Raw genomic sequence first — 67,146 nt, forward strand, 5'->3', positions numbered from 1 at the left:
CCGAAACTTCTCTTCGAGTCGCAAAAGACATCGCCCCAATACAATTCAATTTGTTTGAGTTGTAAAAACATAGCCGGTAGGATAACAGAAACAACTAGAAGAGACCTGGAAACTCACCTACCTATCTTAAAATTATCAAAATTGAAAAGTCAATATATAGTGAGAAATAACATAGGATTAGAACAAGGGTAGGCGGGGGAACTTAGGTAGGTGGGGAAAGAGGGCAGGTAGGAGGTGGGCTGGAGGGTTGGTATTATGTGAAAAGATTAATTGGGTGCATGGGGCAGATGGTGTGAGGGAAATTGTTGAGTTGGAGGGCATTTGAGGTGGTAAGGAAAGGGGGTCGTGCATATAAACTCTAACTAACCTCAGCTAGCTCAGAAAAATTAAAGAGAAGAAGTAAGAACAATCAAAAATTTAAAAATTGAAACTCAACGTTTTAATTATTAATGCGAATAGGTACGAAGGTACCTAGGTGGCGCGGATAGTTAAGGGGTGGGGTTAGGCAGGGGTAGGTAGGTGCCTTGGAGAGGGGGCAGGCAGATTGATACATGGGGGGAGGGAGGGGGTTGTAGGTAGGTGTGGGTGTGTCGTGCGAGGCGATTAGGTAGGCTAAAGAGAGGTGGGGGTAGGTGGGGGACTAGTAGGTAGATGGGAGGAGGGTCTGTAGTTTAGATAATGAGGGACATATAAAGGATCAAACATTTCTCAAAATGTTCTCTTCGCCTTGGATATAACAGGCAATTCCCAATTACTGTACATTAGAAAATAAGCTGCTGTTGGAGTCGATTGTTCAAAAACATAAGTCAAAGTTCAAAAACGGAGATAAATTATCGAATGGAAAGAAGTCAAAGTTCAAAACAAGAACAAACTTACTTCAGCTAAATAAACATAGTAGGACAGGTCCTGAAATACGACATGAAGAAATGAAAGAAAAACAAAGATAACTGTATCAGACCAGCAGATGAATTGTACAATGCCAGTCAAAAAAAAACAGTCTCAGAAACTGAAATAATCAAACTGAACAAAAATAGGATCTTTCCCAATGTAGACCCCCATGAAACTATAGCCCCCATTATGGTATAATTACCATAATTGGGGGGGCTATGGGTTATCTGACCACTAAGCTGGGGGGGGGGGCTATAATGGGAAAGACCCGAAAAATGTAATCATTGCTAAAAATCTTGAAGCTCATACCATGAAGACCAATTTTGATCCATCTAATTATACATATTAACCACGCAGAAGCTTTCAAAGGCCTTTATTGGCCACATGAAATAGAAAAATTCCAGAAACTTGACATACCAAAAAAAGTAAAATGCTAAACTAAGTAAAAGTTTCCGAACTTCGCAATATTAATGATTTCCAAGACTTTTTTGTCTCTTAAATCTGTCGAGTAATTTTTCTGCAAGACGTAAAAAAAAATTTATTGGCCGTTAAAGACCGATAAACTCGGAACTTGATCAAATTTACAGAAAACTTGATTTGCAAAAAAATCAAAATTCTGTTTAAAAAAATCCAAAAAAAATGCATATTAAAAGGTTGAAAACCACTCTGTTGCCACTGTAAACTATGCAGTATCCCATTACCTAACCATTAAAGAGCTTCCCTGGCCCCTTAGTAAAACCATTCCATTGCCACTAGAAATTACGCAGTAACGTATATCAAACCCTACAGAGGTTCTGCGGCCCCTTAGTCTAGAAAACACAAAAAATGACAACCGATTTCAAAAAATTTGAAAACAATAGTCAAAAATGCTTTGACTCTGGTGTTAAAGTTGATATAACAAACAAAAATAACCGAAAAACAATAGCAAATTGCATGGTATAATAGCCATATAAATTATAACGGAGCTTTAAAAACATAACCGACTAACGTCGAGAGAATTGCTCTCAAACGTACGGCGAGCGGTTGGCTTCGTCAGTCGCTAGGCAAGGTTTTAGTGAGGCTAGCTTGAGCTTAACTGAAGGGGCGTAATTGAGTTTAACGGGGGGGGGGGAGGGTGAAGAGGGGGGCTGATGGGTTGACAACAGTGGGGGGGGGGGGCTCAATCTCTAAGAACCGCCCTTCGCACCATAAGTATAGGTCTCTAAAGCAGATTCTGTGAGTCGCATACTTGAAGACTAGTGAGCTGAAAGGCTCTCTAAGAGCACTTAATGCTACCTGTTTATCCAGTTTTTGAGGACGAAAAGTCAAATGGGTCAGACAAAAAAATGGTCAAGCGAAAAATCGCATAAAAACCGACAGGACTAATATAATTGCTACACACTTCGTTTGACAGCAATTAATAACCATGAAGAATTTACTTGCCAAAATTGACAAAAACAAGGAAAAAATCATTGCATTAAAAGAGCTCAAAACCAGCGAAAAAAGACCTTTCACCTTGAATTTATGCCTTACAGCAGTTTTAGCAAATTACGCCTCTAAAAGGCTACTAAAGCCAGTGGAGTTCCTCTATTGCAACTTAATACCCGCCGAATTTTACCTGTTTATCCCATTTCAAAAGCTCAAAGTCATGGAAAAACGTGTGGAAACATATTACAAAAAACAGCGCGAAAACAATCCAAATGCTTCAGATTGTAAAACCTGTTGAATACCAACACTCCTCTTCAAGTCTTGAAAAACAAGAGAAAACCAATAAAATCCCCAGCTATCGCTTTGCGGCTATTAATAATATTTGACTTAATGCTATAATTTGGTGCAATCATCTTAAATATTCTTTGAAGACATTCTTATGGAAAAGCCGCGGAACAAGCAAAAACAACAATCGGTACACCGAACAAACATTTGTAATGCCGCGATATTGACAACCAGCACCTGGTGCAGAAATCTAGCCTCATTCGTTCCCCGCTCAGAAACTGTTTGGTCAATGAAAACCAAACATGGCTGGCAAATCGCCAGAAAATAGCCGCAACAGCTTCATAGATCTGTAGTCTCAAAAAGATGGTAAAAAAGACAGACCAATAAAAGAAATTTATTCTTTTTATTAAGCGCTGAGATGTTAAATTTTGATTAAGAATCTGTATTACTTATTGCTCTTTCTATTTTTTGCTCTTAAATAACTTTCAATTAGAGTGGCAAGCACTCATTTGACCTTATCTCTCTGAATTAAAGCAAAGAACAGTCAATTTCAGAGTGAGGAAGTCATTTTTAAAAGTGAGTTAAGTAACGTGTGACCAAAAAATTAATCACGCGAATGAACATAAAAACTAGCTCCACTAAGAGTGAAAAATGACGTCGCGCACGCAATTCAGTTGAAATTGCATTAACGAAAGAACAAAAAGCAGATTTGAAGTGGCTGTGACGTCATATGGTCGTAACAAAAATCTTGTCGACGAAATAAATAAAAAACCAAGAGAAGACCAATAATAGACTCAGCTATCGCTTCTCGGATATTATTAATAATAAAAGCTTAATAAAAGCCAACAAACTAGGCAATAGTTCCGCCGATGGAAGGTGTTACGCACTGATTTTTAGAGAATGAATCTACGGTGTTATTGAGGTAAATTTGAGAGATAACTTGGAATAATTATTGTCATTTTCAAGGACGTATTTTGATGTTTCACAGTGCGATTTTTAGCGGATATATTCTTAATAAAATTAGCTAGTAACAGCCTTTTACTGAGCGGTTCGGATGCATGATAAATCCACTAGTTTGCCTTGTATTTTAGAGTTTTATTAGTCTCAATTTCTAATCTAACAAAGTCTGTCAAACTTGGAAGTTTTAACAGAACTTCCAGTTCAATCCTTTTCATTATTATATCAGAAAATAAAGACAAAGTTTCAATGAAAGAATGAGAAGTTTATGTTTTTGCTGAGTTTTATTAGCAACTGATAGTCAGGTTGTTTCTCCGGGCCGGTGTTCTGGTAGTCGTAAGTTCCGCAGGACTGTGCCTCGAGTTGTATTGGTCCTTCTCAAATATTTACTGATCTACAAGTTGGACAATTTCCGGCTTTTGTACGTCTCTTGATGTTTGTTAAGTACATATACAAATTCCGTATTAGCACCTACTTTATCAGAATAATTACTTCACCAAGTACATAATCTCTCATGAAGTTATTTACTAATTACGTGAATTTATCTTCAAGAAACTCAAAAAAGTAAATATTGAGGCTTTTAGGCATTTGATATTTTTGCTAGTAAAACAGTCACTCTGCGGTTGTTTTTCATAAACATAAACAAATTAGGGGTTACAGGCCTAGATGGAAATACTGGCTATATATATCCTTGAAACTAAATGAATATGAACTAGATTAAAGCACTTATTTATGGATATTTAAAGGAAAATAATCACGTAACTATGAGGGACGAAATAGGGGCGTGACACTACCGGACTTTATGAAAATTTTCCATGCAAATTTTAGGGAAAGAACTGGGTTTTACAATTTTTCTATAAAACACATAATCTGCACGAGTATGAGGATATACATATGTTTTTGTTGGAGCCACCCAATTTTTGTTTTCTTAGGAAAGAGTTTGTGAACGAAAGCATTTAAGTTAAAGACAATTAAAGAATTAAAAAGAAACAAAGTTTAAGTTAAGACAAATTAAGATAAATGTGAAAATAAAGAGGGTTAAGACAAGATTAAAGGCTTTGAAGGAACATTAAGGATGTTGAAGATGCGCTATTTTACAATAAAGAGTGGAAACATAAGTTAAAGTTAAGGTTAGGAGAATAACGGGAAATAGCACTGGAAACAATTATGGTTATTGCACTGAATAATGGCTCTGAACTTTGAGAATGGGTAGGAGTAGGATGCTGGTTGAACGAATGGTTTAAAGCACTGGTTAATTTTTGGAATTGAAGCACTAGTGTGGTGATTTAAAGCACTTGTGATAGCAAACTTAATGGATGAAGGGATACTTAATCAATTAAAGGATTAATACTTGTTGAATTATATAAGACTTTCAAGAATTTAAAGTATACTCTCGTCTCGGGGTTGAGCTTGGTTGTCCAGTTCGTCTTCTGTGTTGAATCGATCAAGTGTATTAAGGGACAAGGTAGAGGTTGCTGGCAGTGAATTTCGTCGTTGTCGTTTGAGGGTTCCAAGTTCTTCTGGAGAGATGACTGTTGGCGGTTGCTTTAGTTGTTTGGCTAGATTTGTAACGACGTCTGCTTTCAGATGTTTGGGTACGGAAACTACTGGGTTTAGCGGTACATTGGTTCCGTTAAGCTTCATTAAATTTGGTACCATTCGTCGTACAAAGGCTACTTTATGCTATAAGTACATGAAGAGAATATGTAGGGCTAGAGTTCCGATAAAGACAATGATTGTTAACGAAAGAGAAAGTTTGATCGGAACGTAAGATTCAAGTTTGTCAATTAGTGCTGGCTTAAATGACTTCATTTCAGTAGTAATAGTCTTCGCTATATCATCAAGTGATTCTGTTGATAACTTTCGATTGGAGTAAATGAATTCTGTTTTAACTTTCTTCAATAAATCTAGATTTGCTTCAGTGCTTGATTCATACTTCGGAAGTTCGTTTATGTTTGGAACTGAGTCAATTAAATGTTCTAATGAGTCTGGTAATTTTACATTGCTTCTCTTCGCTGGAAGATACTGACAACTTTGTAAATCAGCTCGAATTTTAATGTGGTCACTGAACATTGTATGTCCACATTTTAATGTGATTAAACAGATGTTACAACCTTTATGAGGAATGTTGGTGTGTCGGCCGTTTTCGTCCATACCAATCTCACTCAGGGTAAAATCACTTGAAGCTGATGTTAGGAGCCATATTCCGTATCCAAGGTTCTGTGCTCGTTCTGGGTTAGGTAACACAACCTTCCCTGTGTCACATACTTTCAATGCTGTAATGGCATAATGAAACTTGAGGGTTGCTAAGCACGAGGAGAATCCAAGGTGGGTTTCCATTGTCTCATGACAGATGCGGTATCGTGGCGATCCAAGACAGTTGTCATACTGTGCTTTCGTCAGTACTGTAGTTTCCATCTGTCCTTCTGATATTGCTAAGTACCCTCTATCACCCATTGTAAGGCGTCTACAGAGTCCTTCTGGGGCATAGGGATTACATTTGCACGATAAACTTCAAACACTGTCTTGCTAGAGGCTAGGGGAATGGCTAATGTCAGTAGAAGTCCGTCTTCAACTGTCGAAATCTCCTGTACTAGTTTCGCATCGTAGTACGAAAGTATGTCAGTCATGGGTATTGCCAAAGTTAGACGATCTGGGGCGTTCTTTTAGCTATCATGGACAGCATCCAGGATCTTTATCAAAGATTTTCACGGTACTAAAGAGATTGGAAGACGTTCATCGAGTAAAGTAGGAATAGCATTTATAACATTAATTCGGAAAGAATATCAAGCAGCTCGATAACTTTTAATATCTGCATAAGGAGTAAGAAGTAATGATGCTGCTGTGTCAAAGTTAAAGTTCAATTGTTGTTGTGTTGCTTGAATTTCCATGCATGTTGCTATTGCGTTCAGATTGTGGCCTACAATTGCGAATTGTTCCTCAACTAGTTTCCAGTTTCTGTTCTGGTTTTCTTGCATTTCGTTTTGAACTTTATAAGCCTTTCCAAGTTCGCCAGCAACTAGAAAGAATTTCTCATCTGTTTGTGCGCCAATTTCCATGACATAGTCGTTGAGGCTATTAAAACTGTTTGCTAATCGATCGATATTTTTAGCGTTTTGGGACGTTCGTTGGCATGAGCCGAAAATTCCTGTGATTCCACCGCATCCTTCGCTGCTCATTGCTATTCCTGGACCAAAGAGTCCAATTCCAGCGACTGCGGCTGCTATAACAAGAGGGGCGGCTCTTTTCTGTCTGTTTCGGGGGTCCTCTTCGACTCTGGTGAGGAGTTTTTCAGTCTCATTGCGTAGTTTAAAGACTTCAATTTCGGCTTCGATTGTTTCGTTTAGAATCTTTGAGCAAAGCCAGTCAACGTTGAAGACTTCTGTCTGGTTTCGGTACGTGGTACTGTGCGTCATGTTGCAGAACTCCGATTGTGTTATCCATTTCTTGGAGAGTTCAAGAAGTAGGGTCTCTACTTGTTGTCGTACTGTAAAGTTATACCGCGGAAACGGTACTAAAAACTCTGCATTGATAAACTTCTCAGTGATAAGGATCTTTCCTTCCTTGTGGAAGATTATTCCTTGGGCCAACGCTTCTTCTGTGTTGATCGGAGTCTCAAAAGTGGGGCCAAAAAGTACGAGATTCAATACAAGTGTAAGTAACATTTTCGTGCTTCAATAATAACAACTATGTTTCAGGATAATCTTCTGCTGATGTGGCTCTTCTGGGTGTTCAACTGGTTTCTGGTTGGCCTTCCTGTGTTTATTTGCTCATTTATTTACTGTACTCGGTCTTCTAGTTCTAGTTTTCTCAATATGGCAATTATTTATGTGATATTTATTTGTTTCAGGTGTACTCTACTTTTGGGTCATGTGTGTTGATGTGTGTTATTATTGATATTAGTACTAAATATGGTGTTTAAACATGTTGAAGTGTGGTTATTTGGTTGACTGATGGGTGTGTAATGAAGGGAATGGTGGTTGGGGGGTCGAATTATGCAGTCTTTACATGTTTTTTCGAGTTTTTCAGATTATTCTGGTATCAATATGTGCTTTAATATTACTGTCGGCCGAATAATATCACTCTGGGATGCTGCAACAACGGGACCAGGTATGTGTCAAGGAACTGGGTTCACTGGTCTCGTTTAGTTCACCCAGAGTGCAATATTCATAATAATACAATAATAGTTAATAGTATAGAAGATGGAGGAGATGGTTGGGACGGGGAATCAATATTATTATTAGTATTCATATTATTATTCATATTATTCGGGATTGTTGGGATGTGGAGAAGGAGATGGAGAGCAAGGTGTGCGGTAAGAAGGAGGGAGAGGGAAGAGAGTGAAGATCAGGAAGATGAGGGAGGAGTTGAGATGGGGGAGACGACAGTATAACTAGTTATTTATATTTATTTATATAACTTATTAACTGACTGGTAGTTATAGTATGGATTAGTTATCCTTAATATACTAACTAATATACTTGGTGTAATTATTATTTAATAAGGTGTTACTAATATCATAGTAATAAGTATATATTAAACTTCTTTTGTGAGAGAAGGACGTAAGTAGGGGATAAAAGGGAGAATTAGTGAGGCCTGGTGAATAAGTAAATGTTAGTGAAGGGTGTAACTGTGTGTTCAGAGCGGTGTTGTGTGTTTTGCGGCATGTGTTATTAACAATTAGTGATCGTAGTGGCATGGTATTTAAACGACCTTGGCATTTATTGCATAATTTGTGCTGTTTGTGTGTTTTCATTCCTGTGATTGTTCATTTTTGACCTAACACTTTAACGTTTTGCTTGCTTAATAACTAGTTTGACTCAATTTTTTCAATTTTCAGATAGTTATTGTTAATCATGGATGTTGCCCAGTATGAAGATTTTCTGGCTTTCTTGCGAAGCAAGTCGTTATCTCAATCTGAATGGGTGTATCCATCATTTGTTCAGACGTCTGAGGAGCGACGAGCTTATCGGGACAAAGCAGAACATATGGTACTGGGAACAAAGAATGTGGGGACGTCTGAATTGGTCGTGAATCGAGAAATTTTGCTGTACAATGTGGAAGAGAAGGTAGGCAGTGAAATGCAAGTTCAGGAGAAAGAAATTCAAACTCAGCAGATGGTGTCTCAGGAATTGGCTTCGCTTCATGTCGGGTTGAGTGCTTCTGCAAAGCACATTACTCGTGTGAGATCACAAGTCGATCGCCTGAAAGCTCCTGGGTTCTTCTTTCCACGCTCGATGGGGGGATTGCAGGCCGCTGTTGAAAGGTAATTGCATATATGTATAATTATTATGTATATTTTTATGTATTTTTCTTTAGTTTGTTGCGTATATTATTAATTGTGAAGTGGTTTTTGCTTGTTATTTAGAGCTAGTCGTGAATGTGTGCCATGTTTCGTGAAGAAGATGCACGGCAAAGAGGTGCATTGCACTTTTTTCCGTGCGAATCTTCGCGCAAACGTGTGTTCCGAATTGGGGTACGAGTTCTACAATGACATTTACGCTGAGTATGTGGACGTAGTGTCATTTAAAACTCCAAAGTGGCTTGGTGCGGCTAGTGTGAGGGCCGAAGTTGGTGGTCTGTGTGCTCTCAGTGCTCTGTACTACACATTAACTGGTCTGAAGTCAGGTATTTGTTGTATTTTATCGCAATTTTTCACTGAATCTGGTACTTTAGTTCACATTTATGCGGTTTATTGTAGACAAGAAGGTTCCCAAGCAAAATGTTCGTGCTCTACGCTTGGCTATTGTGGCCAAGATGCGTTCGCCTGGTTTCTCTGAGCTTGTGAAGGACCAGTTAGGGTACTTTGTGTCGGAGTATGAGATTGCTGAGAGTGAAGATAATGGGTCATTGGCCGAGTTCTGGGTAAAGTTTCCTTCAATACGTGATAATTCTGGTATGAGCATATGCAGGTAGATATAATCGGGGGTGTTGCTGTTTAGTTTGTCGGTATGGCGTATTTCCTCGGATGCAACGTCAATATCTATTGGCAGTATAATGAGGAAATGGGGAGCGGCTGTGTATGTTACCGGCATTCTATCAATGCTAAGACCACCGCTCCTGCTTTACTGATCCAGTGCATCGGGAACTTCATCGACGATGAATATCGGTACCACTGTGAGCCAATCGTGGTTTTTCCAAAATGAGTATTTAACTTGTTTTTGTGCAGAAATCATCGAGTTTTTGTACGATTTCTAGACATTTTGTTCATTATTATGGCATTTTAACAGGTTGGATGATGCTGAACGGTACGTGAGTCGTTCTACTATGACAAGGGGTCAGGCCGCTCAGAGTGCTAGTGGTGGTGGTACCATGGCTGAGGATAGCGCCGATGAGAATTGACTAGTGTCGGTGCAATTGTATTCATCATGTAGATTAGTTTCATCTATAGGTGAGTTTTTACTTATTATTTGACAATTGTAGCTTTGATAATTGGTTTTTACTGTTGGGCCTAGAAGCTGTAGTGAGTGTGAGCATGTGGTAACATTTTAGTTGCGGTGTATGACTTTATAATGATATTTGTGAAAGTGCAAAAATGGTGACCTAACGACTTTTTTGATTTTTGAGCATTAACTTTACTTTACTTGTGAAATACTGGTTATAAACTGGTTCTAATGGTTCTAGGTACTTGTCCTGGTTGTTAGCAGCATTTGTGTGTAACACTGGTTTGGAAGAGTATTTGGTACTAATTTTAACATGTAATTTTTTCATAATTTAGGTCATTTTTCCACATCAAGGCTGGTGTTGCATATATGTGAATTTTTCAATTTTTATTGAACTTTGGGCAAATTTTTTGGCTTGGCCCACTCGGTAGACATCGGTGGGGAACAACTATGCTATAAATGCAGGTTTTTGGGCACTTTTGGGTCAACTTTTTTATTCATATTTGAGAAAACGAAAAATGCGAAAATTTGAGGGCTCCAGCGTCACTCAATTTTTAAATTGCTCCAATCGGGCTCAAAATTGGCAGGTCGCTTCTCTGGCTCAAATCATGAAATTTCGGGCTGAATAAGTCATCACTGTTCATGCATTATCAGTATTGAATGGTTAAAATGGTACTTTTTATGCTTGGTACTAATGTATATTATTGAATTATAGGGTTTGAAGCTATTTATCGGGTCAGAACATTGATTTTTACGTCCAAAATGCTAATTTTCAGACATGATTTTTCCACTAATTGAGCTTCTTCGAGACACGTATCGGTCTGGTGATTCACTAGTGGCCTAAATCAGGTTCTAACTGTTAGTACTGATATCTGTGGCTATCAGAGGTAGCATATTGGTAGCTTTGAAGTTGGTTAACTTGTGTTTTGTGCAAGTTTTTCTACTCGCTCTAACTTGATCTAATTTTGTCTCTCTACTTGGTGTATTTGATTGTTTTGCTGCTTGTGCTGATGCTTTTATTGCTTCACGTATTTCTTCTTGTTCTAGTCTAGCACGTGCATTTTTCGGTCTAGGACTGCCTGATCTTCTAACTTGGTTGGTGAGGTAAGGGTTTGATGTATCTTCATCATGCAACCATATTTGTCTAGTTATTTTGAATCCTTGTACATTTTTCTTCTGTTGATATTCTGGTGATTTGAAGGCACTTTTCTCTGGTTGTCGTTTAGGTTGATAAGGTTGAGCTCTTAATTTTCTGTCAGTTAATGCAAATTGTGGGTCATACTAGTGAATACTATGTTGGTGGCAGCTATTGGTGCAGTTTGGTGCATGATTTAACTTTATTATGTGGAGTTTTTCACTTTATAATTGTGGGCTAAATTTGATCAAATATGTGCAATTTTGGATTTTTTCACTTTTTTCAACATTTATGAATTTCTGTGCAATTGTATGGCTTTATTGGGCTTGGACAACTAAAAGAGAGACTGAATATTGGATATGGGCTCATAAGTCGGCTATTTGGTACTATTTTTCTGGTCTAAATCTGGCTCTATTTTGGCGAATTTGAGAAGAGTTTGGTAGGCTTCAGTTTTTTGCTATTATTTCAACATTTTACTTAACAATTTTCAATATTTTTGATATGGGCGTGTAGCTTGAGCATACGGATGTTTTACGCTAATAATATCGGGTTTTTTTATCAATATTTCAGATTTTATGAATATGTCCGTAAATTTTCAAAGTCTCCAAAATTGAGGGCCCCAGCGTCACTCAATTTTTAAATTGCTTCGATTGAGCTCAAAATTGGTGAATCGCTTTATCGGCTCAAAAAACGCTGCAGCGCAAAAATTTGGGCGGTTTCAACCATTTTTTCACGAGTTATAACGTTTTTGCTGCAGTGAACCTGGGTTTTTTGAAAAGGCTCAGATAGGGGATAGGTTATGGCTATGAGGCTATGAAAAACTTGTTCAAAATGATTGATATTGCTATGGTTCGACTGCTTATGAGTAGTGCTAACTGAATTAACAAAAAATTGGGCATATTCAGGTACTAAGATGCATTTTTGATCAGTTTTTTCAGAAATTACACTCGATTTTCTGTGATTTTCGCTACTTTGGCAGTCTTTTCTCAGCTTGTATTGGCACTAGGGGGCTGGGAGTGCGTATTCTGAGAGATATATGTGGGAGTGCTGATGGTATGGTTAATTGCTGTCAGAAATTAATAATTTTGACTCTAGTGGGAAATAACTGAATTTTTTCTGACAAAATTGTGGCAATTTCGGAGCTTATTTGGGTGTAAGTCTTCATGGTTGATACTGGGATAAGCTGGGACTGGTTTTTATGGTACTACAAGGCTAGTGGGGGGTTGCACTAGGGTTGTAGGGGGTATAGGTGGCTTTAATCAGGTCAAGTGGGGAATAAAATGACAAAATTTTTGAAGCGCTGAATTGAAGCAGAAGCGCGATTTTCGTTTTTTCATTATTTTTCAACATATACTGGCAAAACTGACATTTTGGCAATATTGGGTTTTTACGGTTGTTTGAGGTTGTACCATGAAGGTGGCAGCCTGGAATAGCTGATGGAGGCATTTGGGACAGTTTTTGGCATATTTTTGGGATATAATTTACACTACATTTTTATCAATTTTAACGCATTTTGGTAGGGTTCGGCATTTTTGTCATAACCCAACTTTTAGTAATTTTTGACGGGATTTTTGGGTACTGGGATGTCAAGCGTAAGCAGTAGATGGTCTAGGGCTATAAAATGGGTCAATTGGGGGCTCATAGTAGGAGTTATCATTGAATTGGAGCGAATTCGAAAAGTGCCAAAAATCGGGGGCTCCAGCGTCACTCAATTTTTAAAGTTCTCCAAATCGCTTCAAAATTTGCATGTCGGTTCCTCAGCTTGAAACATGCTGCAGCGCAAAAGGTTGGAATGATCGGGGCATTTTTCACAATTTTATTACTGTTTTTCTGAGGTGAACTTAGGATTTTTGGAAGGGTCAACTTTGGGCTAAGTTTTGGGTACTTAGAACTGGTCGGAAGAGATCAATTATAGCTGGAATCGCTTCTACCGGATGTGGGCTGTTCAGAACAGTAGGTTAATCTACGTTCGGACAAGTAGTTCTTGAGATATATCAAAAAAACTGGGATATAAGGTCGAAATTTTTCCAATTTTGGGCGATTTTTGGACTTTAGGGCTAAGTTGCTCAGGCTTGTTGGAATTTTGGGGCAAATAGAGGGTACTGCTAGACTGTACTGGGTCTGTACATGCTAATGGATATAGATGGTTATGGGAGAGGGTCGAAGACTTGACATATAAGCTCAAAAATGATGTTAAAATCTAATTTATCATAGCCACTGGCGAGTTTTGGAAGACGTAAGGGGGAAATTCCTGCATCTATTACTATTTTTCTCAGTTAATAAAGACTTGCTAATACAGATTCGTATGTGGGTTTGTGGAAGTATCTGAATTTGGTAACTAAACTGAAGATATAACGTTCGGAAATGGGGTCAAAGTAGATTAAAACTGAGCCAATATCTGGTGGAAATCTAAGTCTGATTGCGTTGGGGCTGCTGGGTACCAACTTTTGACTTGTCGGGCTAATGCCTTTGCCATTGCAAGGTCTGCTGATATACAGTGTGCAAAAGAATGTGGAGAGTATAAGATATCTGTTGGTGAACTTAGATACGTTGCATTGATTTCTTGACTAAAATGATTTAAGTTTTGATTTGAAGAGCCTGGTGAAGAGTTTTTGTTTGAGATCTGGTTACTGGTTTGTTTGCTGAACTGCTGAGCTTTTTCCCTGAATATTTTGCTATACTAGCTCTAACTTGATCTAATTTTGTCTCTCTACTTTGTGTATTTGATTGTTTTGCTGCTTGTGCTGATGCTTTTATTGCTTCACGTATTTCTTCTTGTTCTAGTCTAGCACGTGCATTTTTCGGTCTACGACTGCCTGATCTTCTAACTTGGTTGGTGAGGTAAGGGTTTGATCTATCTTCATCATGCAACCATATTTGTCTAGTTATTTTGAATCCTTGTACATTTTTCTTCTGTTGATATTCTGGTGATTTGAAGGCACTTTTCTCTGGTTGTCGTTTAGGTTGATAAGGTCGAGCTCTTAATTTTCTGTCAGTTAATGCAAATTGTCGGTCATACTAGTGAATACTATGTTGGTGGCAGCTATTGGTGCAGTTTGGTGCATGATTTAACTTTATTATGTGGAGTTTTTCACTTTATAATTGTGGGCTAAATTTGATCAAATATGTGGAATTTTGGATTTTTTCCCTTTTTTCAACATTTATGAAGTTCTGTGCAATTGTATGGCTTTATTGGGCTTGGACAACTAATAGAAAGACTGAATATTGGATATGGGCTCATAAGTCGGCTATTTGGTACTACTTTTCTGGTCTAAATCTGGCTCTATTTTGGCGAATTTGAGAAGAGTTTGGTAGGCTTCAGTTTTTTGCTATTATTTCAACATTTTACTTAACAATTTTCAATATGTTTGATATGGGCGTGTAGCTTGAGCAAACGGATGTTTTAAGCTAAAAATTTCGGGTTTTCTATCAATATTTCGGATTTTATGAATATGTCCGTAAATTTTCAAAGTCTCCAAAATTGAGGGCCCCAGCGTCACTCAATTTTTAAATGCTTCGATTGAGCTCAAAACTGGTGAATCGCTTTATCGGCTCAAAAAACCCTGCAGCGCAAAAATTTGGGCGGTTTCAACCATTTTTTCACCAGTTATAACGTTTTTGCTGCAGTGAACCTGGGTTTTTTGAAAAGGCTCAGATAGGGGATAGGTTATTGGCTATGAGGCTATGAAAAACTTGTTCAAAATGATTGATATTGCTATAGTTGGACAGCTTATGAGTAGTGCTAACTGAAACAAAAAAATTTGGCATATTCAGGTATTAAGATGCATTTTTGATCAGTTTTTTCAGAAATTACACTCGATTTTCTGTGATTTTCGCTACTTTGGCAGTCTTTTCTCAGCTTGTATTGGCACTAGGGGGCTGGGAGTGCATATTCTGAGAGATATACGTGAGAGTGCTGATGGTATGGTTAATTGCTGTCAGAAATTAATAATTTAGACTCTAGTGGGAAATAACTGAATTTTTTCTGACAAAATTGTGGCAATTTCGGAGCTTATTTGGGTGGTTCATGGTTGATACTGGGATAAGCTGGGACTGGTTTTTATGGTACTACAAGGCTAGTGGGGGGTTGCACTACGGTTGTAGGGGGTATAGGTGGCTTTAATCAGGTCAAGTGGGGAATAAAATGACAAAATTTTTGAAGCGCTGAATTGAAGCAGAAGCGCGATTTTTGTTTTTTCATCATTTTTCAACATACACTGGCAATACTGACATTTTGGCAATAATGGGTTTTTACGGTTGTTTGAGGTTGTACCATGAAGGTGGCAGCTGGGAATAGCTGCTGGAGGCATTTGGGACAGTTTTTGGCATATTTTTGGGATATAATTTACACTACATTTTTATCAATTTTAACGCATTTTGGTAGGGTTCGGCATTTTTGTCATAACTCAACTTTTATTGATTTTTGACGGGATTTGTGGGTACTAGGATGTCAAGCGTAAGCAGTAGATGGTCTAGGGCTATAAAATGGGTCAATTGGGGGTTTATAGTAGGAGTTATCATTGAATTCGAGCGGATTCGAAAAGTGCCAAAAATCGGGGGCTCCAGCGTCACTCAATTTTTAAAGTTCTCCAAATCGCTTCAAAATTTGCATGTCGGTTCCTCGGCTTGAAAAATGCTGCAGCGCAAAAGTTTGGAATGATCGGGGCATTTTTCACAATTTTATGACTGTTTTTCTGAGGTGAACTTAGGATTTTTGGAAGGGTCAACTTTGGGCTAAGTTTTGGGTACTTAGAACGGGTCGGAAGAGATCAATTATAGCTGGAATCGCTTCTACTGGATGTGGGCTGTTCAGAACAGTAGGTTAATCTAGGTTCGGACAAGTAGTTCTTGAGATATATCAAAATAACTGGGATTTAAGGTCAGTTTTCCAATTTTGGGCGATTTTTGGACTTTAGGGCTAAGTTGCTCAGGCTTATTGGGATTTTGGGGCAAATAGAGGGTACTGCTAGACTGTACTGGGTCTTTACATGCTAATGGATATAGATGGTTATGGGAGAGGGTCGAAGACTTGACATATAAGCTCAAAATGATGTTAAAATCTAATTTATCATAGCCACTGGCGAGTTTTGGAAGACGTAAGTGTGAAATTCCTGCATCTATTACTATTTCTCTCAGTTCATAAAGACTTGCTAAAACAGATTCGTATGTGGGTTTGTGGAAGTATCTGAATTTGGTAACTAAACTGAAGATATAACGTTCGGAAATGGGGTCAAAGTAGATTAAAACTGAGCCAATATCTGGTGGATATCTAAGTCTGATTGCGTTGGGGCTGCTGAGTACCAGCTTTTGACTTTTCGGGCTAATCCCTTTGCCATTGCAAGGTCTGCTGATATACAGTGTGCAAAAGAGTGTGGAGAGTATAAGATATCTGTTGGTGAACTTAGATACGTTGCATTGATTTCTTGACTAAAATGATTTAAGTTTTGATTTGAAGAGCCTGGTGAAGAGTTTTTGTTTGAGATCTGGTTACTGGTTTGTTTGCTGAACAGCTGAGCTTTTTCCCTGAATATTTTGCTATACTAGCTCTAACTTGATCTAATTTTGTCTCTCTACTTTGGGTATTTGATTGTTTTGCTGCTTGTGCTGATGCTTTTATTGCTTCACGTACGTCTTCTTGTTCTAGTCTAGCACGTGCATTTTTCGGTCTAGATTTGCCTGATCTTCTAACATGGTTGGTGAGGTAAGGGTTTGATCTATCTTCATCATGCAACCATATTTGTCTAGTTATTTTGAATCCTTGTACATTTTTCTTCTGTTGATATTCTGGTGATTTGAAGGCACTTTTCTCTGGTTGTCGTTTAGGTTGATAAGGTCCAGCTCTTAATTTTCTGTCAGTTAATGCAAATTGTTCTTCAGGTGTTTCTGGAGGCGATTCAATATCTAATTGTACTATTGATGGCTGAGGTTGCTGGAGTGGTGAAAACATTTCATCATCTGATCAGGATGATACTAGAGGAACACGAACTTCTGGTTCTTGCTGTCTGATTTCATCAGCAATTAACGGATCAACCGGTATTCTAGCTATTTTTTCAGCGTCTACGTTCAGGTCAGCCAGGTTTTCGTCTGAACTGCTATTCTCATCAAATAAGTTTGGGAGTGCTTCATCTGAGCTTGAAGAATCAAATACTGGAAGATGGACTGGTGCTGTCCGTGGTCTAACTGCTGCTGCTGCTACCCTTGGTGGTGCCGGGGGTGGTGGTACTGGAGGTTCTGCTGCTGCTGGTCCTGTTAATGGTCCACCTAGGGGAACATTTATGGTTACTTTAACTGGGTCCTGTTTCACTTTTGTGGATTGTTTTATCTCCTTTTCTTGTTCATTTATCAGTTCCGGGATATGTTTATCAAATAGCTCCGGTTCCATGTGTTGTCTTCTCGATGGATCAGGTTGAAAGTTAACAAGGTTAACAACTTCGAGGTCTTCAGGAGTTTCACTTGGTTTAATTGAAGTCAATCTGATGCGATGAACACATTGTGTGTAATTCGCATTTACTTTTCGAATGATGTAATTAGAGTCAGTAAGGGCTTTTTCCACTTTATACAGCGGTAGCCATTTCTGAACTTGAGAAGCTATTACAGTTGATTGCTCTAGTAGCTTAGGATTCGAAAGTAAACAGAATGATTTCTCCGGAATCGGTTTTGCTGAGGCCTTTTGATCATAATACTTTTTGTACTTCAAGTATGCAGTCGTCAGTTTTTCTTTGTTTTCCCTAAGCTTTTGCATCGTGGCATCTTGCAGTTCAATTACAAAATCCGAATTCACTGCTACTGCATCCATTACTTTTCTGGAGAACCTAATGTCAAGTGGCTTTATAGGTTCTCTGCCATGGAATAAAGTTGAAGGACAACAATTTGTCGCTGAGTGATAAGAAGTATTATGAATGAATGTTGCCAGAGGAACATATTTGTGCCAGTCTTTCCATTGTTCTTCAGTATTGAGTTTCAATATTCTTTTTAATGGTCCATGAGATCGCTCTACTGCTCCAGTAGTTTGAGGGTGCTTTAGTGAGGCATGTTTCAATTTTACTTCTAATAAACTTGCTTACTTTTGAAGACATCTATTCCACTCAAAACATACTTATATTGTGAGGACTTTAAGGGGCCTACTAAATCGATTTCGAGCATATCTCCCGGATATGATTGTAGTGAACTGACTGGTTGTAACTTCGGTGTGATGTGGCTTTTTGGTACTCTATTTAATTGGAGACAAGTGAGGCAGTTTTTGATGAAGCTAATAAAATGTTCAGTGGAACCTGGATAATAGAATCGCTTTCTGAATTCTTGAATTGTTGCTTTAATGCCTAAATGACCTGCTGTTTGTGAATTATAAAGCCTGTACATAGTCTCTTTCCACAAATGCTTAGGTACACAGAATTGTTTATGAAGTACTTTTCCAGTATCATCATAAAAATTCCGGTATAAGACATTCCCCTCAAGAACTAATCTGTTTAAATGTTTGTAATACTTTTTTAAATTGGTTGAAGCATACCTTAAGTCTGGTTGTTGATTGTTTTGTTGCATACAGCTTATTACCGTTCTAATGTCTGCATCTTTTTGCTGCTCATCTGCTGAATTAGGGACTAATTAAGTTGTTTGTAAGATCTGGGAACTCATCTAATGGATTTGGGTACTCAATCGAATTTATTTCGTGTTTTCGTTTAAGTTTAATTAGCCCTTGAATTTCGGTTATTGGTAAATTACTTTGCCGTTTTTTGTAATCCTCGTAATATCCGAGTTTTTTGAGGACGTCAAGTTCAGCACTATTAATTTCAGGACATTCAATGTCAGGATTCTGGGCTCCTGTGTCTATTTCTATTTCTAACTGGAATTCCATCTGTTAGCTTTAAAGAAATTGTCGCTGTTTTATCGTTCTCCATTCTAGAGAGAAAATCTGCTGCGTAGTTAGCGCGTCCAGGAATGTGAGCAATTACTATATTAAAGGCGAGTATTCGGTCTAAACAATTCCAAAGTGATGGCGGTATTGCTTTTGACTGAAAGGATTGTGTGAGGCTTTTGTTGTCAGTGAGTATAATTACTTGTTTACTTGATCCCCAAATGTAGTGCAAAAAGTAATCCAGTGCATAGTACAAGGCTAGGAACTCTTTGTAATAAATTGAGAACTTTAATTGCGTTGCATTAAACAAATGCGATCCAAATGATACGGGAGCGTATGTTTTCTTTTCTTTCTTTCCTGTTTCATTTACGTAGTCTTCCACCATTAGTAAAAAACCTGCACCGTGGTAACTAGCGTCACAAAGAATTACATACTGCAAGCCTGGCTTTGGCAATCGCAATGTTACATTTGTTGCTTCCATCAAATCCTTCTTTATTAAGTTAGGGATGTAATTACGGAAGAATTGAGTGAAGCCGATTAAACGCTTTACTTGTTTTGTCGTTTTTGGCATTTTGAATTTATCAAGAAATTTCGTTATTTTTGCTTTTTCTGGTGATATTCCTTCTGCACTGATGTTATTTCCAAGGAATTTCATTGTATCTGTTGCTATTTCACACTTTTCGGGCGACAGTTTTAGTCCTGATTGACGTATACAGATGAATATTTCTCGCAAAGAGGGTACCAATTGTTCAAAATTTGTTACTGCATTTCAGATATCATCCATAAATTGGGTACAATTTCCTGAAGCTAGGCATGGGTCCAAGTAATGTCTAATAAATGAGCTAAATCCAGTTACTGATTTATTCAACCCTTGGGCAAGACATTTATGAGCATAAGTTCTCGAAGCAAAGTTAAATGCTAGAAGTTGCACTGATAAATCGTCTGCCATTTGAACACAGTGATATGCTTGAGAACAGTCAAGTTTTGTAAACAATTTTTCCCGGCAAAGTAGTTTATTGCGTCACTCATGTTTGAAATCGGGAAATTTGTATTCACGTAGTCGTTTTTCAACAAATGGTTTACTTTTCTCAAGTCAATGAATAGTCTAAGTCTTCCTGAGTTCTTTCGTTGTGCAAAAAGGGGACTACTATATCTTGATTGAGACAAAGTTGTTATTAGTCCGTAGGAATGCAATAATGCTAGTTCTACTTGCAACTCATTTCTCAGATGGACAGGCGTTGGAGGTCCTTGCTCATAAATTGGTATGCCTCTTTCTGGAGTTAACTTTATTTTTAAATCCGTATTATATCCGACGTCAAATCTATGTTTTGCAAAGATATCACTGAATTCGACTAATAATTCGCCTACTACAGCTTTTTGTTTATCATTAAGGGCCGATTTTTCCCACGGAAGGAAATTTGCTCAAAAAGGTTATTTTGTCCTGATGATTACCCTTTGGATCTAATTTCTCCATTTCTTGCAGTTTTAGCAGTTGCTCAAATATTTCTCTCTGCAAGGGCGACAAATTTGTCGGGTCTGGGCACGTTTCAGGCGTTGGGAACCACAATTTTTCATATTTCGGGGCCGGCTTTGCTGGTTGGGCCTTTCTTTTATGCGTATCTGTGACTTGAATTAGTCAGTAATGTTCAAGACATAGATGTAAAGAATATTATTTTCAGCAACTTTACTTAAAGAGGACGTTAATATTACTTCGCTGTCTTTTTCAAAGATTTCGTTTGGAATTATTACTCCACAAAGGTCAGTGAATTATTCTAGTTTGTCGCAAAGTTTGCATTCTAATACTGCTTGTTGATTTGGTTGTAAGACTTGCTTTTTCTGTGTATAAACTCCGAATTTTTTACGTTTTACTACTCTTCTAGGTTGCTTTTCTGGCTTTATTTCAATTATTTGCAGAGTTTGATCAGGGAATTTAATGAAGCTTTGTCCTGGGCAGATGCTAACTTTATGTTTAACGAAGAATGGGTTTCCTAATATTACAGGAGTTGTGACAATTAAAACAAGGAAGTCTTCAGTGAATTTTTGTGTGCCCAATTTAAATGTAACTTTAATTGCTTTGTCAATTTTAACTATATTTCCGTTTGCCATTTTTCCTTTATCTAGATCAGGCTTTTCTATTTCTGTTATTGAATTGATATTTGTATTAATAAGTTCCTTGTAAAACTCACGGCTTATCACGTTTGCAAATGCTCCTGTATCAATTAGTGCGCGTCTTTCTAATTCTCCATTAAATTTAACTTTAACATAGGATAATGTTCTGCCTAAAAGTGGGACAATGCTAAATAATTGTTGAACATGTGCTGCTGGATTTGGTGCGGATTGAGGTACTTGTGTTGGGAGTTGCACAGGTTTATTCACTTTATTTTTATTACTATTTCTTTTGCGTTTTCTACGCTTTTTGTTACTTTCTTTATAAACTGGTTCTATTACTTTATCTAAACTAGGACTAGACGTGCTTTCGTTATAATAATTAACTGATTTTTTATAATTTTCATTTTGTTTTTTAAAGTTGGGTGGCTTTATTAGTTTTTTTGTTGATTAAATGGATAATTCATACCTCTCATATTTCTACTTTGAAGTGCACCAGCTCGACTAAATTCTTTTGCTTTTTGCATACCGTATCGGTCTTGTGCTGGGCTATCATAAACTATTCCCTGTCGGAGAAGGTTTTGAGGGGTATTTTGTGTTGGAAACCGATAAACAGGTCTATTAACATAAGCTGGATGGACAAATGGGGGGGTATTTGAAGGTTCAGTCCAATAATTTCGAGTTTGTGGCTGTTCATTGTGATACAAAGGTCTAGGGGCGTTAAATTGTGGTCTAAACTCTCGGTAATTATTAGCACGGGGGCATACTGTTGCTGGGGCCGATAGTTTTGCTGAAATTGACGATAATTGGGCTGATTTTGACGATAATTTGGGTGATAATTTTAATATTGCGGGCGGAAATTTTGTCTATAACTTTGTTTGTAGACTTGTTGAGGGTAATGTGGTGTGAAGATGTTTACTGTGCCTTGATCTGGTGGCTCATTTTTAGGTGCTACTTTCTGTTCAAGTTTCTGCTCAAGTTCTTTTTGATTATTTGAAATAACAGTTATTGCTTTTAACATTTTATCTGTGTTTGATTCGGTTATTTCATTAAATCCATCATCAAAGTACTCTTCTCTGTTACACATCACTCTTATTGCAATCTGTTGGCTAGCTAAGGTGCATAATTGATCAATTGTATCTGTGTCTGGCCTTTCTAAGAGCTTAGGCTTAAGCCAATTCGGCATGGACTTAATAAAGAAGCGCTTTATTTGCTCGTTTTTTCGATTTTCTGACATCTGAAGGGCAGAATCTCTTGCTGCTGTCTCTCTTTCGAATCTACGGGCTTCAGTATAACCTGCTCCTGCTGGCGCTACTACTATTTCGGGTGCTGGATATGCTTTATTTGCTTCTGTTCTTAACTTTACTAAGAAAATTTTCACTGTATCAGTTTTTGGATTAAACTTTTGGTTCTCCAACTTTATTATTCTGATCTCTCTCAAGTCGTCTTGTGTGAATCTGTTTCTTAGAGCTGTTATACTATCCGCAAAAACTAGTCTGGTAGCCTCTGGTAGGGTTAGAAAGTATCGTAAAGCATCTCCTTTTAAATGTAACTGCAAAAAGTTCGCTTGTTGCGCGGCTGCAATTGCTGCAACTCCGATTGCACCTGTTATTAGTTGTTCAAACTCGTTAAAATTGTCCGTTTCTAATCCAGAAAAGGGCGTGATGTTGATCTGTGCGTGTGCCATTTTGCTGTTCACCCGATTAGATTATATACTTAACGTTCAATCAGTCTTTTTTTCGTTCTAAAGATTTAAATAGCACACTTAACTTAACTTAATGGAGAGATTAAGGGGTTTTAAGAGAAGAAAACAGTTGAATGAATAGCACAAGGATATCAGAAAAGAAACTACTGAAACCATTCGGTCAGAAAATAATAAAGATGAGCTGCTTATAAGCCTATTCCTAAAACTCCGGTCGAATCGTCAGACTTATATCGTTGAAGCCGTATGGGCCGCCGAAGTCTCACCTCTAAAGAGTGCCCCTTAGTCTAGGAAAACTCGTGGGGACCACGATCGCACAGGCCTTGTGGAAGCTGCACTCAGATAGGCAACAGCATAATGACCGAAGTCACTGTTTGATTCATTAACCTCCGGAGCTGGGTGGGGAAATTAAATATAATTGTTTTATTACTCTGTTTAAATTTGTTTTGCCCTCTTTTAGTTATTATTTGAGTGATGGTTTCAGTAATTTAGCTTATTCTGATGTTATTTGATAATCAGTAATGATCTTGTCAAGGTTAATATCTCTATCAGATTGAAGTTTCTTACGAATAAGGCCAAATTTGCGAGCTTTTTGATTTAGACTTTTTGCTGTCGAATAAATTGCGACACGTTTATCATCTTTATCTAGCACATAAATTACAATTGACTTATAAACTGAAGAGGAGAAAGCGCTTACTATCTGAGCTTGTGTTTTATTGCTGTTGTGGGTGTAATTAATATTGTTTCCTTCAATATGTTCAACAAAATTGGGGGAAGCGCGGCAATTATTAATAGCGGGGAGAATTTGTTCTTTATAAATTGACATAAATAAAGCACCAAAATTAAACTTTACAAAATTATTTACTCACAAAATCCTCGTTTGCAAATACCCTGTGTTGTTTTTGTCCGTTGTGGCGGCTGTCGTTGAGTTTGTTCCAGTTATTGACCACTCAAACACTTTTGGATTGTTATTGCATTTAGTCCACAGAGACACAAACACAGTTTCCACATTCTTTCCTTTGTTACTGCTTTCTGCATTATCGTCTTGCTCGGAAAGGAAGTGCTGGATGCTGATTGAAGGCTCTTAAGGTAATGAAGTGGAAGAAGATAAAGAAAGTATCAAAAGAAGAAAGAAAATGTCGAAATTATCAGAATTATTCGGAATTTCGGTCCGTTAAACTGGGAAACAGTTAATAACTCCTGTCACCATGTTACGCACTGATTTTTAGAGAATGAATCTACGGTGTTATTGAGGTAAATTTGAGATAACTTGGAATAATTATTGTCATTTTCAAGGACTTATTTTGATGTTTCACAGTGCGATTTTTAGCGGATATATTTTTAATAAAATTAGCTAGTAACAGCCTTTTACTGAGCGATTCGGATGCATGATATATCCACTAGTTTGCTTTGTAATTCAGAGTATTATTAGTCTCAATTTCTAATCTAACAAAGTCCTACAAACTTGGAAGTTTTAAGAGAATTTCCAGTTCAATCCTTTTAATTATTATATCAGAAAATAAAGACAAAGTTTCAATGAAAGAATAAGAAGTTTAAGTTTTTGTTGAGTTTTATTAGCAACTGATAGTCAGGTTGTTTCCCCGGTGTTCTGGTAGTCGTAAGTTCCGCAGGACTGTGCCTCGAGTTGTATTGGTCCTTCGCAAATATTTACTGATCTACAAGTTGGGCAATTTCCGGCTTTTGTACGTCTCTTGATGTTTGTTAAGTACATATACAAATTCCGTATTAGCAGCTACTTTATCAGAATAATTACTTCACCAAGTACATAATCTCTCATGAAGTTATTTACTAATTATGTGAATTTATCTTCAAGAAACTCAAAAAAGTAAATATTGAGGCTTTTAGGCACTTGATATGTTTGCTAGTAAAACTGTCACTCTGCGGTTGTTTTTCATAAACATAAACAAATTAGGGGTTACAGGCCTAGATTGAAATACTGGCTATATATGGCCTTGAAACTAAATGAATATGAACTAGATTAAAGCACTTATTTATGGATATTTAAAGGAAAATAATCACGTAACTATGAGAGACGAAATTGGGGCGTGACAGAAGGCTACAAGTAGCTTAGCATAAAACCTAGCTGATTAATAAATGTTGCCTGATTTTGGTTAATTGTCTAGTTACCACGATAATTTTTTTGCGTGAGATCAATTCTAAATGGATATTGGTATTGACTTTGAAAGGAGAGAGCAATCCGTCGATTTAAAATTGTCCTCAAAAACGTCAAAAACGAAACTAGCTAGATTATTAAAAGACATTAATGAAATACTCCAGTTTTTCAAAAACACAACATGGACTTTCTTCTCGTTATCTGTCAAGTTGTCATTTGGAGAATCAGCTTCGAACAGTTTACGGTTGCAAACCATAGACAGTTGTGTGTCCTCCCTAAATGTAATTTGAACTCTATGACATGTCGCCGTCCTCTCGTTTTCACCACCGTGATTCCTCGCACCTGTAAAAAGTTCTGAATTGTTTTTTTTTCTTTGAGATCTAACTCGGAGTCTTTTTTGAACACTGGACAAAAACATAACCAGTAATAATGGAAATGAAAAAAAATACATCTTTCAGAAATTAACTTCAGTAGCAGTCAAATTCCCGGTGGATGTTAACTGTTCTAAACGCTTCTTTGAACACCCGTAACAGGAAGAAAATGGAAATACTTGTTAATTTATTTTCATCCCAGAAATTCAAACCGGTTCGGAAATGATCTTTTGACAAAAATTTATGCCTTCTCAGCAGCCGAGGCTGAAAGAGGGGGGGGGGGGGGTCAAACTCTTAAGATTAAGAACCGCCCTTTAAAATATAAGTTTTATGCCTTCTCAAAACAGTTTCGATGCGCCACACTGCGCTAAGAGAGCTGCTCATGCACTTAATGCCATTCGGGCTTTAACTGTTTATCTTGTTTTCAGCACCAAAAATAAAAAAACATAGCTGGCACATTGCCTGGCACATTGGAAAACATTAGGCTCAAGATTATTACAAGTAAGCAGGATGTTCAAAAGAACTTTGATTACTTAACGGACAAAGTCTTTAAACATCAAGTCTTAGAGCCTGGGATTCACTGGTTTATCCCGTTTGATTCCACGTTCTGACCTTGAACGTATTTGACTGTATACGAAAGCAGTCAGTTCAAACAGTGTGGGAGGTAACTCCGAAAAAAAAAACGTGAGAGTTGTTAATTGTAACGGAAATGTGCAACGAATAAAATAAACAGCAGGTCAAGTCCCGAATTACAATTCAAAGATGTTTCATTGACTAAACGGAAAAATTGATCTGGAAAGCATTAGTTATGAATTGGGAAAAAATCAATTAGATAAAACTTTGTCAGAAAACTCGAAAAAAATGTAAAACTTGCCAAATTCCCTCACGTGAACTAAAAATCACTAGGAAAACTAACATAACGCAAATTTTGATTTAAAACAACTTGTACTTACAAGACTTTAAAACTAGAGTGAAAAAAGTTCACGGCGCAAAGCCACTGCCTTTTTCGCTCAACTTTCTGTTTCGGCGTGACCAAAATCATCATTTCTATTTGGTTTCAAAAATCATGAAAATATGTGAACAGATCTTTGAAAAACAAACCCAAAAAAAATCCGGAAGCGACTCGAATCTCTGCAGAAAATCATTGTCGCAGCTGTAATCATTTGTCATAAAACATTTATTCTTTACCTCAACAGATCTGATTTAAACTATGGTAAAAACATACACCCTTGTCACAAGAAAAAAATAAGCAATTAGGTAATTAAAACAAGATATAACTTTCAAAAAATTATTCAAAAAACATACGAGCAAAGCCACACAGATTCAAAATTTAGGACACATTTTTAGGACATAGAAAAATTCACTGAAAATTTGATGGCCCAAAATCTGTATAATTAATAACATACCAAGTAATGCCGAAAATGTGGAAAATCTTAGGATGAAAAAATAGCAATAGACTCAAAAACTAACTCGGCTAAAACAAATTCATGAAACAATTCACAATAGCGGTCTTAAAAACTTAATTGTCTTAAGTTTCACTTAAAACTAAGGAATCCAAAAGAAACATTTGAAAGCATAAGGGAGATATTCTTAGAACCTGAACTGAATCACTAAGAACGAACCCAATAAACATTAAATTATTCCTTTTGGCATCAAGGAAATTGAGACGTAAAAATCTTCTCTAATGTTGGAGTTTCAGAAAAATCTTAGCGCTGCAGTGTATTAAAGAAAACAAATCGCAACAAAAAAGAAACAATTCTAGGAAAAAATTTTAGGATTAAGGCTTAAATCATTTCATCTTCATTTTTTAAGATGATAAAAGCCAGGAGAATAAAACTATAGGCCTTTAGGGAGTATTTAATTTATACATGATAAAATTTGGAGAATACGGATAAACTGTTGAAAAAAAACAAACGCAAATGTTAATTAGCAAACTATGAAAGTTAAAAATCAAATTGAAAAGAAAATGAAAAAGTAACCTATCCACTCGGAGATTAGAGAAAAATACACGGTAATCGCAAAGCCATCCTGACTTCTAAATAGAGAATGGAAAGATTCAACACGTTAAAACATCTCCAAAAAATGGTCAAAAAAGTTTTAATTACCCCTTATGTGACACAATTTTTCTGAGCTTTAAAAAAACAACTCTGAAAAATATTAAAAAAACTGAAAAAACAATGGTCAAAAGCCGCCAAAATCGTATCAGTATACGTACCAGACTGTAAAATACTTCGCGTTAAAATCAGGCGTTCATTGAATGAAATATCAAAAGAGTTACTGACTTCTTGAGATTCTTGAGAGAAAGTCCGCTCGAAGATCCAAAAAAATATAAAAAATTGACAAAACAATTTAGAAGCATCTGCTGATTTTGAACTTGAAAAGCACAACTAAAGTCTCCAAAATACTCTGGTATCATTTTCAGGGTTCTTTGAATTTAAGCAGCATCGATCAAAGCTTATTCCTACAAAAAATCGAAGCAAAAGAATTGAGTCAAATGGACAAAAAACTGCTAACAACGATTAGATATGGGCCATTCTTTCAAAAACACTTCCCAAAGTTGAAAAGTAATTCAGTAAACGCAACGCGTAATCAAAAAACTTCTCTCGTTCAGATAAATTAGTTCACATTGCAATTTTGCTCATTTTCGCTTTTATGTCAAAATGCTGTTTCAACAAATAGTTTTTCCAGAAAAACAACCGACTAACCTCGAGCGAATTGCTCTCAAACGACCGGCGAGCGGCTGGCTTTGTCAGTAGCTAGGCACGGTTTAGTGAGGCTGGCTTTAGCTTAATTGAAGGGGCGTAAGTGAGCGCTGGGGAGGATTGCACCCGGGGGCTGATGGGGTGGCAACAGTGGGATGGGGGGCAAGGGCAACAGTGGGGGGGTGTCAATCTCTAAAAATCGCCCTTCGCACGATACGTATAAGTCTCCAAAACAGATTCTGCGAATAGCATAATTGTAGACTAATGAGCACTGCCCCCTGGGCACTACCTGTTTATCCCCTTTTTGAGAACGAAAAGTCAAAAGCGTCTGACGAAAATTTGGTCAAGCGAAAAATCGCATTAAAAAAGACCGACAGGACTAATATAATTGCTACAAACTTCGTTTGAGAGCAATTAAACAAATACTTCTCTTCGAGTCGTAAAAAAAGACAGCACCCTAATATAATTGAAATTCTTTGAATAGTAGAAAAAAGAGCGCCTAAATAATAGCTGTTGAGAGGCTGACGGCGGCTATTAACTCTAAAATAACAAATTAACGTGCCATTTTATGACAAAAGCCACCAAAGCAGTTTTTAGTAAATCCCACACGAGGAAAAACAGCCCAAAAAATTCTACACACTGAAAAACGCAGAACTTCATCAAAACTCAGATTCTCGCTCGCATTGTAAAAAAAAACACCGTGCAGTCATCGCTTTGCGCACATCACGATGAGTGAAATTTTATAGAAGAATTGAGGCGCAGGGAGTATGACCTGTCATTGCAGTACGAGCAGAAGAGTTGTTTCGAGACGTTGATGCGTTTTCGGATTCTCTATTGAATTCTTCATTGTTGTTACTGTGTGACGAGGAACCGATTTTAACATTCCAGGTGTGAAATGTGTAAATAAGGTTACAATCTTTGAAGGCAACAACACATGAGTAGTCCAATCGCTTGCATTCTTTACCAAACACCAGTTTCACCTAAGCAAGACAAAGCCACCACTTATTCCAATTTCTTTAATTACTTATCTCGAGAACATAGAGAAAGAAAAACAGATGTTTTTATACATCAGGGAAAAATCTCAAGAAAAGACAGACCACAAAGCAAACAAGAGATTTGGATGAAGCAAGTCGTATTTTGCAAATGGAAAGAATAACGATCTTCCGAATCAAATGAGCTGATTAATTTTAACATCATTTTTGTCATACAACTTTGGCCAGTCAAGTACTTTTAATTTTACTCTGAAGAAACCTTTGCAAAAAAGGCATGTCTATAGTCAAAGACATTTTCTTGAAATGGTCATAATAAATTTTACGTGATGCAAAAAAACTGTATACCTAAAAAGCATATTGAAACTTAAGAAGAGATGATATACCGGGCTGGCTTTGACCTGAATGACTGCAAATAAATCCTTGAATGAATCCCACATCCGAGCTCCCGCCTTTGAGCTTTCCATGGCTTTTTTCCTATCGATTGAAGCAGTCGATCCGCTACTTTCGATTCTAAAACAAACAGGTAAAATAAAACAGGTAAAACAGGTTAATAGTCAAAATGAGAATGATAAGAGAGAGAGAGAGAGAGAGAGAGAGAGAGAGAGAGAGAGAGAGAGAGAGAGAGAGAGAGAGAGAGAGAGAGAGAGAGAGAGAGAGAGAAAACAATACTTTAATTTACCGAAATATGGTGTAGAGGATCAAATAAATAAATGATGAAATCTATTAACATACGGCACAAAACAATTTTATTGGAGACAAGGAATTGCATTTGCTCAGATTTAAAATAACTTCTAAAAAGACAACAATGGGACCTTCTGAACCAAGAGTAACTACTAAACAAAATCATATTTCGACCTATATAAATCGATTGAAAACTAAAAAAAGTTAACTTGCAAGATACACTGGCAGTTTATCTCAAAAAAACTATTATAAGGCTGGTCATTAAGCGTTTCTAATAATTACTGGAATGGGGTGAAAAAAAGTTCTTGAAGAAGTTACTTTTTGCGCTCCGCCCATCTTAAATCTCCCATTAACATAGGAGAACAGATCTTCTAGCATGATGCAGCTCTTTTGGTTAATGGTGCTGACGAACCGAAGCTTGTCGGATTATCTGATACACTATCCGTAACGAGAAAGAAACCCCAAGAATTCGTTTATAGTGGTTTCCTCAAAAGCACCATTTCACCGCTTTGTAATTTAGTTGTTCCATTATGATTTAAAAAATCAAATCTGAAAACAGGCATGGCAGGCGTATATTGTATGGACAAAAGTCAACAAAACTGGAGAAATTGAAGGAAACACCGGTAACGTATGAAGCAAATTGTCCGTTTTGGAAGTTCATTAGAAGTTTCATTAGAAGTTCCCAAACCGCAAAGAACACTGGTAAAACTTCATTTGATACCAGCGTGACTCAGATCGGCATGCTAATTTTTATTCAAATGCAGAAAAAAAACTCAGAAATAAAATTTCTGAAATTATATAAAACATTTATTAAACAAATCCAAATTGCAACAGACTATTTTTAGAAACATTCAAAAAACGACGTGACTCAAGCATTTCATCAATATAGAGAAGCAAAAATACACTGCAATGAGAAGCACACAAAGGTAAAGCACAAAACGTTGGACGTTCTCAAAAAATTTCAAATAAATTTGACCCTATAAGAATAACTCCGTAAATACAGTGCATTGCTTATATATCCATTTTTGTTTCATTTTGCAATAAAAAAAATTGGGCCAAGAGAACGAAAAGACGGCTATAAACTGTCATCTATATGCACCAATCTTCTCAAAAGATAAAAAGTCAGCCAGTGAACGCATGAACAAGAAACTTCTCTGGCTCAGAAACAGTTAGTTCACACGGCAATTTTACTCACTTTCATTATTAGGTCAAAACGCCGCCTCAACAAATAGTACCTCCATCAAAAAAAACCTTAAGAACACAGCCGGAAGAATTCCGGAACCGAGTCGAAATCAACCCGCCCCCCAAAGAACTGGCCTTTCAAACGGTTAATATCACCATGTAAAACGCATCAATAACGAGCAAAGAGCAGTCTTAAGTAAGTTAAACAAAGTATTCGCCAAAGTAAATAAACATTAAAAAAATTTTAAAAAAGTCATTTTTCATATAGCACAAGTATACACACAAACTGATAACCTTTTATCATGAGCTGATAACTAGTAACCTAGCCGCAAAACATCAGCCAAGAGTTAATGAGATGAAACATATCAAGCATCGGAGAAAGGGAGAAAAATGAGAAAAAGAAAAAAAATTGTGAAAAATTTTTCAATTCATTGTCATATTTCACAGAAAGGAGCCCTTTGTAGCAAAAAAAAATGTTTCAGTTATAGTAAACAGAGCCTAAAGACATGCGACTTTGATTCAAATATCGATAAATAGAATAAAACGATAACAAGTACCTAAAAACCGCAAAAACAGACTAAAAACCTGAAAATAGTTGAAAAAGCTTCAAATTAGCGTTATATTCCCGTTATCTGGATAACGTATCAAAAAACGGCTCAAGTTATAGGATTCGCAATTTACTTTTGCCAACATTAACCTGTTAGACAACATACAAAACATGAAACCAAAAAAAACAGCTGTGAAGAAGCACGTGAACAAGAAAACTCACTCGCTTCGCAAAAATTTTTTACACCTACATTTCCCGTTCTCTTACAAAAACAGATATGAACAAAATAACAACACTTCTCTTCCAAATTTATCACTGAAAAAATTTTTCCAAACTTTATGTACTCCCTGAACTTCCGGTTTCTTTGATCGCTGACTTATAACAAAAACAGAAAACAGTAACGCCTCTTCGAGTGGTAAAAAAGCAAATCTCCAATACTTCTTTTGCAATTTTAAAAAACTAGACATAACCAATACAACACAAAATCTTTGGATTGGAAAAAAAGACAGCACACCAAACCAATTCAAATTCTTTGAATTGTAAGAAAGCGAAAAGAAATGAGACAAAAAATCTAAGAAAAAGATAAAATAAATACGTTTCTTAATTAATGATAAAGCAGAGCAAATACATCGATATAAGTACTAAGAAAAAGCTAGAAAGATACATAACAGAATGTGAAGAATATTTAGACATATTGTAAAATACAGAGAACCGAAAATTCTTGAAAGTAAAAATCAAATTGAATAAAAATTGAAGTAAAAAAGAAAAAAAATTCATTATTTAGCTTTCGAGACTTAGCAAAATTAATTATAGATCCACCTGAGCAGATAAAACTGTAGTAAGAATTAGAGGATTCGAAACATTAAAATATTTTGCAAACAAAACGCGAAAAATTTTGAAACTGCTATTACGGGAAAATTTCTGCTGAATTTTAAAGAACTAACACCGAAAAACAATTCCAATATCAAAATAAGGAAATTGAAATCCCTGATTGACCACAAGAAGGATTTTTTCCACAAATCAAAACCAAAATACAAACAAAAAGCTAATACAAATTGGACAAAAACTCCCAAAATCGGATAAGCAGATGTACAATTTTTTAAAACAAAAAGACCTCACTTTATAAAGAGGCACTCAGTGCATAAATTAACAAACAACATTGGCATAGAGACTGATTTTGAAAAACAATCCGCTCAAAAATCCAAAAATGAAGAAACTAATGAAAAAAAAACAAAAATTAACAAAACGATCGAGAAGTATGGGTTATGTCTAGTTTTTTAAAACTGCAGGAGAAGTAATGGAGATGTGCTTTTCTACCACTCGAAGAGGCGTTACGGTTTGCTGTTTTTGTTATAAGTTCGCGATCAAAGAAACCGGAAGATCAGGGAGTATATAAAGTTTGAAAAAGTTATTTCAGTTATCAAATTGAATTTGTCTAGTTTCCAAATTGATAACTGAAAAAACTTTTCCAAATATTATGTACTACCTGAACTTCCAGTTTCTTTGATTGCTGACAAATAGCAAAAACAGAGACGCCTCTTCAAGTGGTAAAAATGCAAATCTCCAATACTTCTTTTGCAGTTTTAAAAAACTAGACATAACCAGTACAACACAAAATCTTTGGATTGCAAAAAAAACAGCACACCAAAACAATTCAAATTCTTTGAATTGTAAGAAAGCGAAAAGAAATGAGCCAAAAACCCTAAGAAAAAGCAAAAATAAATACATTTCTTAATTAATGATAAAGCAGAGCGAATACATCGATATAAGTACTAAGAAAAATCTAGAAAGATAAATAACTGAATGTGAAGAATATTTAGACATATTGTAAAATACAGAGAACCAAAAATTCTTGAAAGTAAAAATCAAATTGAATAAAAATTGAAGTAAAAAAGAAAAAAATTCATTATTTAGCTTTCGAGACTTAGCAAAATTAATTATAGATCCACCTGAGCAGATAAAACAGTAGTAAGAATTAGAGGATTCGAAACATTAAAATATTTTGCAAACAAAACGTGAAAAATTTTGAAACTGCTATTACGGGAAAATTTCTGCTGAATTTTAAAGAACTAACACCGAAAAACAATCCCAATATCAAAATAAGGAAATTGAAATCCCTGATCGACCACAAGAAGGATTTTTTCCACAAATCAAAACCAAAATACAAACAAAAAGCTAATACAAATTGGACAAAAACTCCCAAAATCGGATAAGCATATGTACAATTTTATAAAACAAAAAGAACTCACTTTATAAAGAGGCACTCAGTGCATAAATTATCAAACAAAATTGGCATAGGGACTGATTTTCGAAAAAATCCGCTTAAATATCCAAAAATGAAGAAACTAATGAACAAAAAACCAAAAATTAACTAAACAATCGAGAAGTATTGCTTATGTCTAGTTTTTTTTAAAACTGCAGGAGTTGTATTGGAGATGTGCTTTTTTACCACTCGAAGAGGCGTTACGGTTTGCTGTTTTTGTTATAAGTTCGCGATCAAAGAAACCGCAAGATCAGGGAGTATAAAAAGTTTGAAAAAGTTATTTCAGTTATCAAATTGAATGTCTAGTTTCCAAATTGATAACTGAAATAACTTTTCCAAACATTACGTACTACCTGAACTTCCAGTTTCTTTGATTGCTGACAAATAGCAAAAACAGAGACGCCTCTTCGAGTGGTAAAAAGCAAATCTCCAATACTTCTTTTGCAGTTTTATAAAACTAGACATAACCAGTACAACACAAAATCTTTGGATTGGAAAAAAAGACAGCACACCAAACCAATTCAAATTCTCTGAATTGTAAAAAAGCTAAGAGAAATGAGACAAAAAACAATTAGGAAAAAACTAAAATAATATATTTGTTAAATAATGTTAAAAGCAGAGCAAATATATCGATAAAAGTACTAAGAAAAGGCTAGAATGATACATAACAGAATGTGGAGAGAATTTAGACACAATGTAAAGCACGCAGAACCAAAAATTCTTGAAAGCAAAAAAATCAAATGGGAAAAAAACTGAAGAAAAAAAGAAAATCATTATTTAGCTTTCGAGACTTAGCAAAACTAAATATATATCCACTTGAGTAGATAGAACAGAAGTAACAGAATTAAAAGATTCGAAACATTATAGTATATTTTGCAAAAAAACGTGAAAAATTTATAAACTGCTAATAAGAGAATTTTTTTCCCTTAATAGCACAGAAAAACAATTCCATTATCAATAAAGGAAATTGAAACCCCTGATTGACCACAAGAAGACTTTTTCCACAAATTAAAACCAAAATACAAACAAAAAGCTAATAAAAATTGGACAAAAACTCCAAAAATCGGATAAGCATGTGTACAATTTTGTAAAACAAAAGACCTCACGTTATAAAGAGGCACTCAGTGCGTAAATTATCAAAGAAAATTGGCACATGGACTGATTTTTGGGGAAAATCCGCTAAAATAGCCAAAAATGAAGAAAATAATGAAAAGAGGCCAACAATTAACGAAACAATCGAGAAGTATGTGCCCGTTTTGAAACTGAAACGCATTATTAGGCTCTCAAAAACACTGTGGTATGAATTTCCGAGGGTCACCACTCAAAACAGCATCAAGAAAAACTAAATGACAAGCAAAACATATGGGCAAATTGGACAAAAAACGGTCAAAAACGGTTATATACATGCGCCATTCTGTCAAAAAAACAATTTTCCAAGTCAAAACGTCATTCACGGCACGGAGCGCATGATCAAAAAACTCTCGCTTAGAAACAACATTAGTTCACATTTTTCTCACTTTCGCTTTTAGGTCAAAACGCCGCCTGAACAAATAGTACTTACGGTAAAAAAAAACTCAAGAAAACCAATATTCCGCTTTGAGTCGTAAACAACAGCAGCGCTATAATATCCGGCTGAGCAGCTGAGGCGGCTATAAATAAAATTAAATTGAAAAATATTAACACAATCTACCACTACGGTCACAAGAAGTAATGATCATCGACGATCAGCTCTAGTTAAAAGACAACTCGAAGTATAACCGACTAATTCCGGATAGAACGGCAAACTTCAATATAAAAACAATTTATTTTCTTCAATTAGTTTTAAAACTTTTCTTTTGATATAGCTTGCAAACAAATACCATAAATCCTTTTCGCCGTTACAGTAGCAGCGCAAAAGCCGCTCTAAATAGCTCATTTGACTATTAAATGAATAAGTTTGATCAACATTCCTTGCACACTTACTCGACTGTTGATACTCTTCTATAACGTCTTTTCTTTCCAGAATCAGGACTCTTCGGAGCTCCAGCAGAAACGTCTGACTCGTCCGGTACAATAACCTGTGGGAGAGTTATATTTCTAGTTCCTAAACTCTGTACAGTCTGAGCCTCGGGAGACAGCACTCCCTTCTGACCTGACGACCCGCATGTGCTTCGTCCTGCTGACGATTTTGATGACAACGAATTCCTCCTGTTCCGATTACGTACACCAAGAGTAGATCCTCTTGTTGAATAGTTCGGTGGCCTTTTTGAAGTGTTGATCTTACTGTTGATGTAAACGTTGCGTACGCCTTCTCCATCAGCGCGGTTGGAAACAAATGTGTCTCCGCCCTGAAAACATCGATTATTCGCTTTTCATTGCCCTAAAAAACTTTTCTGACCCAAAAGTTCAGAGGTAACATTCTGAAGCTTGCATATGGGCAAGAACACATGCCAGAGAAATTGTTCAAAACATAAACATAATTAGGTTGTATAGAAAACAATACAATTTAAAAAAACATAGCCGGCAGATTGCCGGAATAGCTGCGAAAGAATAGACCTGCGTGCCATATAATAGAGATAGAAACAGATAAAGATCTAAATTGAAAAAAAATCGACGCCGCTCAAAAAAACTAGTTGAAAAACATTCAGCGATAAATTAATAAAGCTTGTTAAAATTCATTCCGCAGAAGCCTCTTATTAGGGACCTATACTGTACATATGAGTTCCTTTGACCTTAAACAAATTCAAATTAAACTTAAGTTTTAAAGTGCAAAAGTCATTTTATTGAGTGAGGTAAGTCACGTATGATCAAAATCTAATCACGCAAATAACCTAAAAACTTTTGCTAAAGCGAGTGAGAAATGACGTCACGCGCGCAAATGCCGTTAAGAAGAGGAAGAAGTCATTCAGAAAATTTGACTTTTTCAGCTTTGCTGTGTGAACAAATGTAAAACGAAAAAAGAGCGTCAGACGACGAAACAAAAAAAAAAACCAAGAGCACCGCAATATAGCTTCGCTCAGCTTACAGCTTCGCAGCTATAAAAAAACGAAAGAAACAATATAATAGTAAGTGCAGAAATAGATACCTTTAGAGCCATTTGAAGAACGAGACAAAACATAACCGACTAACGTCGGGCGAACTGCTCTCAAACAACGGGCAAGCGGTTGGCTTCGTCAGTAGCTAGTCACGGTTTAGTGAGGCCAGCTTCAGATTAATTGAAGGGGCGTAAAGTGAGCGCAGCGGGGGTGCACCGCAGCGGGGGTGAAAAAGTGGATTGGGGGACTGATGTGGGGGCGCTGGGTGGGTGGGGGTCTGGGATCAATTTCTAAGAACCTCCCTTCACACCATAAGTATAATTCTCCAAAACAGATTCTGTCAATCGCATACTTGAAAACTAGTGGGCTGAACGGCTCTAAAAGAACTTTATGAAATCTGGGCGCTACATCTCTATCCAGTTTCTAAAGACGAAAATCCAATGGGTCAGACGAAAATTTGGTCAAGCGAAAAATTGCATTAAAGAGACAAACAGGATTAATAAATCTGCTAAAATTTGCTTTTGAGAGCAGTTAAGAATAATTTCCTTAAAAGGCCTGTCATTTTTGATAAAAAACATTTCTACTATAACTCATTGTTAATGAGTATCGGAGATGATGACATTACGCCACATAAAAGCAGCTGAAGTGCGGCATCAACAAAAAGAGAGAGATAGAGTAAGAGAGAGAGAGAGAGAGAGAGAGAGAGAGAGAGAGAGATAAAACGTGTACGTGAAAGCAAAGGAAATAAACTTGAACCGACAGAAAGAGAAAGAGAGGAATATTTTCCATGATAAGATTCGACTCTGTAACCTCTAGTTTTCTAGCCTTTTTAGTAAAAAAATCATATAGAAAAAATTGAAAGGCAAAATTAAAAACAAAAGTTCTCAACTTCGCAGTAACAAAAGGTCAAAACCTTTTTTGGTCTCGAAACTTCTGTTAAATAACACATCTCCAAGACTTGAAAAAATTCGTTGGCCAATAATGGTCGTTAAATTCAGAAAAGGACAAAAAGTATTGAAAAAAATTTGGAAACAATTGCAAATTTTAAAAAAAAGCACGCTAAATTTCAGAATATTATTATCTTAAGAACCATTTCATTGTCTCAAAAAACTATCCATTTTCCCTGTTTCAAGACTGAAATAGTTTTATTGGCTCAAAGATCCATACACTTCGAACATGGTGAAAAATTTTCCGAAATGTTGAAATTTTTTTATATTTTATCAAAAAATTACTAAAACTGGAGTCATAAAATTTGCTGATCACCATCCCATTAACTCTAGAAACTATGCAGCAGCTTATTATCAAACCCTGGTACCGGAAAAAATTCAAAAACATGAAAAAATTGCAAGTACTTTAAAAAATTGCTTAAATTCGTGAAATTAAATCTTGAAGAACATTCCATTACATCTAAAAACTATGAAGTATTATATTATCGAACGCTAGAGGAGAGGAAATTCCGTATCTCTTGAGGCTGAAGAAACCTAAAAAATTGACAAAAAACTTCAAAAAACTTAATTAAAAAGTGCAAGGTTTATGAAAAAAAATTGCTTTAACTTTTGATCTTGAAAAGGTGAAAATTAATGATCCAACCAGCAATAAATTTTTCCAGTAACTTATCATGAAAACCTAACGGAGGTTTACCGACCCTTGAGGCTAAAAAAAATCTGAATAATGACTATAAAAGTCAAAATGAAAAAAAGGCAAAAATTGTCAAAAAAATGCCATATTCGTGAGTTAAAATCTTGCAAGACAATCCATTAAATCTAGAAATTGTAGGGTAACCTATTTGCAAATCCCAGAGGAGGTTCTTTGGCTCTGAGGCTAAAAGAATCTAAAAACGACAAATATATTCACAAAACTCGAAAAAAGCAAATTTCATAAAAAAAGTGCTCAGTTTGTGACATTAAAAAGTTGAAAAACTATTCCATGGCCAAAAAAAGTCAGTAACTTCTTTTTATCAAACCACTTAGGAGGTTTTGTTACCCCTGGGTGTGGAAAAACCTGAATAATGAAATATCAATGTCAAAAAATTTTTAAAACAATTGCACGTTTTGTCAAAAAAAACGCTAAAATTCGTGATGATAAAATGCTGAAGCCGTTCGATTACCATAAAAAACTATAGAGTAACCTATTATTAAAACCTAAAGTTTTCTGGACACATAGGGCTAAAAGAAAAATTGAAAAAACCAAAAAAAAATAAATTTTAAATTTTGGTGTTTTTAGCGGGGAAGGGGGGGGGGGGGTGTGAGGCAATATCGGGGTGGGGGGGCAATAGTGGGTGGTCAACAGTGGAGGGGTCTGCAACCTCTAAGAACCGCCCTTCACACCATAAGTATAATTCTCCAAAACAGTTTGAGCTGAAACAGAGCTGAGAACTGAAAGGCTCTAAGAGAACTTAATGCTCGCTGGGCGCTACCTCTTTATTCCGTTTTGGAGAACGAAAAGTCAAAAGCGTCCGACTACAAATCGGTCAAGCGAAAAAAATGACAGAAAATTTCAAAAAAAACTTTAAAAAAAAGTTTGCAAGGTTTATAAAAAAAATTGCTAAAACTTGTGATCTTAAAAACATGAAAATTAATCATCCGACCAAGAAGAAATTTTTCCAGTAACTTATAATCGAACCCTAACAGAGGTTTTCGGACCCTTGAGGCACAAAAAACCTGAATAACGACTATAAATGTCAAAAAATAGGAAAAAAGGGCAAGAACTGTAAAAAAAGGTAAAAATCGTGCTGTTAAAATCTTACAAGACATTCCATTATATCGAGAAAATACACATTAACCTATTTTCAAACCCTAGAAGACGTTCCGCGGCTCTTGAGGCTGAAAAACCTAAAGAAACAAAAAAATCTTCAAAAAATTTGAAAAAAAAGCAAATTTTATCAAAAAATTGCTAAAATTTGTGACATTAAAAAGTTGAAAACATGGCCCAAAACAATTTGTCAGTAACTTATTATTAAGACCCTTAGATTTTCTCGCCCCTGGGTCTGGAATGACCTGAATAAGGAAATAAAAATGTCAAAAAAATGAAAAAAAAAATTGCATGTTGTTTAAAAAAAATGCTAAAATTCGTAAAGACAAAATGTTGAAGCCATTCCATTACCACTAGAAACTATGCAGTAACCTATTACAGCGCAGGAGGAGACAATGGTGGGGGGTCAACAGTGATGGGTCTTCATCCTCTAAGAACCGACCTACAAAGTTTGAGCTGAAAGGCTGTAAGAGCTCTTAATTCCACCTGGGCGCTACCGGTTTATCCCGTTTTTGAGGACAAAAAGTCAAAAACGTCAAGCGAAAAATTGCATAAAAAATACTTACAAGACTAATATATTTGCTACAAACGTCGTTTGAGAGCAATAAATTAACAAACAAACTTATCACATAGTTCTCTAAGTGCTGAAATGATTGCATCAAAATTTGATGCAACCTGCCAATTAAAAATCATACTCAGGGTCCCGAAAAGAAGCAAATGTTCGAACCAGAAGCTATCATAAGCTTAACTATTACGATGACTTCCCAAAGCTTAAAATACTGTATAAAACAAAGTTTAACTGAGCTCAATGGTTATACGGTCAGTGTGGGCTTTGAAAACATCAATGGCTAAAATTCAGACTTCATTCGCATTTAGGTCAAGCAGATGAATGATAATCAACCAAAGAATATATCCAGAGGACATCAAGAAATTCGTTTGACAGAAAAAACAGAATTTCTGAAAAACCTAACCAAGATGCTGCGAGTTGAACGTAGCAAAAAGTTAACCTATAGCGCGGTTTGACTGCGAGGATGAGGTTAACTTTCTGCCGTATCAAAATGGTAGCTTATGAGTCACAAGTAATACCAGACGAAATTTTTTGATATTAGTTTCTTTGCTCTCAAACAACCAACGACGAGCAGTTCTTTTCGGAAGTAGCCTAGTGCGGCTTGGGGATGGTATAATTTGAAGGAGGTGCCTAATAAGACTTAGGGGATGGACGAGAGGTGATTCCCGTGGACAGGGGAGTGATGGAGGGGAGGAGTGATTGGGAGAGGGTGATTGCGGGGGGGGGGGGGTCAAACTGTTAAGATTAAGGACCGCCCTTCACACCATGAAAATTTCTCCTCAAAACAGTTTCGGTGAACCGCATGCTTAGAGACTAGTAAAGCATAAGATTTTAAGAGAGCAGCTCAGCAACTTCATGCTCTCCGGGCTCTACCTGTTTATATCGTAATTGTGGACAAAAAGTTAAAAGGGTCAGACTAAAAATCGCATTAAAAAGACCACAGGACCAATATAATTGCCACAAAATTCGTTTGCCAGCAATTACTTATTTTCACAAATAACAATTGTTCACTTTAGATTATATACCCCTTCGTTTCTTCGCTCTAAGATTATCTCAGTCTGCTGCGCTTTTGTATCTGCAAACAATTTTTTCAACTCTTCGTAGATAGTTTTCCTGCCATGTACATGAATCAGCACCGCTGTTAAAACCACAACAAGTCGAGGGGCAATCTCGTTAGCCACAACTGCCTTCTCGCGTCTCTCGTTCTCAACCTTCTTGCCTCTATACATGATCCACCACTTGAAAGTGATTATTCCGTCGTATACAAAGATGGAAACGTCTTCAGTTTCTAGTTCGAAAGCCCTGCAAACGTATCACCAGTATAATTCAGATGAAATAAAGGCATTATAACTTGCGTAAAGTTAAACTTGAAAACACATAAAAAAATTATTTGAAATCACTCATGTCCGTTTTTTAAAGTGAAGATAAATACATCAAGATGAGAAAGTTGTTGGTTATAAATAAATCAATTCTAAAGAGAAGCCAAGAACCCATTTGTTTTGACGTGGAATTCATTAAAACATGCGACTATAAACCGAAAGCCTTCAGCACATTATACTATTTAACGTTGAAATGCAAGTAGATTCATTTGGACAGAAAAACAAAAATACCAACAAACGTAAACATTTAACCAAAAGTTGCAACCATTGGTCAGTTTGATTTCGGGATCGTTATGAATAAAAGAAAACCAGTTATTCTGCTAAATTAAATTTCAAAATCGTAATAGAAATTTTCTTCTCATTTTTTCCACGACTCTTTAATTCATGTTGCCTATCAAACAGTGCCATTCAAAATCAGCAGGCTCAAAATTTTATAGATACGAGTTACAACAATATAAAAAACATATTCCTTAAACAAGAAAAGCTTTTTAATAAATCTTTAAATCCAGCATCTTGATTTTCTTTGAAAAAGGTCCCCTTTCGAGTCAATTCTGCATTTGGATCAATCATTCAAATTCATTAAAAACATATTATATTTCGCCCTGAGCGATTAACAAAAAAAATTCCAATTTGTAAAAAAAATTATCAGTTGTCACGATAAGTATTCTAGTCAGTTGTTCAATTTTTAAAACACAAAATTTCAAAAAACATTTGGTAAAGATGATTTCAGATCGTTTTATAACAATTGTTATCTTTTTCGTACGTATCTATAAAAAGTTAAGAACCAAACAGAAACGACCATACGTGGCCAATCAAGTTCAAAACATTTTAAAGAAGTTTTTTTTTCAAAAAATCCCAATTCGTAATAACACACCCTGCAACTCAATTCAAGGTTTCAACTGCGAACGAGAAGAAACAACTAAAACCGAACAAAAAATTTGAAAGTCCAAAAATGTTTTTTTTGTGAGCGAGACCGAAAAAAAACGTTTATAGGAGACATTGGAGGTTAAGCAAAGTATTAACACAGCCAATCGCACACACAAAAACGCACCTTACAGATTGCTGAACATAGGCAGCTGAATACACCGCGCTGAGAGCCCATAGAAAGCAAAACCACCCAGACCGAAGAGAACAAGAGTTTGAAAAAATTACTCCGATTTGAAGTATTCATTATAATCACACCAAAATTCGAGCGCTTTCATCCTCCGATAATTATAAGGTTACAATTATCAAATTTTGGCTGACCTCATGGTATAATCAATTCTGATGATAAATTATGCACTTATTTTTTTAAAAAAGGAGAGCAAAAGACAACTACTTGAGTAAGGTGCACATTATACTATTTAACGTTGAAATGCAAAGAGATTCATTTGGACAGTAAAACAAAATTACCAACAAACGTAGAAAATTAACCAAAAGTTGAAACCATTGGTCAGTTTGATTTCAGAATCGTTACGAAAAAAACAGGTATTCCGCTAAATGAAATTTCAAAATCGTAATAGAAATTTTCTACTCATTTTTTTAAGACTGTTTAATTCATATTGTCTATCAAAAAGTGCCATTCAAAATCAGCAGGTTCAAAATTTCATAGATACGAGTTAGAACAATATAACACAGCCTGCAACTCAATCAAAGTTTTAACTGCGAACAGGAAGAGACAACTAAAACCGAATAAAAATTTTACAAAAAATTTAAAAGTCCAAAAATGTTCTTTTTGTGATCGAGACCGAAAAAAAACGTTTCTAGTAGACATTGGAGGTTAAGCAAAATATTAACAAAACCAATCGCACACACAAAAACGCAGCTTAAAGATTGCTGAAAATAGGCAGCCGATTCCACCACTGAGAGCCCATAGTTAGCAAAACCACCTAGAACGAAGAGAACAGGAAATTGAAAAAATTATTCCTATTTGAAGTATTCATTATTATCACACTAAAATTCGAGCGCTTTCATCCTCCGAGAAATATAAGGTTACAGTTATCAAATTTTCGCTGACCTCGTGGTATAATCAGTTCTGAGTTTAAATTATGCACTTATTTTTAAAAAAGGAGAGCAAAAGACAACTACTTGAGTAAGGTGCACATTATACTATTTAACGTTGAAATGCAAATAGATTCATTTGGACAGTAAAACAAAATTAAGAACAAACGTAGAAATTTAACCAAAAGTTGCAACCATTGGTCAGTTTGATTTCAGAATCGTTACGAAAAAAACAGGTATTCTGCTGAATGAATTTTCAAAATCGTAATAGATATTTTCTGCTCATTTTTTCATGACTGTTTAAATCATGTTGTCTATCAAACTGTGCCATTAAAAATCAGCAGGCTCAAAATTTTATAGATAAGAGTTAGAACAATACAATAAACATATTCCTTAAACAAGAAAAGCTTTTCAATAAATCCTTACAGATTACTGAACATAGGCAGCCGAACACACCGCTGAGATCCCATAGTAAGTAAAACCACCCTGACCGAAGAGAACAAGAGTTTGAAAAAACTATTCCGATTTGAAGTATTCATTATTATCACATTAAAATTCGAGCGCTTATATCCTCCAAGAAATATAAGGTTACAATTATCAAATTTTCGCTGACCTCGTGGTATAATCAATTCTGAGTTTAAATTATGCACTTATTTTTAAAAAGTGAGAGCAAAAGACAACTACTTGAGTAAGGTGCACATTATACTATTTAACGTTGAAATGCAAAGAGATTCATTTGGACAGTAAAACAAAATTACCAACAAACGTAGAAAACCACCTAGAACGAAGAGAACAGGAAATTGAAAAAATTATTCCTATTTGAAGTATTCATTATTATCACACTAAAATTCGAGCGCTTTCATCCTCCGAGAAATATAAGGTTACAGTTATCATATTTTCGCTGACCTCGTGGTATAATCAGTTCTGAGTTTAAATTATGCACTTATTTTTAAAAAAGGAGAGCAAAAGACAACTACTTGAGTAAGGTGCACATTATACTATTTAACGTTGAAATGCAAATAGATTCATTTGGACAGTAAAACAAAATTAAGAACAAACGTAGAAATTTAACCAAAAGTTGCAACCATTGGTCAGTTTGATTTCAGAATCGTTACGAAAAAAACAGGTATTCTGCTGAATGAATTTTCAAAATCGTAATAGATATTTTCTGCTCATTTTTTCATGACTGTTTAAATCATGTTGTCTATCAAACAGTGCCATTAAAAATCAGCAGGCTCAAAATTTTATAGATACGAGTTAGAACAATACAATAAACATATTCCTTAAACAAGAAAAGCTTTTCAATAAATCCTTACAGATTACTGAACATAGGCAGCCGAACACACCGCTGAGATCCCATAGTAAGTAAAACCACCCTGACCGAAGAGAACAAGAGTTTGAAAAAACTACTCCGATTTGAAGTATTCGTTATTATCACACTAATGGTGTGATAAATAATGATCTTTTTGTGATCGAGACCAAAAAAAAACGTTTCTAGGAGACATTGGAGGTTAAGCAAAATATTAACAAAACAAATCGCACACACAAAAACGCAGCTTAAAGATTGCTGAAAATAGGCAGCCGATTCCACCACTGAGAGCCCATAGTTAGCAAAACCACCTAGAACGAAGAGAACAGGAAATTGAAAAAATTATTCCTATTTGAAGTATTCATTATTATCACACTAAAATTCGAGCGCTTTCATCCTCCGAGAAATATAAGGTTACAGTTATCAAATTTTCGCTGACCTCGTGGTATAATCAGTTCTGAGTTTAAATTATGCACTTATTTTTAAAAAAGGAGAGCAAAAGACAACTACTTGAGTAAGGTGCACATTATACTATTTAACGTTGAAATGCAAATAGATTCATTTGGACAGTAAAACAAAATTAAGAACAAACGTAGAAATTTAACCAAAAGTTGCAACCATTGGTCAGTTTGATTTCAGAATCGTTACGAAAAAAACAGGTATTCTGCTGAATGAATTTTCAAAATCGTAATAGATATTTTCTGCTCATTTTTTCATGACTGTTTAAATCATGTTGTCTATCAAACAGTGCCATTAAAAATCAGCAGGCTCAAAATTTTATAGATACGAGTTAGAACAATACAATAAACATATTCCTTAAACAAGAAAAGCATTTCAATAAATCCTTACAGATTACTGAACATAGGCAGCCGAACACACCGCTGAGATCCCATAGTAAGTAAAACCACCCTGACCGAAGAGAACAAGAGTTTGAAAAAACTACTCCGATTTGAAGTATTCATTATTATCACACTAAAATTCGAGCGCTTATATCCTCCAAGAATTATAAGGTTACAATTATCAAATTTTCGCTGACCTCGTGGTATAATCAATTCTGAGTTTAAATTATGCACTTATTTTTAAAAAGTGAGAGCAAAAGACAACTACTTGAGTAAGGTGCACATTATACTATTTAACGTTGAAATGCAAATAGATTCATTTGGACAGTAAAACAAAATTAAGAACAAACGTAGAAAACCACCTAGAACGAAGAGAACAGGAAATTGAAAAAATTATTCCTATTTGAAGTATTCATTATTATCACACTAAAATTCGAGCGCTTTCATCCTCCGAGAAATATAAGGTTACAGTTATCAAATTTTCGCTGACCTCGTGGTATAATCAGTTCTGAGTTTAAATTATGCACTTATTTTTAAAAAAGGAGATCAAAAGACAACTACTTGAGTAAGGTGCACATTATACTATTTAACGTTGAAATGCAAATAGATTCATTTGGACAGTAAAACAAAATTAAGAACAAACGTAGAAATTTAACCAAAAGTTGCAACCATTGGTCAGTTTGATTTCAGAATCGTTACGAAAAAAACAGGTATTCTGCTGAATGAATTTTCAAAATCGTAATAGATATTTTCTGCTCATTTTTTCATGACTGTTTAATTCATATTGTCTATCAAAAAGTGCCATTCAAAATCAGCAGGTTCAAAATTTCATAGATACGAGTTAGAACAATATAACACAGCCTGCAACTCAATCAAAGTTTTAACTGCGAACAAGAAGAGACAACTAAAACCGAATAAAAATTTTACAAAAAATTTAAAAGTCCAAAAATGTTCTTTTTGTGATCCAGACCGAAAAAAAACGTTTCTAGGAGACATTGGAGGTTAAGCAAAATATTAACACAGCCAATCGCACACACAAAAACGCACCTTACAGATTGCTGAACATAGGCAGCTGAATACACCGCGCTGAGAGCCCATAGTAAGCAAAACCACCCAGACCGAAGAGAACAAGAGTTTGAAAAAATTACTCCGATTTGAAGTATTCATTATAATCACACCAAAATTCGAGCGCTTTCATCCTCCGATAAATATAAGGTTACAATTATCAAATTTTGGCTGACCTCATGGTATAATCAATTCTGATGAGAAATTATGCACTTATTTTTTTAAAAAAGGAGAGCAAAAGACAACTACTTGAGTAAGGTGCACATTATACTATTTAACGTTGAAATGCAAAGAGATTCATTTGGACAGTAAAACAAAATTACCAACAAAGGTAGAAAATTAACCAAAAGTTGAAACCATTGGTCAGTTTGATTTCAGAATCGTTACGAAAAAAAAACAGGTATTCCGCTAAATGAAATTTCAAAATCGTAATAGAAATTTTCTACTCATTTTTTTAAGACTGTTTAATTCATATTGTCTATCAAAAAGTGCCATTCAAAATCAGCAGGTTCAAAATTTCATAGATACGAGTTAGAACAATATAACACAGCCTGCAACTTAATCAAAGTTTTAACTGCGAACAAGAAGAGACAACTAAAACCGAATAAAAATTTTACAAAAAATTTAAAAGTCCAAAAATGTTCTTTTTGTGATCGAGACCGAAAAAAAACGTTTCTAGGAGACATTGGAGGTTAAGCAAAATATTAACAAAACCAATCGCACACACAAAAACGCAGCTTAAAGATTGCTGAAAATAGGCAGCCGATTCCACCACTGAGAGCCCATAGTTAGCAAAACCACCTAGAACGAAGAGAACAGGAAATTGAAAAAATTATTCCTATTTGAAGTATTCATTATTATCACACTAAAATTCGAGCGCTTTCATCCTCCGAGAAATATAAGGTTACAGTTATCAAATTTTCGCTGACCTCATGGTATAATCAATTCTGATGATAAATTATGCACTTATTTTTTTAAAAAAGGAGAGCAAAAGACAACTACTTGAGTAAGGTGCACATTATACTATTTAACGTTGAAATGCAAAGAGATTCATTTGGACAGTAAAACAAAATTACCAACAAACGTAGAAAATTAACCAAAAGTTGAAACCATTGGTCAGTTTGATTTCAGAATCGTTACGAAAAAAAAACAGGTATTCCGCTAAATGAAATTTCAAAATCGTAATAGAAATTTTCTACTCATTTTTTTAAGACTGTTTAATTCATATTGTCTATCAAAAAGTGCCATTCAAAATCAGCAGGTTCAAAATTTCATAGATACGAGTTAGAACAATATAACACAGCCTGCAACTCAATCAAAGTTTTAACTGCGAACAAGAAGAGACAACTAAAACCGAATAAAAATTTTACAAAAAATTTAAAAGTCCAAAAATGTTCTTTTTGTGATCGAGACCGAAAAAAAACGTTTCTAGGAGACATTGGAGGTTAAGCAAAATATTAACAAAACCAATCGCACACACAAAAACGCAGCTTAAAGATTGCTGAAAATAGGCAGCCGATTCCACCACTGAGAGCCCATAGTTAGCAAAACCACCTAGAACGAAGAGAACAGGAAATTGAAAAAATTATTCCTATTTGAAGTATTCATTATTATCACACTAAAATTCGAGCGCTTTCATCCTCCGAGAAATATAAGGTTACAGTTATCAAATTTTCGCTGACCTCATGGTATAATCAGTTCTGAGTTTAAATTATGCACTTATTTTTAAAAAAGGAGAGCAAAAGACAACTACTTGAGTAAGGTGCACATTATACTATTTAACGTTGAAATGCAAATAGATTCATTTGGACAGTAAAACAAAATTAAGAACAAACGTAGATATTTAACCAAAAGTTGCAACCATTGGTCAGTTTGATTTCAGAATCGTTACGAAAAAAACAGGTATTCTGCTGAATGAATTTTCAAAATCGTAATAGATATTTTCTGCTCATTTTTTCATGACTGTTTAAATCATGTTGTCTATCAAACTGTGCCATTAAAAATCAGCAGGCTCAAAATTTTATAGATACGAGTTAGAACAATACAATAAACATATTCCTTAAACAAGAAAAGCTTTTCAATAAATCCTTACAGATTACTGAACATAGGCAGCCGAACACACCGCTGAGATCCCATAGTAAGTAAAACCACCCTGACCGAAGAGAACAAGAGTTTGAAAAAACTATTCCGATTTGAAGTATTCATTATTATCACATTAAAATTCGAGCGCTTATATCCTCCAAGAAATATAAGGTTACAATTATCAAATTTTCGCTGACCTCGTGGTATAATCAATTCTGAGTTTAAATTATATACTTATTTTTAAAAAGTGAGAGCAAAAGACAACTACTTGAGTAAGGTGCACATTATACTATTTAACGTTGAAATGCAAATAGATTCATTTGGACAGTAAAACAAAATTAAGAACAAACGTAGAAAACCACCTAGAACGAAGAGAACAGGAAATTGAAAAAATTATTCCTATTTGAAGTATTCATTATTATCACACTAAAATTCGAGCGCTTTCATCCTCCGAGAAATATAAGGTTACAGTTATCAAATTTTCGCTGACCTCGTGGTATAATCAGTTCTGAGTTTAAATTATGCACTTATTTTTAAAAAAGGAGAGCAAAAGACAACTACTTGAGTAAGGTGCACATTATAATATTTAACGTTGAAATGCAAATAGATTCATTTGGACAGTAAAACAAAATTAAGAACAAACGTAGAAATTTAACCAAAAGTTGAAACCATTGGTCAGTTTGATTTCAGAATCGTTACGAAAAAAACAGGTATTCTGCTGAATGAATTTTCAAAATCGTAATAGATATTTTCTGCTCATTTTTTCATGACTGTTTAAATCATGTTGTCTATCAAACAGTGCCATTAAAAATCAGCAGGCTCAAAATTTTATAGATACGAGTTAGAACAATACAATAAACATATTCCTTAAACAAGAAAAGCTTTTCAATAAATCCTTACAGATTACTGAACATAGGCAGCCGAACACACCGCTGAGATCCCATAGTAAGTAAAACCACCCTGACCGAAGAGAACAAGAGTTTGAAAAAACTACTCCGATTTGAAGTATTCATTATTATCACACTAATGGTGTGATAAATAATGATCTTTTTGTGATCGAGACCGAAAAAAAAACGTTTCTAGGAGACATTGGAGGTTAAGCAAAATATTAACAAAACAAATCGCACACACAAAAACGCAGCTTAAAGATTGCTGAAAATAGGCAGCCGATTCCACCACTGAGAGCCCATAGTTAGCAAAACCACCTAGAACGAAGAGAACAGGAAATTGAAAAAATTATTCCTATTTGAAGTATTCATTATTATCACACTAAAATTCGAGCGCTTTCATCCTCCGAGAAATATAAGGTTACAGTTATCAAATTTTCGCTGACCTCGTGGTATAATCAGTTCTGAGTTTAAATTATGCACTTATTTTTAAAAAAGGAGAGCAAAAGACAACTACTTGAGTAAGGTGCACATTATACTATTTAACGTTGAAATGCAAATAGATTCATTTGGACAGTAAAACAAAATTAAGAACAAACGTAGAAATTTAACCAAAAGTTGCAACCATTGGTCAGTTTGATTTCAGAATCGTTACGAAAAAAACAGGTATTCTGCTGAATGAATTTTCAAAATCGTAATAGATATTTTCTGCTCATTTTTTCATGACTGTTTAAATCATGTTGTCTATCAAACAGTGCCATTAAAAATCAGCAGGCTCAAAATTTTATAGATACGAGTTAGAACAATACAATAAACATATTCCTTAAACAAGAAAAGCTTTTCAATAAATCCTTACAGATTACTGAACATAGGCAGCCGAACACACCGCTGAGATCCCATAGTAAGTAAAACCACCCTGACCGAAGAGAACAAGAGTTTGAAAAAACTACTCCGATTTGAAGTATTCATTATTATCACACTAAAATTCGAGCGCTTATATCCTCCAAGAAATATAAGGTTACAATTATCAAATTTTCGCTGACCTCGTGGTATAATCAATTCTGAGTTTAAATTATGCACTTATTTTTAAAAAGTGAGAGCAAAAGACAACTACTTGAGTAAGGTGCACATTATACTATTTAACGTTGAAATGCAAATAGATTCATTTGGACAGTAAAACAAAATTAAGAACAAACGTAGAAAACCACCTAGAACGAAGAGAACAGGAAATTGAAAAAATTATTCCTATTTGAAGTATTCATTATTATCACACTAAAATTCGAGCGCTTTCATCCTCCGAGAAATATAAGGTTACAGTTATCAAATTTTCGCTGACCTCGTGGTATAATCAGTTCTGAGTTTAAATTATGCACTTATTTTTAAAAAAGGAGATCAAAAGACAACTACTTGAGTAAGGTGCACATTATACTATTTAACGTTGAAATGCAAATAGATTCATTTGGACAGTAAAACAAAATTAAGAACAAACGTAGAAATTTAACCAAAAGTTGCAACCATTGGTCAGTTTGATTTCAGAATCGTTACGAAAAAAACAGGTATTCTGCTGAATGAATTTTCAAAATCGTAATAGATATTTTCTGCTAATTTTTCCATGACTGTTTAAATCATGTTGTCTATCAAACAGTACCATTAAAAATCAGCAGGCTCAAAATTTTATAGATACGAGTTAGAACAATACAATAAACATATTCCTTAAACAAGAAAAGCTTTTCAATAAATCCTTACAGATTACTGAACATAGGCAGCCGAACACACCGCTGAGATCCCATAGTAAGTAAAACCACCCTGACCGAAGAGAACAAGAGTTTGAAAAAACTACTCCGATTTGAAGTATTCATTATTATCACACTAAAATTCGAGCGCTTATATCCTCCAAGAAATATAAGGTTACAATTATCAAATTTTCGCTGACCTCGTGGTATAATCAATTCTGAGTTTAAATTATGCACTTATTTTTAAAAAGTGAGAGCAAAAGACAACTACTTGAGTAAGGTGCACATTATACTATTTAACGTTGAAATGCAAATAGATTCATTTGGACAGTAAAACAAAATTAAGAACAAACGTAGAAAACCACCTAGAACGAAGAGAACAGGAAATTGAAAAAATTATTCCTATTTGAAGTATTCATTATTATCACACTAAAATTCGAGCGCTTTCATCCTCCGAGAAATATAAGGTTACAGTTATCAAATTTTCGCTGACCTCGTGGTATAATCAGTTCTGAGTTTAAATTATGCACTCATTTTTAAAAAAGGAGAGCAAAAGACAACTACTTGAGTAAGGTGCACATTATACTATTTAACGTTGAAATGCAAATAGATTCATTTGGACAGTAAAACAAAATTAAGAACAAACGTAGATATTTAACCAAAAGTTGCAACCATTGGTCAGTTTGATTTCAGAATCGTTACGAAAAAAACAGGTATTCTGCTGAATGAATTTTCAAAATCGTAATAGATATTTTCTGCTCATTTTTTCATGACTGTTTAAATCATGTTGTCTATCAAACAGTGCCATTAAAAATCAGCAGGCTCAAAAATCTATAGATACGAGTTAGAACAATACAATAAACATATTCCTTAAACAAGAAAAGCTTTTCAATAAATCCTTAAAGACAGCATCTTGATTTTCTTTGAAAACGGTCCCCTTTTGATTCAATTCTGCATTTGGAAGCAATCATTCAAATTCATTAAAAACAAACTATATTTCACCCTGTGCTATTAACATATTAAAAACTTCAATTTGTAAAAAAAACTCCGTTGTCACGATAAAATTTCTAGTCAGCTGTTCAATTTTTAAAACCCAAAACATTTGGTAAAGATGATTTCAGATAGTTTTACAACTATTGTTATTTTTTTGTACGTATCTTAGGAACCAAACATAAATGACCTTACATGACCAATCAAGTTCAAAACATTCTATAAATGTTTTCTTTTCAAAAAAATGTCAATTCGTAGAAACAGAGCCTGCAACTCAATTCCAGGTTTCAACTGCGAACGAGAAGAGACAACTACAACCGAACAGAAATAATTACAAAAAATTTAAAAGTCCATAATTGTTCTTTTTTTTGAGCGAGACCGAACAAAGACGTTTCTAGGAGACATTGGAGGTTAAGCAAAGTATTAACAAAGCCAATGGCACACACAAAAACACAGCTTACAGATTACTGAACATAGGCAGCCGAATACACCGCTGAGATCCCATAGTAAGCAAAACCACCCTGACCGAAGAGAACAAGAGTTTGGAAAAACTACTCCGATTTGAAGTATTCATTATTATCACACTAAAATTCGAGCGCTTATATCCTCCAAGAAATATAAGGTTACAATTATCAAATTTTCGCTGACCTCGTGGTATAATCAATTCTGAGTTTAAATTATGCACTTATTTTTAAAAAGTGAGAGCAAAAGACAACTACTTGAGTAAAGTCAGCCAGATATGATTTAAAATTGAACACACCATTGAACTAGAAACCTATGCAGAAAACATTCATATATGATATACCGCACACAAATTTAGTTGCAGATAGGTAAAAGCCACCTCACAGAGACTCACTTTGAACTCAAAAAATAGTTGTAACAACAATAAAAGGGAAGACGACGAGGTAACGAAACAGCAGGACAAGGCCAGAAATATAATGAAAACATTAAGAAAATTCTACAAACGTCATTAACAAAAACTTAAAAGACGATATAAATGATTGTCAACAGAGCACATAAATCTACAGTGAGATAAAGCATCAGAGCAGAAAAACAACTTGACAAAAGTCCTTACCGAAATTATATATTAGCCACATATTCATGTATTCAAAAACGCCAAAAAACACCAGTAGAAAAAGTGTATCATAAATAATAGCTTTTGCAAAAAACCAAGAGCAAAAACCGTGAAAACAGAGGTCAAAATACCGTACATGAAAAAAAAATCTCAAAAACAGAAAACTTGTTCTAACACCAATTTCAAACACAACTTCAAAAGCTGATTGAAAAAAAATCAAGCTTGAAACGCATTCACGTATCGTTCCCTTTATTACACCAGCGAGATTACAACCACCCATCTAATTTGATTTATCATTATTGACAAGGAAGATCCAAAAAAGTGAGCAGATATTCAAAGAAAATAGGCGCCCAAAGAGAACCCAAATTTTTTGGATTGTAAAAAACCGAGCTGACACTATATATCTACGAATAGCCTCGCTATCGCTTTGGATCTTAAAATTATAGTTTTTACATCTTCTTGAAATCGGTATACAAAATGATTTAACTGATTAACTAGTCGGAAAATTGCTGAACAACTGTGTTTCACTTAAACTTTTCAAAAAATCAAAATACAGCTATGATTTTTTAGCCGATATATATAATCAAACTAAAGATGTTAAGGTCGTTGAAGTTTTCGTTATACCAATTGCTGTGAGGGCTTAAACTGAATTAGATGACCTTTTCTAACTTTCAATCGAATTCAAAAATCTTCATTTGCCCTTAGTTTCTCCAATCAAAGCATGAATCAGGCAATGTTAGGCCAAAACGCATTCAAACATACCCGGCAGATTGCCAGAAAATAGCCGCCGTTGATTCCAATAAGCATGATTGGGATTGAAAGAATAGAAGATATTGAAAAAAAAAGATTTTTGTACAAAAACATTTTTTAAGTCCGATTTATTTTGACGGCATTTCGTAGTTGAACATATTTATGTTTCTTAGAGAGGGGCTACAGGGGCTACTATCAATACCAATAAGCATAAGAGATGGTAACTAAAAACAAAGTACGAGTAACGGGCATCTAAAATTGGGCTTTGTGTGATTATTCCGTTTCTACTTCTGATTTCGTTTTTGATACTGACTATGTTCATTTTGAATTGCTTCGCTGAGCAACTGATGTTCAAAATCACTTTTAGCAGAATGAGAGAAGAGAGAAACTAGCCTAGAGAAGTCAAAAAGATTCCACGCAAAATGTCGAAACAGCGGTAAAAAGGTAATGCGAAAAAAGTTCGAAGTAAAAAAACATAGCAGGACAAGTCCTGACGTACAATTCGAAGAATTTTTAATGACTAAACAGAAAAACTAGACCTAGAATGGACTATGAGTGAATTGAGAAAACCATTTTTTAAAAAAAATCAGATAAAGAAAAAGAAAAAACAGATAATCAATGTCAAAACGCTGCATGTGAACAAAAAATCCACTAGCGAGAAATGAAAATTTAATTCAAATAAAAAACTAGACCTAGAAAGAGCTGCGAAAGCATTGGGAAAACCATTTAGAAAAAAAATTCGATCCAAACAATCGAAAAAACAGTAAAAATCAGAGTGAACTTGCCGCATGTGAACAAAAAACCACTACCGAGAAACCGAATTTTTGTTCAAACACCGTTTTCTCACTCTACTGTAAAATTAGAGCAAAAAAAATTCACGCCGCAAAACCACTCGCTTTTTTCGCTACATTTCCTGTTTCGGCGTGACCAAAATCACTACTCCAATTCGACTTCAAAAATCATGAAAATGTGTGAACAGATCTTAAAAAAAAACACAGCAGAACAAGTCCTGAAATACAATTCAAAGAATGGAACCAAAAACATAGAAGTACTTTACCTGACCAGAAGATTAATTGATCAATGCCAGCCAAAAAAATCATCTAAAAATGAGAGACAAACAATCAGACAAACTAAACAAAAATATAATGGCTAAAACTATTGAAGCTTTCACCCCTAGAGCAAAATTTGACCCCTTTAAATACACCTATTCAAATAATATGTTCAGAACCAATTTTTTTTTCTGAAATCGGCCCAGTATTATGTCTGCAAGACCTGCAAAAATTTCGTTGGCCCTTGAAGTCCGATTAACTCGAAAAAGGCCAATTAAATTTTTAAAAAATGAAATCAATTGCGAAATTTAATAAAATAATGCTGAAAAAAAGGATATTATCATCTTCAGAATCAATTCTGTGTCTCTATAGGCTATCCAGTAACCCAATTCCAAGCCTTAAAACACAACCTTTGACTCAATAGGCAATAATATTTAGAAAAATTTTCTAATTTAAAAAAAAAGAAATTCGTTCTATTAAAATGTTGAAAACCTTTCAAATGCCACCTAGCAACCATTTAATAAACCTGGATACTTTCAAAACCTGGATGAAATCACCTGGCTACTGGGGCAAGAAAAACTGAATATAAGACAAAAGTTTCGAAAAAACTTGAAAAAAAAATGCAAAATTTATCAAAAACTTCTAAAACTCGAAAAGTTAAATTGTTGAAAACAAATTCATTGAAACTAATAACCATGCAGTAACTTTTATCAGACCATGGAATAGCTTTTATGGCACTTGAGAATGGACAAATGTCAAAATTAGACCAAAACATTAGAAAACTTTAAAAAATTGCAAATTTTATAAAAAAAAAAAAATGGTATAATGCGAGACATTAAAATATTGTAAACCAATCCATTGTTGTTAGAAACTATGCAGTGCTCTATTATCAAACCATAAAAAAGATTTCATGGCCCCTGAAGCTGGAGAAACTCAAAAAACGATAAAATTTGTCAAGAAACATGAAAAAAATTGAAAAAATTAGTATCATTTTGCGTGTTTGTGTTTGTAGTACCAAAACATAAGCTCATAAAGTGGTCCTAACAAGTATTTTTGCTTCGCGAAAGTCCTTCATCAGTTTTTGAAAACTTCAACCTGAGACTAATCAAAAACTCGAAAAAATCACAAAAACTCTTAAAAATGACCTTTTAACCTGAAATTAAGGCCATCCCTGCAACTGCACCACTTTAAGCACTTGAAGAACTACTAAAGCCCACTTTCGGCCTCTAATGAAACTTAATTCCCGCTGGGCTTAACCTGTTTATCCCGTTTTGAAAGATCAAAGTCAAAATCTTAAAAGAAAACACAGCGGCCCAATACAATTCAAATACTTTGAATTGTAAAAAAACCACGATTTCCCCAATAATAGCTGCTATGGCTTCGCAGCTTTTAAAAATCACTCTCTGAGCTGGCTTTCATCTGGGTACACCAACTATTGCAAAAGGAAAGCTTACCAAATTAGTTTAGACGCAAGAATTTGCCCAATAACCGTACCAGCAGGCTGCAAACAGTAGACAATAACAGTAGACAAAAAGTTAGGCTTAAAATGGCTTCAAAGTCAGATTGAGTATTAAGAAAAAATATAGAAAAAAAATTGTTGCTTTTCTCAAAAATTTCTAAAATTCGAAAAGTTAAATTGTTGAAAACAAATCCATTGAAACTAACAACCATACAGTCCCCTTTTTAGAACGTGGAATAGGTTTTCTAAAACTTGAGAATAAACAAACATCGGAAATTGACAGAAACTTTGGGAAACCTTAAAAAAATTGCAGATTTTATCAAAAAAAGCTAAAATTCGAAACATTAAAATGTTGAAAACCAATCCATTGTCACTAGAAACTACACAGTGCCCTTTTATCAAACCTTAAAGGAGATTCCCTGGCACTTGAAGCTGGAAAAAATTCAAAAATGACAAATTTAAAAAAAAAGACAAAAAATGACAATTGATTAAAAAAAAGGACTTCTCCAATACTCCTCTTCGAGTCGTAAAAAAGACAGCGCCCCAATACAATTCAAATTCTTTGAATTGTAAAAAAAATAGGAGCGCTATAATAGCCGGCTGAGAAGATGAGGGCGGCTTTTAATAAATGGAAAATTATGGGTTTCTAATCACTAGAAGAACGATAAATGAACACTCACACAATACATGATTTAGAACAAAAAGCGGCATAAAAAGTACACAAAAAGACTTTGCATGTAGCGCAAAAAAAATCACCAGTCAAATAAAAGTTTTGGTCAATTATCGCAGCTTTTAACACGCTGTCCGAATTAATTATTGATTTTTCTGAGAAAAGGCTCACTTTTGTATCTTAAGAAAACATTGACAGAAATTCCATTGAGTTCAAGTGAAAAATGAGCCGAGCTAAATATTCAAACGTTCCAATATTCCAAAGAATCAATTCTCGTGAGCAGCTGAGCAACCAATGGTACAGACTATAATTAATTAAGGTGCATCACGGGTGTGCAGATAACATCAGGCAGATCACGGTTGGAACACAAGGGAATTGGTTGCTTTAGTTTCCATCCATCAAGGAACACTTCACTTACTGTTGAAACGCATTCTTCCATAACCATTATCTCGGATTTCTTGAGCTTGATTTCCATGCAATAATTTTTGCTTATTTAGTTTAAGTGTTTTATCAACGCCTGCAACCCCGCGTATCTCAGGTTGTCGACTTTGACTCCACCAAACGAAACGAGATTTCAATTGCGTCGCTCAAGATTTTCATTGCAATTTCACAATATAAAGAACAAGCCGAGTGACAGTACACAGGATTGCCTTACTACTCTCTTTCTTGGTACGTGGTTGCTGGTTGCAATTCTAACACGGATCTGAGCAGCTTAATTATATTAAAGACTCTGAGCAAATCGTAAATCTTATTCATCGGCACAGATGTAGTCAAAGCTCGCTGTAAACAAAGCAGACAGACATCATTCAGCATTTCAACGGAGCGTTGACAGAGATTCTTCAGCTTGAATACCGTATTTCTTGTTCTACAACCCGGTCGGAAGCCGTATTAAATGTGCTCCGACTTTGTTTCAGGCCTTCGGCCAAAAAGTTTCAGCTAATTTTTCTTCAACTGAGACATGAGTATTATGGTGCAGGCGGTGTTCGTCGCACAGAAGTGTTCCTACTTTTTTCCAAAAATAAAAAACAGGAACCGATTGGCTCAAGTCCTGCCTCTTTCTTGTCCTCGACCCTCTTTATTGACTTGGAAATATCTTTTTCCAAAACATCTGGAACCGACATCTCTTTTATTTACTCACTCAATCATTCCAACAAGTCTTTAGCTTCGATGAGGTTCTGTGCGTCTTATTTTTAAAGCTGCTGTGTTTTGACTATGCATTTTTTTACGTGTCAGTTCTCGGATCTTAGATGCGCATCGTTTCAGGTTTTCTGGTAAACAGGTTCCACTTCGCAATATTTCTCGTTGATTATTTTTAACTGGTTATAGTTGTCTCTATTGAATAACTCAGATTATTGCACTTGTCATTCTGCTTCTACTTTTTACAATTTTGACTTTTGTTTCTTATTTTTCAATGTCCAAAGTTTCTCTTCAGTACCAGATATTGCTGATATGCCAATAGACACCAATCCCTGTCTAAAGTTTGCATTGGAATCACCCATAATAATAAGCAATTTGGTGTGTTTTCGCTGCTTCATGACCTCTTCTACGTGTGCGTTGAATTCTAGCAATTCTTCGGCGGATGCGTCTGATAATGGTGCGTATACATGTATCAGCCATAAATCAGCAAACTGCAAGCTACTCTCAACATGGCAACTGCATAAGATATTCCAAGAAAACCTTTGACATTTTTCCGCAAACTGTGTTCCACTATGAATCCCAATCCGTTTCAAGAGTAGAGAACGGTGTGACCATCCACCTGAAAGGATCCGATTCCACTCCATAAAATCTCTGATATGCCCAGCACCTCTGGTTCTATACGTTGCATCCCTTTCATGTCATCTTCAAGCATTCCTTTTTTAGAAAGGGCTTTAAATGTTTAAATTAAACGTTCCAACGTGACGTGTGTTTCGCTTCCATCTTTTTTGTCTCAGGGCCTTCTTTAATTTGGAATCTTTGCGCTGATGGCTGTCGAGTCCAATGTACTCTTCATTGGTTTCAATTCCTTAACTTTTGACCCAGCTATCGAGTACCCAGTTCTCTTTATTTTCGGATGATATCCTATCTTCAACTATCGGGCACAGGGCCGGAATTGGTTCCATTGATGCTATTAACTGGAATGTATAAACAGTTCCATGGGTTTTCTTCGCCTAAAAATTTAATAGCACAGGCCAGAGCTGTAGCAGGGCCTCTTTAGCCGTCTATGAATGTAAACTTTGCCCAGGGACCGCCACGTTGAGGACATCGGTTGGATATAAATTGGGCCTGCGCTAAATATATCAGCAAAAACAATTTTGCAAAAACTTTTACCAAAACAAGTCACAAACAGAAAAGTCAAAGAATTGGGAGTAGTAAACATCCAGTGTACTAACTCCCGAAAAATTTCACAGCAAGATCCAGGAAAAATACGGGAAAGACCCGGGAAACTTTCCAGTGTTCGTAAGATATGCCAAGATTGAGTAAGATCCCGCATTTCCCGGCAGAGTTTTCGGGAACACATGTTTCCTCGCAGGGAAAGCGGGAAAATAGCGGGGAAACTTACCAGTAAAACCCCGAGTTTTTCCCTTATCGAGATTTCAGGGGAAAATAAGATTCCCAACAGGAAAACTGGTGAAAACCGAGCAAACACATTTAATTATAATAAGTCAAGTTAATTTCAGATGGATGATGGTGTTTATAACTTTCAAGATGGAGTCTTACTTGGAGATGTTCGATCCAACACACTTAGTCAATAAAAAATCACAAAGTGAGTCGCGACGATACGAATGATTAAAAAACGCAAAGTTGCGGAAAAGGCTCTAGAACAAAAGAGCGTCGTCTAGAACTTTATAGTCTTTACACTACAACCATTAATAACTGCATAAGTCATTCTGAGGCTAAGATTTCGGAGCTGATGGGTAGTTTGAGAAATTATAGTGCACAAATTATAGGGAAACAGAAAAGGCGAAGTAAAAAATTTTTAAACAAAAATTCTTAAAAATCAAGTTAAAATTGAAAAAATTAGGATACTTTATTTTTTTTCAATTCTGAGAACGATTTTCAGTTTTTCAGTTTCAAGAAATCACGTGTCACTCAATTAGGAATGATAATAAAAATAAGCTATAGAAACGCTCTCCCTATCCAACAAAAAGCGCTTCCTGCGGTTCTCTATACATTTGTTGCGCAAAATCATACCATACCGACCTGAACATTATCTGTCCAGACAGTATCGAAATGCTGACAGACCCAACTTTGAATTTGCTCTTCGTTGCTTTCGAGATAATAAGACTCAGTAGAAACCCAAACACACGGGAGTTGAAAAACAGCGCGTAAATAACCCACACGCACAGCACTGCGTTCACTGCTATTAAGTTCAGTAGCATTGTTTTAGTCACGTAGTCGCCTTCAGCACCCACTGCCAGTGCTCTCCGACTATCATGAGAAATGTTAGATATATTCATGCCTGTAGTCTGAAAAAACTGACACTGGAAACACTTGAATTCGCAAAGACTATACTCAAATTACCGGTTTCCTAATATTACGTTCACAATTTAAAAGTTACACGCCAAAATTGAAACAACAGCGGTTAATAACCCCACTATTTTGAAGAATTATCAATTTCAATGTTATCGTAACCTGTACAAGGAGGCTTCGTGATGTGAGTGCGCTATAATATAATGTTCCGAACCCGCTCATCCACATTTTGACGTTAGTGTCTACCAAATGAGGAAGAGACAGGAAACATTTAAAAATTCATATACTGTTAAAAAACAAAAGCTGTATGAGTAAAACAATCAACATCTAATGGGTCTGTAGTGTAATTGAAATTGTGATAAGTGCTTAAAAAAGGAAGCAGAAATGCAGGAAAATAGTCAAAAACCAAGTTACTTTTTGAAAATTCATTCAAAAATACATAAAACCATTACTTAAAACAAAAACCTCCTAATAGATTAACTATTGCGTTCAAGCAAAAATTTGATCTGTCAATAGAAGAACTAAGGGACGAAATGAGAAAGAAGGTTAAGGCTTTGGGTAAGAAAGTAAAGCAATTTGGGTAAGAAGGTATTTTTCCATACAAATATATTCAAAGTCATAGAAGCCGTTAGTTGAGATCAATCTTTGTTTAAAAAATAATTGATAACAAAGTCAAAATAGTAAAGGAAAAAATTGAACTAAACTAATTAATTTGTAATTTAAGACAAAGCAGATTACACTTGTCTTTCACTAGAGTGGGTAAAAAGTAGACAAAGGTTCAAAACTAAAAAATCCACTGGATTTTTTGAAAGAAAATAAATTAAGTATTCAAAACAACCAAGAGCTTCCTACTAATAAAAATGCTAGATGGATTCACTGGTAACTGGCCGAGAAGCCAACACCACCTGACCTGTCTACAGAGACACTAAGTCAACACTACAAAATAAGAATATATACAGACAACACTCATAAAATCACAAAGTTTTGAAGCTAATAAACGCATGAGCTATTAACGGAAAACGTACAATAAGTCAATTTATGCCTGATTTCAAAATCGATAGGAGGAATGATTTGTGGAAGGAGAGTGTAAAAAGACAACAAAAAGAGACTTGTAATGAAACGTCACCATATTTCTTACAACAAGTAATCAGAGTCAAAAAGACATAAAAGCCTCGTTTGGAGTTAGCATCACAAGACCGAGAATCGGCACTGTTTTGAATGGGCGCAAATACTAAGTTGACAACAAGAAGACGAACAATATATAATTTAACAAGTGTGTTCAAAGTCATAAGAGTCGTTGAAACAATACCTCTATACTAATTTTTTTCGCTGGAAAAAACATAGGACCAGTCATTAAAAACACTTAGCTTCAAGTCGACAGAAAAATAACTAAAACTGTGGCAAAGATCAAAAATTCAATAATTTTTTTAAAAGAAATTAACTCGACGACATACGAGAAAACTTTGGATACTATATTTGGAGACCCTTGAGTAATTAGACTAAGTCAAATGACAGAAAACTATAAGAAAATAAATTACGAAAACACTGTCGCAGCCATACGAACCATGACTGTAACTTAGAATTGGGCCTCGTTTGAACATAAATGAAATCTATCCTTAATTGAACTTTTAAATGAAAACAGACTTGTTTATCATTGGGATGAAAAATTGTAATAAGACTTTCAAAAGGCAGCGCCTCAATACAATTCGCTTTCTTTTTTAGTGTAAACGGCCACGGTGTGACCAAAACTGACAAAGATATTGCTGTGCGGCAGTGAAAAACCGTTTTTGCTCCAAATATTTGCGTAATAGATAATTCGGCAAGAGGGAGAATTTTAAAATATCCACAATAAACAATGCATTTTTGGCTCAAATTAGCAAAAGGCGAGCAAATTTTTAGTTCCAGAATACTTTCTAATGAATCGAAGGTAAAAATTAGACCTAATCTGAGTGTACAAAGATTTTTTCAGCAGTTTTTGTATCTGTAGTGTCAGTAAAATTCGAGAAAGTGGGCTAAAGAAGCAAAATTGCATAACGAAAACGCTGAAATTTCGAATATTTAGCAATTTTAACAAAAGGATCAACTGAAACAATTCAGAAACTCTCGTTTACCTTTAAACGTAAAAACAAAATTAACAATTTTGTAACAATTTTTTTATACTTCAATTAAATTTGAACAAAAATAACAAATAATGTATACAAACCTCGGAAACAAGGCTAATGTTCACGAAACTTTAAACCTTAATAACTCTCCAGAAAAAACAAAATTAAAAAAAAATCGTTTTGACTCGATATGCAATGCATGACAAGCTTTCAAATGATAATACTCACAACTTTGAGCAACGAATATCTTTATCGGCTAAAATTGACTGAACAAAAACACCAAGCTGAGCATATAGATCTTTCGAACCATTAGGGGTGGTTCGGAACAATTAAATAAGTGGCTTCTGCGCTTAAAACTTCTCAACCTCTCTCATGAGAAATTTCGCTAAAAGAAACGACATAATAAAGCACAGAATGTTGGGATAATAATGTTAAAAAATCATCAATTACCAGAGAGACGGACTTCGTAACCTAAGAATTACAGGTGAAAATCTCAATTAAATTGCATGAAAATTGACAAAAAAAGAAATTTTATTTTCTGAAGCAGAATGACGTCCAATTGCAACATATCACTGTATGTTAATGAAACACGAGAAAATAAAATTTTACCAGTATATGTTAAACTTTTTTTCAGTTGTGTAATTTAATATTACGGAGTAGCTTTCTGAATGAGCTGGAAAATGCTCTAGCGAAAATAGAACATCGATTTTTTTAAGCTAAATAACGGTTAAATTCAAAGTATAAACCAATGATATTGAAGAAGTTCTCCAAGGTCACACTGTTAACCGTGAAAAAAAAATTATCTGGAGGTAGATTTCCGTTAACGACTGTACCTGCTCAACAAAATCAAATTATTTTACCTTTAACAACCTGAAAATTCCGAGAGATTTGATAATTCGAAATTAAAAAGTAATTACTCTGGAAATACTGGAATAGTTGCCTTGGCAGTTCTTCGGTCAAAGAACAACTCTTAGCAATTTTGGTAACAATTGCCTTTTCACTATTTGATGCTCAAAATTACATCCGTAGACAGTTTGAATGAATGACTGATATGGCACAAGAAATTGGATAATTTCTTTAGGGCAAGAAAAATTATGCTAGGAAGGTCACATTTTTCAAGATATATATCTTCAATAGATATTTCTAGAAAAATGTGGGACCGTATCGTTACGGGTCATTCACTTGAACGCGAAAATTCTCTCGTTACGGGTCATTCACTTGAACGCGAAAATTCTCTCGTTACGGGTCATTCACTTGAATGAGAACAATTTAATCGTAGAAACAAAAAGTTGGGACTTATCAATGAGCACTTTCATGAAATTTGTTGGCCAAAATAATAGCACAATGCGACAGTTATAAATGAACCGTTAGATGGACGCTGGATTTAACCTGTCAGTCTTCATTCTGGAAATTTCTCCGTGTCATATGACTACTAGCAGTGGCTTGTTTTACTTTAGTCAGAAATCCCATTCACTTTTCCAAAAATTTTGCATGCCTCTAATCTTTGCTCCTACTTTTCGCATCCCAATTTGTCTCCTTTAAATTTGTTCCTTTAAATTTGTCTCCAACTTGTTCCTTTTATAACAAAGCAAGCAACTGCTAATTTTCTGTCCTGTGCAGAAACTTAAAGCAGGAATGATTTAAAAAAAATGGGAATTACACAATTTCTTAAGGTATATATATTAAGTTGACTAGTTTCCCATCATTGGACTAGTGTTCTACCATCTGGCTCTATATCCTTCCTGGCATTTACGATAATAGTTAAACCAATTGCGGCATAATTGTTTCAACAAGGCTATTTTATTCAGTCAAATTTTCACTTTGTTTATGCATCGTCGAGAAAAAAGACATCATTTTGCAGCCCCTAGAAGCTAGTTTTGGTTTTTATAAACATAACCGAATAGCGTCAGAAGAATTGCTCTCGAACGACTAGTGGGACCTCTAATCAATTGCAGCCCGCTTCAGTCCGTGAGAACTAAAATTACTAAGGGGGCTTCAAATGACGTCATTAGAGGTTACTACATACCAGTGTATCTACTAATAAAACTTGAAGTGAAATGACAAGAATTTTGGCGCACTTTACATTTGACTTTTAGTGAACTGCACCAATTGCGTTCAGCTGCTTAAAACTGCGAATGAGAGAGATATTTAGAACATACAAAACGAAAAAGTCAGGGGCGCGAAAGTCACTCGGTCAAGTGACAAAAAAATGCATTAATAACAAGCACGTTTAAAACAATTGCTTCAAACTGCGTTCGAGAACAAAAAATAAACCCAACAAGTTTTAATGCATACTGCAAAAGGTGAGCTGTTTTATTAATAAACAGAAAGTAAAACAGGAGGGAAAGGAACAAAGGAGAGGAAAATTATCATATTGAAATTATTGCTAGAAAAATGTTGGTAAATCTATAGATTTTTGACTCAACCGAACGTGAAAACGTTATAGAACGTGGGAATCGAAAAAATAAACAGACGATAAAAACCTAGAGAAGAGGGAGAAAACTTAAAATCAAATTTCTTAGAACTCTCAAATCAAGTTTTAAAACTATTAATTCACTACTGATAATCAGTATCTCTCAATCTATTTGCCTAATCAGTACCTATATGAACAACTGTAACACGCCTTATGTACATGAAAAATACAAAACGGAACAATGAAACAAAAAAATCGAACAATCAAACACATTTGAAAAATTTAGTTAATCTCTTTCCAAGTTTCTCTGGCGTTTCGAAAAAAATATTTTGCGGGAAAATTAAGGCCTCAATATCAGACTTTTTAATTCGACGGCTAAAGTAAAGAAAGATCAAAAGTTTTCTATTTTTTTCAAAGTACATTAACTTAATTGTGTGAAAATCTGTAGACACCTACGCTAAACCTCAAATCCAACTTCCATATTTCTTGAAAATGTAAGTTATTGAAATTTTACAGCACTGAGGATATTTGAGACCAGAACAACAGAAAACAATGTGGTGAGAAAGTGAAACTTGTTTTTTTTTCGATTATTGATTCTGCTGATTGTTCTTGATTCTTCAAGTTACTTTAGAATTTAAGGCTTTCATTGGATTCCGGTTGATCACGAGATTCAGAAATCAAAATTATACCAAAATCTGAAAACATCACCGGTATATCTTCAATTCAAGTACATAAAGAAAAACTAAAATAGTAAAATACTTTTGGACAAGCAGATCGTTTTGAACAAAGAAAACCGTCCTAATTAAATCCGATTTCAATTCCTTTTCTGTAATAGAACAAAGTAACAGAAACGGCTTTTTAAAGGACATTGAAGAACAACAAAACTAAGGTAACATCTTTGAAAGAACGAAAATCCTTTTCTCTTTCCAGCAGCTTACTTCAGAATTAAATTGCCTTCGATGTTTGCGCTGTTCAAAAGGATTTATTCTAATAAGCAGTTCGATGTAATGGAAAGTCTAGAAAACTCTGACGAGTTCTTACATCAAGTATTAAACACAAGTAATTTTTGGGTAGAAATTTCTTTTTATGCATTTGCTGCAAAACTGGCCGGATTGAAGGCCGCAGTTAATTAAGGGTTTCATACGAATACAATAAACCGAGTTGATCACACATAGGCCATTTATGATCGAACACAAAAAAGAGTCATTTAAGGAGAAAGCGAAAAAAATATAACCGAGAAATCGTCTGCTCAATTAATGCATGGTTGACTTTAAAACGTACTTTCTGCAGTTGATTCAAATGTTCATTACATTTTTTTTGTTCTGATTACTTTAAATTGTTGAAATAAAGAAATTTCTGACAATCAACAACATAGCCGGCAGATTGCCGGAATATCTGCGAAAGAATAGACCTGCGTACCGTATAATAGAGATAGAAACACATACAGATCTAAATTGAAAAAATCGACACCGCTCGAGAGCTAGGTAAAAAAACATTCAGCGATAAATTAATGAAGCTTGTTAAAATTCATTCCGCAGAAGCCCCATATTAGGGCCATTTACTGCACGTATGAGTTCCTTTAACCTTAAACAAATTCAAATTAAACTTAAGTTTTAAAGTGCAAAAGTCATTTTATTGAGTGAGGTAAGTCACGTATGATCAAAATCTAATCACGCAAATGCCTTAAAAACTTTTTCTAGAGAGAGTGAGAAATGACGTCACGCGCGCAAACGCTGTTAGTGAGGGGAAGAAGTAATTCAGAAAGTTTGACTTTTTCAGCTTTGCTGTGTGAACAGATTTGAAACAAAGGAGCGTCAGACGACGAAACAAAAACATAGCCGTTAGAATACCGGAAACGACTTGAATCGTCTGGCAAAATAATCTCTACCCTAACTTGGACAAAATCAGAATATCGAAAAAACTAGAAATAACAAAAATAGTAGACCAATATAACATAAAAAGCGTTAAAATTTTTTCATTTCAGGGGTGTGCGT

At 35.2% G+C, this 67,146-nt stretch overlaps 2 protein-coding genes across 2 annotated transcripts in view; both read right to left on the reverse strand.

Annotated features, from left to right (window-relative positions):
- LOC142350615 (uncharacterized) overlaps window positions 1–7,202 on the reverse strand; it is a 126,994-nt gene extending 119,792 nt beyond the window's left edge. Inside the window, exons 1-2 of the mRNA XM_075402546.1 lie at window positions 6,514–7,202; window positions 5,474–6,004 (exon numbers count right to left, since the gene is read on the reverse strand). Coding sequence (XP_075258661.1) covers window positions 5,474–6,004; window positions 6,514–7,202 — 1,220 coding nt within the window. The remainder of the gene's footprint in view (window positions 1–5,473; window positions 6,005–6,513) is intronic.
- An 11,444-nt stretch (window positions 7,203–18,646) lies between these two features.
- On the reverse strand, window positions 18,647–60,629 carry LOC142350695 (uncharacterized). Its single transcript, XM_075402660.1, has 7 exons — window positions 60,368–60,629; window positions 40,946–41,222; window positions 35,550–35,914; window positions 29,298–29,424; window positions 28,695–28,902; window positions 25,037–25,191; window positions 18,647–18,895 (listed from the first exon to the last, which is right to left on the reverse strand). The coding sequence occupies exons 1-7, from the start codon at window positions 60,622–60,624 to the stop codon at window positions 18,647–18,649; spliced, it is 1,638 nt and encodes a 545-aa protein (XP_075258775.1). The 5' UTR covers window positions 60,625–60,629.
- Between the last annotated feature and the right edge of the window lie 6,517 nt (window positions 60,630–67,146).

The sequence above is a fragment of the Convolutriloba macropyga genome, chromosome 1 (genome assembly GCF_964194025.1).
Source record: "Convolutriloba macropyga chromosome 1, txConMacr16.3, whole genome shotgun sequence".
Classification (NCBI taxonomy): domain Eukaryota; kingdom Metazoa; phylum Xenacoelomorpha; order Acoela; family Convolutidae; genus Convolutriloba; species Convolutriloba macropyga.

Excerpts from the sequence above, each read along its gene's own strand:
- LOC142350695 (XM_075402660.1), bottom strand. The coding sequence starts at position 60,624 with ATGAATATATCTAACATTTCTCATGATAGTCGGAGAGCACTGGCAGTG. Across the intron at positions 35,915-40,945 it reads TAGAGCGAAGAAACGAAGGG|GGCGGAGACACATTTGTTTC; the intron begins GTATATAATCTA and ends CGATGTTTTCAG. Across the intron at positions 25,192-28,694 it reads TGCTCGTACTGCAATGACAG|GTGCGAGGAATCACGGTGGT; the intron begins GTCATACTCCCT and ends AACTTTTTACAG.